General features: G+C 46.1%; 1 long non-coding RNA gene across 1 annotated transcript; it reads right to left on the bottom strand.

Moving 5' to 3' along the window:
- Positions 1-16400: 16400 nt before the first annotated feature.
- LOC139232927 (uncharacterized) lies at positions 16401-40818 on the bottom strand. Its single transcript, XR_011588105.1, has 3 exons — positions 40749-40818; positions 39546-39667; positions 16401-20261 (listed from the first exon to the last, which is right to left on the bottom strand). It is a non-coding gene; the product is annotated as an uncharacterized lncRNA (long non-coding RNA).
- Between the last annotated feature and the right edge of the window lie 31271 nt (positions 40819-72089).

Here is a 72089-nt window from a genome sequence, read left to right on the forward strand (position 1 = left end):
AACCTACAGAAAATGCGGCTCCTTGCCCACAATCCTAGAAATTAATAAAATTATGACTGTTTCCTGAGGCCTACCATAGCTACACAATTGGCCAGTGTACTTTCCAAAACAAGACCATACAGTTGAGTATTTGGGATCGTCTTCAATGGGCCTTTCCACCATCAGTTTTCCTGGGAAGCTGAAAGACGTGCCATGCATGCGAAAAGGTGTGAAATGAGCAAAAAAGCATCCTGCGTTAGTATTCAATTGGTAGAGACGATTTTTGTGTATGCGTGTATTTCAGGCTTGCCATTGCAGAACACTTAAGAGATAAGTGCAGGAATTGCTTATCTTGGCAAAATTTTATCAGGGTGTTGAGCTTCTTTCTTATTTGAGAGGATGATTTATTTACTGCCGCTACGCTATCGATCTGATCAGACTCTTCTTCCCAAGCAGCCCAGACTGCAGCTTGCTAAAGAGAATGACCCTCACATCCAAAATTGGCACATCTCCTTGTCATCACTTCCCTCAGCAGAGCCTGCAGGACTCTGTCAGTAAAAGGGGGATCCTCTCCTCATCAGTCCCGTCCCCATTGGCAGAATTGGAATCCTCCCCGCCCTGTGAATTTGCAGATTTATGACTCCTCGCAACCCAACGCAGGCAAGAAAAAGCCAGAATTCCACTGTTTGCAACCAACAAGAAGCGCAGGGAGAAACAGAGTTAACGTTTCAGTTCGATGATCCTTCGTCAGAACTGGAAAAAGTTGGAGATGTAACAGGTAGCAAGTGTAGGGGTACGGAAAGTGGGAAGTGGCAGTGAATTAGTGTTTAATTGTTTGTGTTTGTGTTAAGTGGTTGTATTAGTGCTTAATACACTGCCACTTCTCTTCCAGGAATGTCCACCTTGAAGTTCTGCTCATCCCTCAGATGGGATTTCAGCTGTCTCTTTTACCCGGTTTCCTCCCTTCCCCCATTTCCCTGCTCCTGGACTTGCTTAAAAACTTGTTACGTCTCTAACTTTTTCCACTTCTAATGAAGTGTCATCGACCTGCAATGTTAACTCTGTTTCTTTCTCCACAGATGCTGTGTGACCTGTTAAGTAGTTCCAGCATTTTCTGTTTTTATTTCAGATTCCAGCATCCGTAGTATTTTGCTTTTGTGTTTGAAGAAGTGCAGGGCTGCTTTAAGGAACTTCACCTGTACATGTATGCTCCTGCCTAAAAAATCCCACTATTTCCATCCCCACCCCCCGCGCCTCTGAATCTGCCAGCGCTTGATGCCAATCATGCCAGGAGCAAACTATTGCTACTGTGAAAAGAAAAAAGAAAGACTTACATTTATATAGTGCCTTTCACAACTACTGGAATTCTGAAAGCACTTTTGTACTGTAGTCACTGTCGTCATGTGGGAAACACGGCAGCCAATTTGCGCACAACAACTCCCACAAATGACAATGTGGTAATGAGCAGATAATCTGTTTTGGTTATGTTGATTGAGGGATAAATATTGGCCAGGACACCGGGGATAACTTACCTGCTCTTCTTTGAAATAGTGCCATGAGGTTTATGTCTACCTGAGAGGGCAGACATGGCCTCGGTTTAATGTCTCATCTGAAAGCTGGCACCTCCAACAGTGCAGCACTCCCTCAGCGCTGCACTGGAGTGTCAGCCTAGATTTATGTGCTCAAGTCCGATGACAGCAGAAAAAGGTCCTTTCTCTCGCTCTCTCTCTCTCTCTCTGTGCTGACAATGCAAACTAGACTAGACAAAATGTGTTAGTGTCGCAAGTGCGCTCAAAGTGAATTTACAGCCCTGATAAAACAAATTTGGTGCTCACTTTTTCCAACTGAGAACCACTGCACCTGCTTATCTGTATAGTAGTTGATGAATGGATAAGGCGATGCATGTCATGGTGAGCATCGATGAACTGAAAAAATAATCACTTTAGAGAGGGCAGAAACATTTCAAGGTCTTTCTGTGTTGCTCAATGTCTCAGGCACAATGCGTATAACTCCCTTAGACATACAAATATGATATAACAATGCTTGTCTGGCCATACAATATTACAGGCCTCCCAGTAGAACCCTTCACCAGGGGCACTGCATCATTCTAAGCAATAACAGTCTCAATGTATTGTGAGATTAGTATCATTCTCAAATTGAGATTTTGTTGGTTTTTATATTAGATTCTAAACACTAAAATTCAACAGTAAGCTTTGAATAAGGGAACGTATTTATTTTATTCATTTTAGTTTTTTTCCCCCCATTTTAGCACTTACACCAGCGCCAATTGGCATCTAACCCTAACCCTAATTCCCGAACACTAAGGCCCCAACCCTAACCCTAATTCTAAATCTAACCCTAACACATTAACCCAAATTAACTAACTGTAACTCTAAATCTAACCCTAAGCCTAACACTAATGCCCTAACCCTAACCTTACCCTAAAGCATTAACCCTAATCCATTAACCCTTATGCACTAACCGTAATGCCCTAACCTTAACCCGAACACACTATCCCTAATGCACTAACCCTAATGCCCTAACCTTAACCGTAACACACTATCCCTTATGCACTAACCCTAACGCCCTAACCTTAACCCTAATCCATTAACCCTTATGCACTAACCCTAATGCCCTAACCTTAACCCTAACACACTAACCCTAATGCACTAACCGTAATGTTCTAACTCCAACCCTAACGCTAACCCTAACACACTAACCCGAATGCACAAACCCCAACACACAAACCCTAACACGCTAACCCAAACGCACCAATCCTAACCCTATTCCCAATCGTAATGCACTATCCCCAATGCACTAACCTGAACGCAATAACCCCAACACACTAACCCTAACGCACTAATCATAACACACTAGTGCTTTCTGAATATGCTGGTCACAAACCCCATTAGAAGATTGGCCCAGAATTTTACGGAGATTTGTGCTATTGGAATGATGCATCTAAGTCGTAAGCCCTTTTTACAGCACTAAAGTCCCATTTATGGTGTAAATGAGGTACTCCATTATTTGCGCCACTCCACTGAAACCCTCAGCAAAACACTTGAAAATTAATTATCATAGCTCCGCCCCCATTAAAACTAATGACAATCGCATATTTGCTGGAGTAACGCTCGTTTGATCACCACCGCTAGTTAGACTGCTGCAGAATTGCGCTGGAGAGCTTGCTTTGTTTGGTGTGATCACAGGAGTAGAAAATGGCATGAATATTTTGGTTTTGAAATACAGAATATTGACAATGGCGCAAATGATAAGTCCAGACTTTGTGATCCATCAATTACCATCCAGAACAGCGGATCCAACAAAAAATCATCATCATAGGCAGTCCCTCGGAATCGATAAAGCCTTGCTTCCACTCCTAAAGTGAGTCCTTTGGTGACTGAACAGTCCAATACGAGAGCCACAGACCCTGTCACAGGTGGGACAGACATTCATCGGGGAAAGGGGGTGTGGGACTGATTTGCTACACGCTTCTTCCGCTGCCTGCGCCAGACCTCTTCACGCTCGCGGCATTGAGATGCGAATAGCTCAACGCCCTCCTGGATGCACTTTCTCCACCTAGGGCGGTCTTCGGCCTGGGACTCCCAGGTGTCAGTGGTGATGTCGCACTTTACCAGGGAGGCTTTGAAGGTATCCTTGTAATGTTTCCGCTGCCCACCTTTGGCTCGTTTGCCGTGAAGGAGCTCCGCATAGAGCAATTGCTTAGGGAGTTTCTTGTCTGGCATGCGAACTATGTGGCCTGCCCAGTGAAGCTGATCGAATGTGGTCAGTGCTTCAGTGCAGGGGATGTTAGCCTGGGCAAGGTCGCTGATGTTGGTACGCCTGTCCTCTTAGGGGATTTGCAGGATCTTGCAGAGACATCGTTGGTGATATATCTCCAGCGACTTGAGGTGTCTTCTGTACATCGTCCATGCCTCTGATCCATACAGGAGAGCAGGTATTACTACAGTCCTGTAGACCATGAGCTTGGTGGTAGATTTGAGGGCCTGGTCTTCAAACCTATTTTCCTCAGGCGGCCAAAGGCTGCACTGGTGCATTGGAGGCGATGTTGAATCTCCGCATCAATGTCTGCCTTTGTTGATAAAAGGCTCCCAAGGTATGGGAAATGGTCCACGTTATCGAGCACCGCGCCATGAATCTTGATGACAAGGGGGCAGTGCGGCAAGGACAGGCTGGTGGAGGACCTTTGTCTTATGGATGTTTAGCATATGGCCCAGGCTTTCATATGCCTCGGTGAATACATCGACTATATCCTGGAGTTCAGCCTCAGAATGTGCGCAGAAGCAGGCGTCGTCCGCGTACTGCAGCTCAACGACAGAGGTTTGGGTGATCTTGGTCCTGGCTTGGAGGCGGCATAGGTTAAACAGCTTCCCACTGCCGGCAGCTCTTTATAGTATGAGATGCCTCTTGGTGGATATAGCTCATTCGGGATTTCTGTTTGTATACACTCTCACAAGCAGGGGTAACATCGCTTTTGCATCTCTAATTACTATTAGTCGCCCAGTAAAATGCTCACAGATTCTATTGAAATTCATAACTATTTCATCATGTTGCATTTTATTTACACCACTCCCTCTCAATCTGACAGATACGTCAGCCTTAAGAACATGTTCCGCTTCAGTAACCTATCGATAGCAGTAAGGAAGTGGCTAATATGGTGAATCTGATTTAAACCCATGACAACGAGCAGTGAGTCTGTGCTCGCCCTTGTGTGACTGCAGTAGCTCAGCTCCATTCAATTCCTGCCATTGATCATCCTAGGTCAATTTCACGCTGAGGTCCCACCTACACAGCACTCTGAGTGGACAAAATATTTAATGAACGTTCCCATTGGATAGTTGCCAGAGTCTAAATTTTCATTGGCCAGTTTGATAGTCAATCGTGTGCACACAAATACGTCCCATACCCTGGAGAGTTTGCTGTTATTATTGCATTATCATGTTGTTTACTTTTCATACAATATTCAGTACCCTGCCTGCTGCGTTGATTTATATTGCTACATTCCACTCATTTTAAATGAAACCTGTATATACTGATGAAATGTTTAAACAACGCAAGATAATTTTGAGCAAATCTCAGGCCATTGAATTTAAATAGTAATGTAATGCATATTTTAGTAGGTGATGTGTTGTTTCATTAAATCCCAAGTAGAATACAGTAATGGTGCAATTATAAACTTTAGTGACAGTGTAAAACGGGTGATATTGGATCAGTAGCCTTTTCGGTTGCTTGATTATAATTTCCAATGAAGTCAAATGGAAATTAAAATCGGGAGTGTGGTATAACAGACGGCCAATCCGGTTTCAACAAAAGTTATAATATCCTCCAATATTTGTTAGTGCAACTGTTGCATTAAGCATTTCCATTTCTGACAGTACCTTTCAAGGTGAACTGTTTCTGGAAAGAATTGTCTTTGCCATTGGCTGCGCCACTTCTGAGTCTCGCCACGCTTGCTGCAGCATAGTCAAATGATTTTTCCAGCAAATTTTGGACTAAATTCACTGCTGGAGGATTGGGGAGGATTGCTTTAACCCGTGGCACCCTTCGCCAATGTCACCATTGCAACAAATTCCAGGCCATTATTGCTGTGGAAAGGATGCAGATACATTAGAGTGGAAGCAGGTCTTCCTCAATTCGAAGGACTGCCTATGATGATGACGACATGTAATGAAGTGGCATTAAGAACTTTATTCATTGTTCTGGGAGTTCTGAGGCAAAATGAAGATCAAAAATGAGATCTGAATCAACAACATAAAATTATGATGGCAATATATAAAATGAAAACTAATAAATGGCTTAGAATGAAGAAGAAACTATGGCATCCTCAGTGAAATAGGAAGTAAATCATTCTCGGTTAGGATTGTGACTCCATAGGCAAACAATCCTCAATACATAACCACAGAGACTGGAGATTATTTCAAGTGGAAGCTTGATTGATGAAGCTTCAGAATTCTGTAAATGAGCAGAAGATAACTCATTTTCTTCCATCAGAGTTGCCTCGTTTGACAAAGGTTACCTCTATTTTCCAATGTCAGATTTTGCTTACTCATCAGTTACAAAGAGACAACTGGAGATAGTCCGAAAGAGACATCTCACTCTCTCAGAAAGTGAATGTTTAAATAGCTCCAATCATGTAATCAAGAAGAATTAAACTCAAGAATTAAACAGTTCTCTGCATATTAATTTCTCAGATTTGCACCTCAATGCTCAACATGTCTAACCAATTCAGAACAGTAATTAACATTAATAGAATGCTGAACTATCTAGCCAAACAGTAGAATGCAAGTCAGAGGAAGTGGTGATGAAACTACATTGCTATGGTCCTGTTAAGTATCGAATAACTCCACGAGGCTAAGTACGGTGAGCTAGTTCAGGCATGACCTTACTCCAGTTTATTTATTCTCAAAGTGAGGATTCAACATGGTTGCCAACATTATATACATGGCTTGCACGTGTCTGCCAGTGCCAGCAGGACTCCGACAGTCGCGCCCTCCAGTGGCAGGTAAAACCCAGTTAACATACATAACAGGTCCGAGCCCCTCCTGAGTACTCTTCCCAGTTCTGAGACAGAGTGGGACATTCTGGCATTGGAGTCAATACAAAGAAGAGCCATGCGGTTGATCTCCAGTGTAAGGGGTCTGTGTCATGAGGAAAGAAGGGAGGGCTTATAAGTATTGAAAGGCAGCATTTGAGAAGTGGGGGCTGAAATTCAGTAGCGCAAGAAAGCTAGCGCTCCTTCCAACTTTTTGGGGCTATTACCATCAACATTTTTTCGGCGGGGCCCCGATCGATTTTCAGCTCAAAAAGTAGAAATACGGGTTCCAGCGCTATGGAGCTCCTCCAAAGTGCAGTTTCCAGCGGCATGGCTGTGTTAATTGAAGTGGAATCCCCACGGAGAAATTCAGCATGCTGTAAAATGTGTTTGTAATGAGCCGGCTGCTCCCTGGCCTTCTTAAGATCATGGTTTGCAGTTAGGCCCTGAGAGGGGAAGGAGTTGACTTTGAGGATGGCTGGTGCGAGAGGAGCAAAGAGGGCAAGCCGCTTCACCGATGCTGAGCTGGACAGCCTTATGGAAGGTATCGAAGGCAGGAGGAGACTGCTGTATCTGGACGTGGGGAGACCAAGTCACCAGGTCATCACGAATGCATGGAGGGAGATTACACAGGAGGTCTCAGGAACCTCCATTTATCAGAGGACTCCCGTGCAGTGCAGAAAAAGATTCCATGACATAATCCGTCTTATGAAAATAAGTACCTCTTCCACCAACTGCTGACCTTGCATCTGCGAGCCTCTCCTTCAACATTCTCTTATTTCCCACACTCACTGTTTAGTTACTCAAGCAGCATTTCATTGTTTATGTCTTAATAGATATGCGTGTGTGTTCTCGCAATGGAGGCTCCCTTTCATGTCACACTTACAGCTGCATATCAGGGACAAACACTTGTGCACTCATTTCTGATGCATCATCACAATGGTAGTCACCAACCATGCTTTCTTTTGCAGGCCAAACTGGCTCACAATAGAGCTGAGCAAAGGACCGGTGGTGGTGAGGCAGACACGCAGGTCCTTACACTTTTGGAGGAGGGGACTGAGGCAGCCTTTCTCCCATCTATGCTTGCAGATGACATGCCCCTGTTGGCTCCAGTACTGGGAACGCCCATGTGGGCACCATGGGTAAGTGAGGCCATGCTTGAATGCGCTCTCTACTTGAAGGCACCAGCATCTATTGTGCCTTTACTTCTAGAAGTCTGCAATTTTAGGATCCATGAGTCAATCCCTCACCTCCCCCTCACGGCAGACCTTCTCCCATTTATGCTTGCAGATGACAGGCCGAATGGCAGCACACCGAGCACAGTTGCCAGTAAGAAGACACCGCATAGACCAGATGAGGCCTGCAGCACACACTTCTCGCCTTAAGCCCTGAAATCTCAGGTCTGAGCAGTGAGCAGTTGAAGGTTCAAGCCCTGCTACGAGCATCCACAGCACTGTCTCCTTTGGGGATGACACTGAGGAGGAAGAGGAAGACAAGGACACTGCTGGCACCAACATGTCACTGCTTCCACCCACACGCGCCAGCTCAGATACTGGGAGTGCGCGGTGTGATATAGATGAGGTGATACAGTGGTCTGCACTAGGTGTTGCACCGGGGTCTAGCGGACTGCACCTTGGTGATGGGACTAGGCAACCTCAGGTGCCATCTCTCCCAGGGCGGGGGGGGGCGCGATTCTGTACCGGAGTTCTGCCAATGAGAGACGAGGACTCAGATGATGCTATCGATGTTGCGGCTTACGAACGAAGCGTGGAGGCCAGGCATTCCCAGATATTGGGAGCACTGACAAGGGTGCCAGAGAGGCTGTCGGAAGTGGTGAAGAGTGTGGAGGAATCCACCTCCTGCATGGTCGACGGCTCTGCGCACACCATGGAGCCCATCATTGCCAGTATGCAGACGATGGTGGACTCCCAGATTGTCTGTGAGGATCCAGCTGTGATGCTGCAACCTACACATGATGTGGCAGCTGCCATTGCAGCACAGGCACGAGCGAACGAGCGCATCGGTGCTGGATTGGAGAGGATGGCCACGGCCCTGGAAGTTCAGAATGCTGTTATGCACTCTGGACATCAGGCCGTGGAGCGTCTTACTGCTGCCACGGAACGTCAAACTGCTGCCATGTCTGTTGGATTTGTGACTCTGGCAGCTCTCATGCAGTCTCAGCTCGATGTCACCTGACATCTCAGTGTTGCGTTCACGGCTAGGTCCAACACTGGCAACGGGGAACCTTCTGGTGTCGTGCCACAGCACCGACCTGACCTCCCTCAGCTTGGTGGTGATGGTTGTGTGCCACCCCTGGGGAGTGACTCAGGCTCCTTGGACCAGGATCCTGACGATGCGCTCTCTCAGGATCACAACATTCCTGGCCCCAGACCTGCCACTCCGCCAGTGCATCCAACCATGGACTCGCCCGCGCAATGCCAGATTGCACCCTCCCAGGAGGGTGTTGACCAGTCTGCACCCGGCCCTTCGAGACCCAAAGGTGTTGAGGGCTTCTGACAAGGACATCTGTAGGTACCACACAACAACCACAGCAGCCTTCCCACACCCATGTTGCAGCCACAGGGGAGACACTTTGGAGTAGTGTAGGATAGGCACACGTAAGAGGTGTTATAAAGAGATGCACAGGGGTAAAACATGATTATTTGTGGTAGTTGATGGTAGTCCTTTTTGTTTCTGTTGTGTTTTTGCACTGACTTTAATCATTTGATAAATCTTTATTTTTGGCACATATATCTGGCCAGGTGTTTCATTTGGGAGTGGGCAATTCTGTGTGAAGGGACTCATTGTGATAGTCATGGAAAGTGGGAGCTGAAGGGTCATGTGTGGATGAGATTATGTGAATCGTGCAGCTATCAGATGTAGCTGCACCTCGCTTGCAAGGTTGCGACGGGGACGTCGCCTCTGGCTGGGTTTCGACGGGGTTCCTCCTCCTCCTCTTGCGCCTCCTTATCATCAGGTGGTACTGCTGGCTCGACCTCCAGCAGCTGTCCCCTCATGAGGGCCAGGTTGTGCAGCATCTAACAGACCACGACGAATACAGAGACCCATTCAGAACAGGATAGTACTGCGAGGCGCCACCAGACCGGTCCAGGCAATGGAACCTCTGCTTGATCTTGCTTATGCACTGCTCGATGATGCACCTGGAGCCGTAATGAGCGTCGTCGTAGGTATGCTCAACCGCTGTCCTGCAGTGGAGTGAATAGCCAAGTGGACAGGGGCTATCCCTTACCACCAAGCAGCCAACCACAATCCTGATTTGGGCTGGTGAAGAGGGCGGGCACACTGGTCTGGGGCAGAATGAACGAATCATGGCTGCTGCCTGGGTACCTCGCATCAACTGCCAGGATCTGACGCTGGTGGTCACACATGAGCTGCACATTGAGAGTGGGGAACCCCTTACGTTTGACAAAAATCTCGGGGTGGTGTTGTGGTATCCTCAGCCCAACGTGCGTGCAGTCGATCGCGTCCTGCACCCTCGGGAACCCTGCAATGCAGGAAAATCTGGCCTGCCTCTCCACCTGCTTGTCCCTTATCATCGAAAATGATCTGTAGTCCAGTCTTCTTCTGAACAGTGCATCGGCGGATGGAGCGATGAGCAGAGAATGGAGAAATGTTGCCAATGTCTGCACTGGCAGATTGGAACGACCCCCGTTGCATAGAAGTTCAAAGTGATGGTGAACTTGGTCTCAATGGTCAGGGCGGTCCTGAGCCTTGTGCGAGGCTCGAGATCCTCCCGCAACACATTGCAGAGCTCCCTCGGTACCTCCTTTCTGAATCTCAGCCATTGCAGGCATAGCTCATCACTGAGCTGGAGGAAGGAGAACTGAGGTCTGTAGACACTTTGAGGGTAAGGCCTCCTTCCCCCAGCTCTGTGTTGGCCACCTCCCATAGTAGCTGGCTGATGGCCTTCTCCCTGTTCCTCCTCATGGTCGGGAGCCTCTGCTTGCTGTTGCTGGCAAGGCTCCTGAACCCCCTCCTGACCCTCCTCCTGACGCCATCTCCCTCCTGGACACACTCTCGACGTGCAGGTCTGCGCACATCTGCACGCCCTTGTGAATGTTGGGCAGGCATGACTGCTGCCTCCCTTTGCCCGCTGCTTCTCTGCACGTTGATGATGGTGCCACCTTCTGCATGCCGCCCTGTGTTTTACAAGGTGTACTAGACGTTTCCCTGACAACACTGATCCCCCATTGTGCTTCAAGGCTGCACCCTGGCAACCAGGCCCCCGGAGTACAGAATGAGGCCTACAGTCCTCCACTAAAGAGTGAGAGCTGAAAGTCTTCAAAACTCTCACTAAAACTATCAACAGCACTAAGCAGGTTAAATGAAAGCATAGAGCAAAACTATTGAGGAAAAATACCCCCAGTTGCGGGAATCCTCTGTTGTCCTCCGCCAGCGGTGTTGCGTATCATGGCAAAGTGTACTGACCCAAAAAGCTGGCGTCGGCGCTGTCCAAACAAATCTTCCCTTTTTAAACCTGAATGTGGGTAGCATGGCCGCATAGCAACGGTGTGCACCCTGATGTCACTGCGGCCGAAATCCTTTAACCGCAGCTTCAGTTGGCCGATTCTGGCGGAAGTGCTCACTGCTGAAAAAACCCCACGCTGAATATGCGTCGGGGGTGCGGGGGGGCGGCGGCGGGGTGGGTGCCAATAGAGCAGAATGCATTGGCCAATCGATTTTGCCGATTGGCCGCCAAAGACCCGCGGTAACGGTTCCGCCCGGGACACTGAATTTTAGCCCTGTGGTCTCATAGAGATGTACAAGATTGTAACTGGTATAGGAAATGTAAATCTCGAAAATTACTTTAAAATTAGATTGTGAGTGTTGGGTGCAGGGCCACAGGTTCAAAGGAAAATTAGGACGGACATCAAGAAGATTTTCTTCACACAAAGATTCGTCAATCCATGGAATGGACTCCTGGAAAAGTAACAGAGGCAAAAATCCTGGAATCATTTAAGAACCAATTGGATGGTGCAATGGGGGCTTTATGGTCTTTCTTTATGGATGAATATCCTCCCTCATCTGTAATTATCTTGTGATCTTGCCCTATCAATTCTATCCCAATAGTCAGAAGGCTACCTGAATACTTGTCAGTCCTTGATCACTTCAGATACTGTCCAATTTAGAGTTCTTCAATACTGAAATCCCCAAATTATATTTCACAGAAGGTAACAAAATTGAGGAGGTGGCGGGGGGGGAGTGGGGGTGCGGAAGAGAAGGAAATTTAAGAAATGGTCAAAAATATACTAACCTTCAATATGCAGAATTCAGCTTTTACTATCATCATCATCACCATAGGCAGTCCCTCGGAATTGAGGAAGACTTGCTTCCACTCTTAAAATGAGTCCTTAGGTGGCTAAACATTCCAATACTCTAACCACAGTCCCTGTCACAGGTGGGACAGATAGCCGTTGAGGGTAAGGGAGGGTGGGACAGGTTTACCGCACGCTTCTTCCGCTGCCTGCACTTGATTTCTGCATGCTCTCGGCGATGAGATGCGAGCTGCTCAGCGCCCTCCCTTCTACTATATTATATCATCATCATAGGCGATCCCTCGAACGAGGATGACTTGCTTCCAAATGAGTTCACAGATATTTCAATGAAGGACCCGATGTTCCAGTCCTGAACTCCAATTGAAGGGGTGGAAGATGCCTGTGCATAGATTTTTTTAACGTGTGGTGACCGTTGCACATCAGCCACCACACGGGCTTGTCAGAGCTAGGCCTTTATCCAGTGGCAAGGGTTAACCTGGACAATTGGAGACCTGCTCTGTTGCACGGACCTAGTGTGCACACATATGCAGTGTGGGCTGGTCCGTGCTGCCCCTGGGCCCTCGGCTCTTCTGGGCCCTGTACCCTCATTTGCCACACCGTCTCCACGATCTCTCGCCACTCCTCCGCCATAAACATTCGCCGCACCTCCGCCACAATCTCCCACCGCATCTCCGCACCAAAAGTTCGCCAGACCTCTGCCATGACCACTCACCAAATCTCCACCTCGATCACTCGCCACTCCTCCGCTGTGCCTGGTCCCCGGTGATACTCCTGCTCACGCTCCAAGCGGTGACCTGGGTTCTGATGACGTCACCCAATCACCCACCTCGAAGCCGTCACGCTATTATATTATATAAACATATATACACACTCCCAAAATGTAGGTTCAGATTAGCACTGGTGCAAATGTGTACCTCCTCTTTCAGTTGAGCATTTTGCTGCACTATAAAGCAATGCCACAAATAAATCTGGACTTATCCTGCTCTATTACACCCATAAGGGGATGCTTTTAAAATTATTTTTTAAAAATCTCATGGCTAGCAGTATTGCAACAAGCCTCAGTGTCTGTGGTTGGCTAGGACAGGAATAATAATCAGACAGTCATTGGCTGACAGTCATTGGCCTGGTTGGTGCATGAGAAAGGACCACTTAGGTGAGCTGCCAATGAGCATTTGTGGAATGGTATCCAATCATGCGGTCAGATGACTGGATGAAAAAAAGAGAAAGGGGAGGGAGGGATGTAAGAGAATGCATTATGACTAAGTTATCATTCACAATTTCAGGGCTGGAGGAAGAAAGGAGGGAGTTATTCTATCCGAGTGGTAACTCGGCTAAATACAAGTTGCAGTCTCTATGAAAGGCAAAGACATTGGTAATTAACCTCTGGTTCTTGGGAGATGAAAAAGTGTTGGATACTGTCATCAATTACTGGCTGTGAAGCAATGAATGCAAAACAACCTTTTTCTTTGCACATAATATTGATTTGAAGCGAATAAACGACATTTTTGGAAGCAAGTCAAATTCATGCATGCAAGGTCATTTCACACTGTTGTGCCATTCTCTGTTGCCACACACTACTAAAGTAATAAAGCAAAGTGCAAAAAAGCATCCAGGAGGATTCAAAAAAAATCAGCTTCATTTACCAGTAAAATTCCAATGACAGCAGAGCTATCATTTTTTTCACAAAGCTAATTATAATCCATGTTGATTTCGCCTTAATTTTCACCCTTTCTCTTCCAGTGTCAATGGCCCATGCTGAGGTATGTTCTACAGCTGCTAGTCATCCTCCACGTGAGTTTTCTTCATAAGTGAACCTGGACACTAAGGGCTAGAAATTGGCTAGCCTTGCACCCATTTTTTCACAGTAAAAGTGTATTTTTTGGCACTGAAAAATTTACTATCATTCTTCAAAATTTACCACCGGCAGTAGAAAATACCATCCACCATTTTTGGGGCCGTTTTTGTGACATCACTGGGCATCAAACGCTCCAACACCGGTGTTTTTTGAAAATTGGCCAATACCACCATTTTTAAATACCGCAGAAAATAAAGTCCAAAAAGTGCACGTCTTACCAGGTCGGATTCACGATGAAACCGGCGCTAACGGCGCCATATTGAAAAACGGAGCTACAGTTCGGTGAATGAAAGCATTTGGAGGGAAGGCTGCGTTTTACACTTTAGCATTTTGTGACTTTATACTTTATTTTTAAGGACATTAAAAAGAATGGGGCCTATGCTATCTCTGCCATTATTGCTGGCTACTTTTTCTATGGAGCAGAAACCTGGAAGAAGGCTTATTCAACAGATTTATGGGGAGGAGGACTTACCCCCCCACAAGTTTTCAGGGAACAGCACTTATACCTGCACCTGTCTGAGGCACAGGATGTTAGAAGGCTGCGCTTTCAAAAAGAGGTGGTCAGAGAGATATGCCAGCTCATCAAGGCAGATATACAGTCTACAAGCATGAGGAGGACTGCACTGACCATTGAGGTCAAGGTGACTGTGGCACTTGCCTTGTATGCCTCCAGCTCCTTTCAGGCATCAGCAGGGGACAATGCTCCATCCCTCAGTTTGCTACACATCGCTGCATTCACCAGGCGACTGCTGCACTGTTTGCACACAGGAAGGACTTCACCAACTTCCCAATGACCAGGGAGGCACATAATGAGAGGGCTCTAGGCTTTGCATGAATTGCTGGCTTCCCCAAGGTATAGGCTGCCATTGACTGTATGCACATCGCCCTGCAAGCAACCTATGAGGATCCAGAGATTTACCGAAACCGAAAGGGATTCCACTCGCTGAACGTACAGATCATCTGCAACCCTACTCAGCGCATCATGGCAGTAAATGCACAATTTCCAGGGAGCATCCATGATGCTTTCATCTTGTGTGAGAGCACTGTCTCACAGCTGTTTGAGTGTCAACCAGAAGGGCAGAGCTGGATGCTGGCGGACAAAAGTTACGACCTCGCCATCTGGCTCATGACCCCCCCTCCGCAACCCCCAGACAGAAGCCGAGCATTGCTGCAACAACAGCCATATAGCCACACACAACATCGTTGAACAGACAATTGGAGTGCTCAAGCAACGCTTCCTATGCCTGGACCACTCTGGAGGTCCCCTGCAATACTCCCTTGAGCAGGTCTCTGAGTTCATTGTAGTGTGCTGCATGCTACACAACTTAGCCATCATGAGGGGACAGGATTTGTCACTGGGGACTGCAGGACCACTTCAGGAGAGAGGGGGTAGCAAAGGAGGAGGAGAACGAGGAACCCATGCCACCACCACCCCTATGACGACAAGGGAGGAGTCTTCGTGGAGCTTTCTCCATTGCATCATCATCATCAGAGGCAGCCCCTCGGAATTGAGGAAGACTTGCTTCCACTCTTAGCATGAGTTTTTAGGTGGCTGTACAGTCCAATACGAGAACCACAGTCTCTGCCACAGGTCAGACAGGTAGTCATTGAGGGAAAGGGTGGGCAGGGAGCATGGTTTGTCGCACACTCCTTCCGCTGCCTGCATTTGATTTCTGCATTCTCTCGGCGACGATACTCGATGAGTTCAGCGCCCTCCTGAATGCACTTCCTCCACTTAGGGCAGTCTATGGCCAAGGACTCCCAGGTATCAGTGGGGATGTCGCACTTTATTAGGGAGGTTTTGAGGGTGTCCGTGTAATGTTTCCTCTGCCCGCCTTTGGCTCGTCTGCCATGGACGAGTTCCAAGTAGAGCACTTGCTTTGGGAGTCTCGTGTCTGGCATGTGGACTATGTGGCCTGCCCAGCGGAGCTGATCAAGTGTGGTCAGTGCTTCAATGCTGGGGATGTTGGCCTGGACAAGGACACTAATGTTTGTGCGTCTGTCCTCCCAGGGGATTTGCAGGATCTTGCGGAGACATCGCTGGTGGTATTTCTCCAACGAGTTGAAGTGTCTGCTGTACATGGTCCACGTCTCTGAGCCATACAGGAGGGCGGGTATTACTACGGCCTTGTAGACCATGAGCTTGGTGACAGTTTTGAGGGACTGATCTTCAAACACTCTTTACCTCAGGTGGCCGAAGGCTGTACTGTCGCACTGGAGGCGGTGTTGGATCTCATCATCAATGCCTGCTCTTGGTGATAGGAGGCTCCCGAGATAGGGCAAGTGGTCCACGTTGTCCAGGGCCACACCCCACTGCAAAAGCCTTATGACAACAGCTGATAATTCAACACTTTGCATGAAGGCTGAACGGCACGTTTCATCATTGACTGCCCACTCTATGCCACCATATTGACTATTTCCCCCTGTTAATCTTCAAATGAGACACTGTACAATTTTGGTTTAGGTGAAAAAGTAAATTAACTTTTATTAAACATTTGTACAGTTGTACATTAATGAAACTTTGTAAACATTAATTTAGTAACTTCAATAACATTTTTGAATGTTAAAACTTTTGAAATGTAAACTTTACATAAATAACAGAACAACAACAACAAAAACAACCCTTGCACCTAACATCTTTCAGCTGCAGCCACCTTTACCCACCTAATTTTACCTCAGCCGCCCCCCCCCAGTCGATTGTTGCCCTTGCATCTGCCCCTGCCCCTGCCCCTATAGCCGGTGGTCGTAAGACGTTTATTAGCAGTGTGGACATGGTGCTGCTGTTGTTGGGGGACAGATGTAGGAGACGCCATTCGAAGCCCTGGAGAAGCTGAGGCTGTGGAAGGCCCGGATTTTGAGTGGTGAGCCTGTTGCTCAGCCTCACCTCTCACTGGTGCGGTCAGTCTGGGTGGCCTGACAGTGGGGCTGGAGTGCCATGCGTCGAGACCATCAATTGCCGCTGGACATTGACAGCCTCGGCGTTCTGCCGTGAAAAACCCTCCCTAATATCCGCAGAAAGTGATGCAATGTTTGTGGAGTTATGCCCATGACCTTGAGGAGCTTTCGGCTGAGGTGGATGCTCTCCCCAGACAGTCCCTTCAAATCCATTTGCTTGTCTGCCTGCCTTTCAGCAGAGCGGTTATGTATGTAACTATGCAATACTTGCCACCAGAGGGAGCGACTGTTGGAGTCCTAATGGTCACCTGCACACACGTGCAGGGCCAGTATAAAAGGTTGGCTGCCATGTTGTTTAGGCACTCTGGAGTTGTAATAAAGACTAAGGTCACACTAAGTTTAGCTCACAGTACTCAGCCTCGTGGAGTTCTTCTATACACAACAATTGGCGCCGAGTAACAGAATATGAACCTTCACGCAACCATGGCTGCCATTGGAATATTAGAGATTCGGAGAGTGTGATGATTGCGAAGCCCCCGTTCAACATCTCAACCAGTACTTCGTGGCCAATGAGCTGGAAGGAGACACTAATGCAGCCAAGTGCAGGGCGGTTCTCCTCACCGTCTGTGGGCCTCATCAAGAATCTGCTCGCACCAACAAAACAAAACGAGAAGGAATATACAGAGTTGTGCACGCTGGTTCGGGACCACCTCAAACCAAAGGAGAGTATCCTCATGGCCAGGTATCGTTTTTACACGCAACATCTCTCCGGGGACCAGGACGTGGCCGAGCTGAGACGCCTCGCGGGACCTTGTGATTTTGAAGCTGCATTGGGGCAAATGCTGCAGGACTTTTTCATGCTGCGCATCAGCCACGAGGTCATTCTTCGAAAGCTGCTGGCTGCCAAAACCCTAGACCTGAGCAGGGCCATCGCGATTGCCCAGGCATGCATGGCCACAGACGATAACACCAAACAGACATCTTCTCAACATCAAAGCTCACCACCAAGTAGTATGCATAAAATGACATCGCTAGAGGCCAAACTGCATATAGCAGGGCCTATACGTCTGCGGTTGCAAGACCGGTGATGAATCAGAGTCCGCCATCGGGGGTGAACGTGAATCCATTAGCACCGTGTTGGCGCTGTGGGGTCATCGGGCCTATCAATGTCGATTCAAGCACTACCTGTGCAAAGGCTGCACAATGATGGGGCACCTCCAGCAAATGTGCAAACATGCTGCGACACACCACGTGGCAGAGGATGATCGATCTGGCGCGGATCACGCAGCACAGGCAACTCAACCCGAGGAAGAAGTGTATGGGGTACATATCTTCACCACCAAGAGCCCTCCTATAATAGAAAGTCAAACTAAATGGATTTCCAGTATCCATGGAGTTGGACACGGGTGCGAGACAGTCAATAATGAGCCAGAAAGCTTTTGAGAAACTGAGGGAGAAAAAAGAACTAAGGCCCAAACTGAGCCCGATTAATGCAAAGCTGCATACCTACACCAAACAGCTCATACCTTTCATTGGAAGTGCAGCAGTGAACCTATTATATGATGGAGCTATCATTGTGGATTGTTCCAGGCAATGGCCCAACGCTATTCAGCAGAAGCTGGCTAGAAAAGATTAGATGGAATTGGAACGACATCAAAGCACTATCTTCAGTGGATGACGCCTCATGTGCTCAAGTGCTGAGCATTTTTCCCTCGCTAGTCGAACCAGGCATCGGCAACATCACAGGTGCCAAGGTACAGAACAGATCCATCTAGGCCCCAATGCACGGCCCGTCCATCACAAGGCTTGAGCGGTTCTGTACATGATGAGGGAGAAAGTCGTGATCGAACTGGACAGACTCCAATGCGAAGGAATCATATCACCAATCGAGTTCAACGAATGGGCCAGTCCAATTGTTCCAGTGTTGAAAAGCGATGGCACGGTCAGAATCTGTGAAGACTACAAGGTAACGATTAACCGAGTCTCACTACAGAACCAGTACCCGCTGCCCAAGGCGGATGACTTGTTCGCAACATTAGTGGGGGGGAAGTCGTTCACCAAGTTGGACCTAACCTCCGCTTACATAACACAAGAGCTGGCTGAATCTTCGAAAAGACTGACGTGCATCAACACACACAAAGGGCTGTTTATATAACACAGGTGCCCTTTCAGGATTCGCTCGGCTGCAAACATTTTCTAGAGAAACATGGAGAGTTTGCTGAAATCTGTTCTGCGCACCGTTGTGTTTCAAGACGACATCCTAATCACTGGTTGTGACACCATCGAACATCTACACAACCTGGAAGAGGCTCTAAGTCGCCTAGACAGAGTGGGACTCAGGCTGAAACGCTCCAAGTGTGTTTTCCTGGCACCAGAAGTCGAATTTTTGGGGAGAAAGGTTGCAGCAGATGGCATCAGGCCCACGGACTTAAAGACAAATGACATCAAGAATGCACCCAGACCACAGAATGTGACGGAGCTGCATTTGTTCCTGGGACTTCTCAACTATTTCGGTATCTTTCTACCCAGGTTGAGCACGTTGTTAGAGCCTTTACTCATGTTGTGACGTAAGGGTGATGACTGGGTTTGGGGCATTTTCAAGACACAGCCTTTGAGAAGGCCAGGAACCTACTATGTTCAAATAAGTTACTTGTATACTAGGCTCTTCCTAGTCCACCTGGATCTTAATGAATACTTGGAAACCCGGCGACACCGGCAGAACATGTACCATGACCACGCGGCTGTTTCACATGACATTGCTGTTAACGACCCTGTGTTTGTCCTAAATTACGGTCATGGTCCCAAATGGGTTGCTGGCACTGTTTTGTCCAAGGAAAGGAATAGGGTGTTTATAATCAAACTGTTAAATGGCCAAACATGCAGAAAGCATTTAGATCAGACCAAATTGCGATTTACTGACAACCAGGAATGACTTGGAGGACATCACCATTGACGATCCACCAACACACACCCAACCAGCAATGGACCTCACTGTCAATCACGAGGATGAACCCACCGTTCTCTACAGTCTGGTCAGACCAGCTGCAGTGCAGTGCAGCAATGGTCTGGCCAACTCACACATGACATGGTTTGAACTTAGACGATCAACCAGGGAGCGAAGGGCTCCGGATCGCCTCAACTTGTACCGAAGACTTTGGGGGGGGGAGTGATGTTATGCATGTAACTATGTAATACTTGCCACCAAAGGGCGCGACTGTTAGAGTCCTAATGGTCACCTGCACACACGTGCAGGGCCAGTATAAAAGGTTGGCTGCCATGTTTAGGGACTCTGGAGTTGTAATAAAGAAGACTAAGGTCACACTAAGTTTAGCTTACAGTACTCAGCCTCGTGGAGTTCTTCTAAATACAACAAGAATGGCTTTGGCGACTCAGCCTCTGCATAGATGGCAGAGGGGTTTCTGCCCTGGGTGTGCTTTGCTGCAACCCATTGGGACCCCGGACCACGGAATGTGGTGTCCTCATCCGATGAATTTGTGGCTGCAGCTAAAATGGTTAGTGCCTGCGTGGCCTCCCCTACATCCCCCCCGACCACCACAATCCCCCAAGTCACTTTGTTACTCCTCCTGTGGAAGTTCCTCAGCAAGGCTGAGGTTGGTGTCCTCGATCATGGCATCCATCGAGCTGGGGGCTTTTTCTGGTGCAGTGAATGGCTCAGAATCCACATCTGCAAAATAGGAAAAAACAGATGACTGATTAACAGCAGGGGAGGGGGTAGGGTGACATCAGTAGGCTCACATAGCACAGGCTCATTTGAAGGACCACCATTACATGTCGATGACGGACAGTGCATTGCATTAATTGAACCCTAGCCCAGATAGGAAATCGCATCAACTGAAGCCCAGCCCACAGACACTACAGCCAACCCAGACCGTGGATTTTGCAGCACATCCCCTCACTCTCCAATGTGAGGTCAGCACCCCCACAAGTAGTTGATCTCTGCGAGGCACCCATCAGACCTGCCACGCGACTTTGAAGGTAGGTGAGTGGAACCTGTCTTGTCGGACCGTTGCGTATTTTCCACTGTTCTCGGCGGTTGTGGGACAACTTTCACTGCAAAGATGATAACACAAATGTTTAACAGAGCGCCCTTCTGCTCTTGTGGCACACACATATAGTCGTCAAAGCACTTATACCATTAATACAGTGCTCATGGTTCATCAAGAAAACATAGAAGTGCAGAAACATCTTTTAAGATGTCAAAAAGCAGTCTTTATAATGTGTCATGATCATTCATGGCAAATAAGGAGCAACACTAAGCCTAGCAATACCAACAGGTGTTACATTTACAATGTAAATAATTGGAGTGCATAAATAAAAATCTTACTTACTCTGATAACCCTGCAATGCTCACTTCACCTCTTCCTGCACTGGTCACTGTCCACTGAGCAAACCTGCTCAGCCACACTTTTCCACAGATGCTTTATAACAGGTGGGTGTAGTTTTCCATGACCCTCCCTCAAGATCTCCCCCAACCTGCCTTCTTCCGCAGTGATCAGCACCTCATTTGCATCGAGTGAATTTCCTGACCCTCTTCCTTGCTGAATCACCCAGAATTTCTCATTTTTGATTAACTGTTTGAACTGTGCTGGGGTCTGCAGATCTTTAAATCCCCTCTCCAAAATGGGATTTTCAGCCCTGGGTGTTCTGAGAATGCGCGGGCATGCCCTGCACGTGACCTGGAAGGTGCCGGAGGGATTGGGAGCAAAAAATGGGGGAAATGTTTTACTTTTTTTGTGCATGCGCAGAACGGGCATTTTATTTACCGCCGAGTAATTGAGTTTCGCCGCGCAAAAAGCACCGCACTTTTACCGCTATCGTGATCGCCAAAAAGCGTTTGGCCAATTTTTTAAGTGAGGTTTCATGCTCCACAATGCTGCAGATTGACACTGATGTCACACAAAGACTGTCCTTTTATTTTGCTTATCCACATCAGTCTGCATTTCTAACTGCTCACTTTCTCACCATAGTGCTCTTGAAGGATAGAGGAAGAGGTCAGGTACACCATGACCTTAACCAGCAAAGTGCTCACGAGGCAAAGTTGATATATACTGACCCTTGGTAACAACTATTGAAGCTCACGCCACACAAAGATTATGACAATATTTGGAAACATCTTTACAGTTGTAGTATCGAAATTCTCTCAAGAAAAAATAGCATATTTACCCACTGAGTTGTATTTACATAGAAAAATATTTTTTCAACTGTCCAGTTTTAAACTTTTTTAAATCATTAAGCGCAAGAAAATGAATAATAGGCTGGAGTGCTATATTCCCTAAAGGTACACAGTTTACCACAAGTCATTGCCAAAAGTGTTAAGATCCAAGTGGATTTATCTTCAATGCAGCAGCTGCAGCTCTGTGGATGTCTCAATATAACATTTATACATCGAAAATTTCACTGACAGGTACCTGACAAATGGCATACAGTGAATAATTTAATAAAATAATCTTATTAACCTACTGAGAAAAATATATAAAATATTCCTTCTCAGTTGTCCAGCACATGCATTCCTCACTTTGAGGAACAGCTCAAAACAAATCACAATACTGAAGGAATATTCCATGGCAACTTTGTTTACTGATGATGTTGCTATGAAGAAAAATAAGTAATTGAATTGGATAATGCAGTTTTTGTTCCCGCTTGTGATCACTGTGTGTGGAGCTTTGCTGGCAGGGCACACTGAGCATTAGACGATGCCAGGATCAGGCTGGATTTTAAAGTCTTCAATGCTCCTTTCAAGCTCACTGACAAGACACTCAAATGAGGAATGGACACCTCTTGAGGGACTGCACTCCAACACTCTGAAAGCACTTTTCTAACTCCAGCAATCTCTCCTCAAAGTTTATGCAGGCTCCAGAGTCAAATACTCCAGAGTAAAATAAAACTATCAGGAAAGACTGTACAGGCTGGGGACCTTCTCTCTAGAAAAGAGAAGGCACAGAAGTGATAGAGGTATTTAAATTTATGACAGGGTTCGATAAGGTAGATGTAGAGAAGATGTCTCCACTTGTGGCTACAAAACTAAGTGTTAAAAAATTAAAGTTAATCACTAATAAATCCAATAAGGAATTCAGGAGAAACTTCTTCACTCAATGTGCTCATAATGTAGAATTCTCTACCACATGGAATGTTTGAGGCAAATAACATTGATGTATTTAAGGAGAAACTAGATAAGCCCCAGGGGCAGCATGGACCAGCCCACACTGCGATATGTGTGTGCGCTAGGTCAGTGCAGCAGAGCTAGTCTCCAGTTGTCTTGGGTAATCCTTGCCACTGGACCTGTTACGTTTAGAATAACTCCACAAGACTGTACATCTTAAGCTCAAACTGTTGTGACCTTGGTCTCTTTATTGAAACTCCAGAGTGAGGAGGGAGCCTGGTAGTCTGCCTTTTATACCTGTTTGCCCAGGGGGTGCAGGTGACCCTTGGGTCTCCCACAGGTGCGCCCCCTGGTGGTAAGTCTTACACTTTGGGAATGTATACATACATATCATTTCCGCCCAAGTTGAAGCGATCCGGGGCTCTGCGTTCCCGGGTTGATCGCCTGAGTTGAAGTCCTGGCATGGGTGAGTCGGTCGGATCATTGCTGCACTGCGGTGTGGCTGGTCTGTTCGGACTGTCGGGCATGGTGGGTTCATCCTCATGGTTGACCCAGAGGTCAATTGCTGGTTGGGTGTATGTTGGTGGATCAATGATTGTAATGTCCTCTTCAAACTTTCCTTGGTTGTCAGTGAACCGCAGTTTGGTCTGATCCAAATGCTTTCTGCACGTTTGTCCGTTCAAGAGTTTGACAACAAACACTATATTCCCTTCCTTGTCTAACACAGTGCCAGCAACCCATTTGGGACCATGACCATAATTAAGAATAAACACAAGGTCATTGACCACAATGTCACATGATACAGCTGCGCGATTGTGGTACACGTTATGCCGGGTTTCTACATGATCATTGAGATCCGGGCGGACTAAGGAGAGCCTGGTTTTGAGTGCTCTCTTCACTAGCAATTCTGCAGGGGGATCCCTGGTAAGAGAGTGGGGTCGCGTGCGGTAACTGAGCAGAATCCGAGATAACCGGGTCTGCAGGGAACCATCCGTCACGTGTTTCAAGCTCTGCTTGATGGTTTGGACTGCCATTGGATGCGGGCTTAAACGGCGCAGACCTGACATGCTTAATGGCATTGCGGGTCATGAACTCGTTGAATTCCGAGCTGGTGAGCATGGTCCAGTCACTAACAAGGATGTCGGGCAAACCATGGGTGGTGAACATGGCCTGGAGGCTTTCAATGGTGGCAGTGGACCTACATGACATTATTATTCATTCAATCCATTTAGAGTAAGCGTCCACTGCTACTAGGAACATCTTTCCTTGAAAGCGGCCAGCGAAATCTATGTGGACCCTTGACCACGGTTTGGAGGGCCATGACCACAAACTGAGTGGGGCCTCCCTGGGTGCGTTGCTCAACTGTGAGCAAGTGTTACATTGTTGTACGCATTACTCCAATTCCAAGTTAATGCCGGGCCACTAAACATGCGACCTGACGATAGCCTTCATCATGACTATGCCTGGGTGGGTACTGTGAAGGTCGCGTATAAATGTATCCCTGCCTTTTTTTCCCCCATAGGAGGCAGTCCGAATGGATGGCCATTTCGTCCTTGTGTCGGTGGAACGGCTTAATTTCGTCTTACATTTCCCCTGGGACCGCCAACCAGCTCCCATTGAGGACGCAGCTTTTTACTAGTGATAGCACCGGGTCCTGGCTTGTCCAGGTGAGCCATGACAGGTGACTCCTCACTCTCAAAAGCATCCATTACAAGGAACAAGTCTACAGGTTGTGCCATTCCCACCCCGGTGGTGGGCAATGGTAGCTGACTGAGGGCATCAGCACAGTTCTCAGTGCCTGGTTTGTGGCGGATTACATAGTCATACGCAGATAAAGTTAGTGTATATCGTTGGATGCGGGACGAAGCATTGGTGCTAATACCTTTGCCTTCTGAGAACAATGAAACGAACGGCTTGTGGTTGGTTGAGAGCTCGAACCGGAGCCCAAATAGGTATTGGTGCATTTCCTTAACCCTGTATACACATGCTTATGCTTCTTTCTCAACCATACTGTATGCTCTTTCAGCCTTAGTTAAGCTTCTGGACGCATATGCAACTGGTTGAAGTTTGCCTGACACATTGGCTTGCTGTAACACAAAACCGAAGATGCATCACAAGCTAGTACTAAACGTTTACACGGGTCATACAATACAAGTAACTTGTTAGAACATAACAGGTTTCTGACCTTATTAAAGACGGTCTCTTGAGATTTACCCCAAACCCAGTCGTCACCCTTGCGAAGCAATAAATGCAATGGTTCCAGCAAAGTGCTCAACCCCGATAGAAAGTTACCAAAATAGTTGAGGAGTCAGGAACGAACGCAGCTCCATCACATTCTGTGGTCTGGGTGCATTCTTGATGGCCTCCGTCTTAGAGTCTGTGGGTCTGATGCCGTCCGCCGCAATCTTTCTCCCCAGAAATTCAAACTCTGGCGACAGAAAAACACACTTGGAGCGTTTCAGCCTGAGTCCCACTCTGTCCAGTCGTTTGAGAACCTCTTCCAGGTTGTGCAAGTGTTCGGTGGTGTTGCGGTCAGTGATCAAGATGTCGTCTTGTAACATCACAGTGCGTGGAACCGAATTCAGCAGACTCTCCATGTTCCTCTGGAAAATGGCCACCGCCAAGCGAATCCCAAAGGGGCATCTGTGGTATATGAACAGTTCTCTGTGCGTGTTGATGCATATCAATTTTTTTGATGGTTCAGCCAGCTTCTGTGTCATGTAGGCAGAGGTTAGATCCAGCTTGATGAATGACTTCCCTCCTGCTAGTGTTGCAAACAGGTCATCTGCTTTGAGTAGTGGGTACTGGTCCTGTAACGAGACTCGGTTGATCGTTACCTTGTAGTCCCCGCAGATTCTGACTGTCCCGTCGTTCTTCAACACCGGCACAATTGGACTGGCCCACTCATTGAACTCGACTGGCGATATGATGCCCTCTCATTGAAGTCTGTCCAGCTCGATCTTGGCTTTCTCTCACATCATGTATGGAACCGCTCGGGCCTTGTGATGAACGGGTCGTGCATCAGGGACTCGATGTGTCTGCACTTTGGCGCCTGTGAAGTTGCCGATGCTTGGCTCAAATAACGACGGGAATGGTTTAGCACTTGGGCACACGAGGCGTCATCCTCCGAAGACAGCGCTTTGATGTCGTCCCAGTTCCATCGGATCTTTCCTAGCCAGCTTCTGCCGAAAAGCACTGGGCCATCGCCTGGTACAATCCATAGTGGTAAATCATGCACAGCTCTATCGTACGATACCTTCACTGCCACACTGCCAATGACTGGTATGTGCTCTTTAGTGTAAGTACACAGCTTGATGTGCATCAGGCTTAGTTTTGGCCTTTGTGCCTTGTTGCCCGACAGCTTCTCAAAAGCCTTCTGGCTCACAATTGACTGATTCGCCCCCGTGTCCAATTCCACGGAAACTGGAATGCCGTTTAATTTGACTTTTAACATTATCGGAGGGCCTTTGGTGGTGAAGGTGTGTACCCCATACCTCGGGTTGAGTTGCCTCTCTTACTCGTTCAGTGTGATCCGCACCGGATCGGTCATCTTCTGCCGACTCTGCCATGTGGTGAGTCGCAACACGTCTGCGCATTCGCTGGAGGTGCCCTATTGTTCCACAGTCCTTGCACACGTAGTGCTTGAATCGACATTGATGGGCTCGATGACTACCCCTGCAGCGCCAACATGGTGCTAATGGATTTGCATTCACGCCCCACGGCAAGCTCCGAGTCATCCTAGTTCTGTCCTCTGTGGGAGTGTAGACCCTGCCATGTAGCGTTCTGCCTCTGAAGGAGTTATTTTATGCACAGTACTTGCCGGTGAGTTCTGATGCTGCAATAATATCTGTTCGTTGTTATCGTTCATGGACATAAAAGCCTGGGCTATCCTGATGGCCTTGCTCAGATCTCGGGAATCGGCAGACAATAGTTTGCAAAGAATGACCTTGTGGCCAATTCCAAGCACGAAAAAGTCCTACAACACTTACCCCAAAAATCCAGCAAAATATGCACGGTACCACAAGGCGTCTTAGGTCGGCGACATAGCTCGCCACGTCCTGACCCTCGGAGCGGTGGTGCATATAAAAACGATACCTGGCCATCAAGATGCTCTCCTTCAGCTGGAGGTGCTCCCGAACTAGTGTGCACAGCTTTTCATATGTCTTCTCCGTTGGTTTCCTCTGTGCTAACAGAATTTTGATGAGGCCATACATCATGGACCTGCAAACGGTGAGGAGAATCGCCCTGCGCTTGATCGTGGTTTCTTCCTTTTCCAGCTCGTTGGCCACGAAGTACTGGTCAAGACGGTCAATGAAGGCTTCCCAATCATCACCCTCAACAAATCTCTCAAGAATACAAATGATAGCCATAACTGCGTTAAAGTTCATGATCTGTTACTCGTCACCAATTGTTACGTTTAGATCAACTGTACAAGACTGCACATCTTAAGCTCAAACTGTTGTGATCTAGGTCTCTTTATTGTAACTCTAGAGTGAGGAGACACCATAGTAGTCTGCCTTTTATACCTGCTTGCCCAGGGTGTGCAGGTGTCCCTTAAGTCTCCCACAGGTGCACCCCCTGATGGCAAGTCTTATACTTTGGTAGTGTTTACATACATAACAGGACCAAGACCTAGCTCTGTCAAGCCTGTGTGGTGGCTGGTGTGCAACGGCCACCCCATGTTAAAACAATTCATGCACAGGCATCTTCCACCCTTCAGGATATAGTTCGGGTCCTTTATTGAAACACCTGTGAACTCGTCCTTTTTTTGGCGTGGAAGCAAGTCACCCTCGTTTCAAGGGACCATCTATGATGATGATGATGATGATGATATAAGTACATGAGGGAGAAAGAAATAAAAGGGTGCGTTGATCGGATGAAATGAAATAAATAGAGTGGGAGGAGGTTGGTGTGGAGCATAAACACCAGCCTGTTTCTATGCTGTAAATTCTATGTCACTTACACTGGCAACAAGGACCCTCTTTCAACTCACAGTTCATCAATTGGGGCACACCTCATGGGTTTCAGGCAGCAGTCATAATCGCAACCTACATATTAACTAACTCTCAGCAGCATTGGCGAGCACACACATGGAACACCCCACACTGCAATGGAAGCAGCAGTGAAGCCATTGCTGAGCAGAACCAGGCACAAATGGATCCCACCCCATAAAGCATATTTGTCGAAATTGGTGCAAAGTGCATGTGGACTTGTGGCCAAAATCTCCATCTGGCTATGCACTCAAAATTTTTCATCTTAACAATTGCACAGCATGCTAATAAAAGATACTTGTAGCAGACTTACTGACAATTATCGTTATAATTTGGTACACCTTTGACTGAGTGCCACCATTTAGAACTACAACTAAAAAACAACTTGAACAAAATTAACAAGTAGAGCTAAGTCTGCAAATAAAATGATTTACTTTCTAAAATGTGCTGCTTTCTCCAAGTAAATTACCTTGCTGGGCATTAAAACAAACAATTTGGAAAAATGTTATGGTCGGTTGCAGAATGGTATCTAATGGGAATCACCATGAAATGACTGGGCACATTGGGGTGCAGTGATAGGATTGGATAAAACTTCATCCACAGCTCACTGAAAGGAAACAATCATTGCAAATAGTTGAATAAAATCTCATAATTTTCAAGAACACATATCAACAGAAGTTGCTAGGTCAGTTGACTGTCACCTTTTGCACTGCAATTTAAATCAAGAGCACCTCAAACCAAATGAAATGCTGAAGCTAATTCTCATTGAAAGCGGGTGGTAATCCACGAATGACTAGAAATGCTGATTGGTCCCCTTGGAGGATAAACCACACCCAGAAGTTTCTCTGGAATGTGTAATTGGAACCACCCAGCCCAAATTTTGAGTGACTTCGAAAAGTGTAATTTGAGCCATTCCGAGTTCAGAACCCAGAGATGATAGAGCTCCCCAATCCAGCCCAAGTTCCTAACCACCCCCCTCCCCGCCCACCTCACCCTGCCATAGATGCGGCATTGTGTGTGGGTCATGGATTGTAAACAGGTTTATTGGATATGAAGTGAATAGTGACAGTGTCATGACTTCTGGATTTCATCCACTCCAATGATGTGCCTTGTAACACATGCACCGAGCGTTCCGAGAAATTGGGTATGGGTGTAAAAGGGGTGGGGTTGGAAGAACGTGATCCGTCTTCCCCGAGTTCTCTCTCTCCCCTCCGATCTCCTCTTCCACTTTCCCTCTCTCTCCCCAACTCTTTGGCTGTCTCCCCCCAGGTCTCTCTCGCTCTTGCCCCCCCGCCTGTGTGTGTGTGTGTGTGTGTGTGTCTCCCTCTCTCTCTTCCCCACCCCCCCACATCTCTCTCTCTTCCCTCTTTCTCTCTCTCCCCCCACTGTGTGTGTCTCTCTCCCCACTGCATCTCTCTCCCCCGCCCCCATGTCTCTCTCTCTCTGCCCCCCGTTGTGTCTCTCTCCCCACCAACTCCACCGTGTCTCTCTTTCTCCCGCACCCCGTTTCTCTCTCTCTTCCTGCTGTCTCTCTCTCCCCCGCACCCCGTCTCTCTCTCTCTCTCTCACTACCTCCAATGACTTCTCTCCCACAGAAGCCAGTGAAAATGTTCCAAATAATGCAAAAGCTGGAAGCAAATCCAGCTCCAGGCTCCAGCAGCAGAAAACATGGTCAGAACAACGTGGTCATTGCAGGGCCCCAGTTCCGGTTCGGGTTTCGGGTCTGAGGAGTCTGCGCATGCGTGAGAGGCATCGGGGGCGGAGTCCAGAGGACGGAGGTGCAGAAAAAACACAGTGCATATCGTCACTCTGTTAATACACTGGGAAATAATGTTAGTGTCAAGTTGGACATGATAACGAACACAAGGGGGAATCAGGAGACAAAGGCGAAAAAAAAAGGGTGCAGACTGGCGCCTAACCCACTGAATCCACTCACAGAATGGGCACAGTAAATGACAACAGCAGTGTACGGTGATTTTAAAAGCTTTAACATCATGAAATAAAATATGAATATATAGTTAGGTTTAACATTGCATTCTTTATTTGGGATTTAGTATCTGTTGAAATCATATTGCGCTACACAAAGAAAACTTATGAAATGACAGTACCACGCATCAACAACAGGATTTCAATAAAATGTGTAGATGAAACAAACTAACAATTTCACTTTTATGTCAGCTAAATAAGCTAAATAAATGGAAAACAATAACATAAGAACATAATAGGAACAGGAGTAGGCCATACAGCCCCTCGAGCCTGCTCCGCCATTCAATAAGACCATGGTTGATCTGATCATGGACTCAGCTCCACTTCCCTGCCCGCTCCCCATAACCCCTTATCGTTCAAGAAACTGTCTACTTCTGTCTTAAATTTATTTAATGTCCCAGCTTCCACAGCTCTCTAAGGCAGCAAATTCCACAGATTGACAACCCTCTGAGAGAAGAAATTCCTCCTCATCTCTGTTTTAAATGGACGGCCCCTTATTCTAAGATCATGCCCTCGAGTTCTAGTCTCCGCCATCAGTGGAAACATTCTCTCTGCATCCACCTTGTTAGGCCCTCTCAATCTTATACGCTCGATAAGATCACCTCTCATTCTTCTGAATTCCAATGAGTAGAGGCCCAACCTACTCAACCTTTCCTCATAAGTCAATGCTTTGAATCTTTTGAGGTATCCTCTTACACTGATGCAAACAGGCCCTGTCAGCCACAACATTTTATGTAATTGGTGCGCAGTTCATGGGCAACTAGCCTAACTCTGCGGCAGCAATTGGAATTTCCAAGGCAGAGTGGGTGATCTGTCAAGTCGCAACTTTACAGATCGCGAATTCGGGGTTCAGCACATATGGAAATCCTAAACTCTCAGTCAATTTCAAAGGCGGTATGTTGGTGTACTCTGAGAGTGCGTCGTCCTCCCCACTATAAATTCTGGCCCATTGTAGGCTGACACTTAGTGTAGTGCAGTACTGAGGGAGTTCTGCACTGTCAGAGGTGACGTCTTTCGGAAGAAATGTTAAAGCTACCCTCTCAAATGGACGACGAAGATCCCATGGTACTTTTTGAAGAACAGCAGGGGAGTTCGCCCAGTATCCTGGCCAGCACTAAAACATATTGAGATAGAAATTCCGATGTCCCGGGCCCGTACGATGTTTCTACGGACCCTCAAAGTCGGAATTTTGCGCGAGAACTTCTAGTTCCCGGAAAAGCCGATTTTCAGCGCACAATGCGCATGCGCTGAAAACCGGCTTTTCCGACCGTCAAGCTGAAGCGTGACAGGTCTTCCCCATGCACTAGAGAACTAGAAGTTTTCGCGCAAAATTCCGACTTTTAGAGATCTTCTGCCCAGGATTAGGGCACGAAAGTTCTGTGCGAGATAAAGCAGGTGTACAGCCTGCATTGTGTGTGCAGAGGTGCTGGAGGAACCAGGTAATTAGTGTACATTACAGGAATTTTACTTAAAGCCTGACATCAGCACAGTAGATAGAAGGATTGTTTGAGATTGTCCTTTATAGCTGCTTTGAAGGCTGCATGTTGAATGGAAACATTTCAATAGTAAAAGTAGTTGGTGTTTTCTGTAATGGTTTATAGTATACTGGTCAGATGACTATACTTCAAAAGTAGTTAATTAGGTCTAACATATTTCAGGATTTACTGATGTTGTGAAAGGCACTATATTAATGCAAGTGTGTCTTCAATCAATTATATTGAAGTTTTGGGGAAAAATTCTCAAAAGCATTTGGCAGTATGTGCAACATTATGGAAGTTTACCACATTCAGTTCTGCTCTTTGATTTCCCAGAAGCTGCTGGCATATATCCTTTGAAGAATTACAAATTTCCTCAAGTCAAAAGAATGAAATGGCTTTTAAAGTGCACAATAAAAGCTAACACAGCCTTCAGAACGAACATTGGTGTGCACAATCAGATGGATCTTTGAGTTTGTTTTGACGGTTATTTAAGTAAAAGGACATGAAAGACAATATCAAAATAAAACATGGCATTTATGGTAATTTTATTTGACATTTACATTATTTTTTTTTAATCAATACCCCTGACAGGTTTGCAGCTGTATTTCACTGAATCAGGTCATTCTGAAATATCCATTAAGCAATGTGACAGCATCAAGAAATGTTAGTGTGCTGCTGATGGCAAGTCCTCTACAATATGTCACCAGGTTTGACAGAACAGCTCAGAACGCTAATAAAAAGTCCTTCCTGCAAGTAATTCCACTCACAGGGTTACAGTATCAGTCAAAAGATTTCCTCCTTAGAACCAGGACTTAACATCTTCAGAAAGGAAAAGCTTTATGTTTTTACTTATTTGACGGGTGTTCGAATATCAGTTTTCTTTTATCATCCTGAAATATACCTTTTCGAGAAGGCCTTTCAAGACTGAAGAGTCTTGGTGCAGTAATGGCTTCTGAGTTCCAGCACTGCTGTATAAAGGTATTCATTTGGCTGGCTGCCAGGTGTGCTGCACCAATAGAACACTTCATTCTGAGAACATCTTTTCTTTTTCTCACTCGCGTGCATGGCCATCAATACCACTGTCTCCTCCCACAACCCTGAAATCCTGGATATTCATAGACAATGAGGTAACACTGCAAAGCTTCAATCGACCAAATTCTCAATTTAATATCAGTTGACAGCCACAAATGCACTCTCTCATTTCAACCATTGTCATTGGCTGCTGCCCTGCTCCAATAGGAGAGTCCTGGTTCGTCCATTGCTCAAGGTGGCGAGAGAACCTGAACCATCAGTGGCAATAAGTAATGGCGCAATACTTTCACAAATGGGTGGAACAAATACTGCAAGGCAGTTCCTAACAATGCCATTCAACATGTCAGTAAAGGCAGCCGATAGCATAGGTGCCAGTGGCCCATCTTGCCTCAGTTCTCTTTCCATAGACGTTCAGTGACGTTCATCTACGTTTATACAGATCTTAATATCTGGACTGTACATCTGGATAAAATCCAAGATTTAGCTATACATTCCCATAGATTCTACCCTCAAGAGAGCAGCCTGAAGCATTAGGTCAAAATTCTTCTGAAAACATTTTCCCTGAGTCTTACAACTCCCTGCGATCTTGTCCCACACATTCCTCCGGAGACCAAAATCTCATCTGTTGCTTCCTGATTACTTCGACAGCCTCCAAAGTACCTGCTATGCAGGTTGTGACAACCTGAAGAATGACCATTATGATCATCGAGAGTCCCTGGTTGATTTCAGGCTTATTAGCATCCTCTTCCTTGTGGACAGAAACCACAACTGTTTCTGGAACACTGAGAATGAGGTTCTGTCAAATGGATTCCAATTTAAATTAACATTAATGAGCAGCTAAGTAGAGTCAGAGATTCTGGGGACTGTTCTACATGCCCGCATCTTAAGCAGCTTTGGAGAATTTGACACAAATACCATCCACATCTACTGCCCTACCATCAGCTGGGCAATGTATTAGGGAACTATCAAACTGGTTCATTCAGGACATTGTCTGCAGCACTCTCCAGTGGCCTTTTCAGCACTCTTGCAGATGGCTCCTTGCTACAGCCTGCTGGATCAGGTGCCAATTCACAATAGCGCTCTCTCCAGATCACATGGATGCCTTCATGAAGCTCAGTGCCTGAGATTGAAGAGATCGTAAAGTTTCTGTTTAAAGAATGGATTCAGTCGAATATTTCGTGGATTTTATTTTTCTGAGGGTATTTTTCCTGTGCTGGTTTTTGTTAAAACTCCAGAGACCGCGTGACAGTTAGCTGTGACAAAAGAACGGTCAGTCATCCATTGACAAAAGAACTGTCGGCCATTGACAAAGTCACTCTAATATGCAAAAGCACTTCTCACCTCCATCTCAGAAGGAAAGCAGAACAATGAACCCACTAGCCTGACCATCCAAAGAGGAGCCGGGTTTTCCCAACACAAAGACAAAGACAGAGAGATGCCCAGATTCAGGACCATCAGCCCAATACACATGGGTTGGATGGCCCATCACTGATTAAGTACCCATGCTTAGAAACAAATAGATTTTAAAGATTGGTGGGAAAGACAGGGGTAGCAAGACTCCCATAAAGACAGGGTCTTTCCACTTTATTTTTAGCTTGGAGCTTGCATCTAGAGAGAGCTCTCTCCCTCTCGCTCCACCAAGATCGATATCGATGTACCAGAGGAAGAAGCCGCAGTTCCGCAGACGAAGCCACCGAGACTGAAAGCCAGCAGGCAGTAACTTCCCACAGTTGAGCTGAGCAAGGAAACCAACTTTGTGTGTAGTGGTGAGCATGATCGTAAGTGTCCCAAGCTGGGTGAGACTAAGGGCTCAGGGTTTTCTCAGAAGTGAAGCTTTCCAGGACTATTCTGGGGAGGAAGCTTCGACTGGGTAATTCATTGGTAGGGGTGAAGTTTGAACCCACCAGGGAATTACTGCATGTTACTAGGTCTCATTTCTGTACTGTATGTATGTTGTTTGTAACCTGGATTTTATTCTCCACAGAGACAGTGATTTTGTTTTAGTGGTGCATGTTTCAGCCAGTGTATGTTCGACCAAATAAATAGAAGTACAATTTTTCACCGAAGCATTCCTGTCCGTGACTCATTTCATTTACACTCTGAATAATAATTCCTGGGTCTAGAACTTTCGTAAGGTGGGGGCGATTTGAACCGTCTGTCTGGCAATTGGGCTGGGATCAAAACTGCTTACAGCACACGGGTTAAAGGAGTGTAAATCAGTCATGGACAGCACTTCTGGTGTAAGATCCCAAATAGAGGAAGGGATTTCTTCATATGTATTTAAGAAGATTAACATCACTAAGAAGTGGGTGCTAGGTTTGTTGTGTGTTGGGTGTCCAGTAGACGCAGTGGCAGAATGGACGGAGGGCAAGGAGCATAGGCACAGCATTGAAAAGGCGATATGGCTCGTCTGTCTACAAAGACAAGTCCAACTGCTAGATGAGCAGTTTGGTAAGTTAGAAGCAGAGCTCAGGGAGTCCCAGGCACAGTCAAATGCAAGGGCAGTAGTCGGGAGCAGAGTGCACAAAGTTAAAGGAGAGGTTCGGCAAAAGAAAGAATTGAGACAAGAGAGAGGTAATGCGGGTCAATCCCAAGAGTGTTATATCTGTGGGAATTTGGGAAACTGGAGAAGGGATTGTAGGCTCCCAAAAGGAGGAGAGCCAGGTTACGAGGGTGCTGAGGCAAAACAGAGCCACAGGAAGGCAGCCGACAACCCAGTACAAATTTTAGTGGCCACATTACAGCAGGTTATAGGCACGGATGGAGGAATGTTGGACTAAAAACCTCTGATGTTTCAATGTGAATGGTAAAGTTAAAAGCATGTGGATGATTTGTAACTTGTCTTTAACCGTGTGTGTTACTGGTACTGGTTAGTTTGAAATTGATTTGAATTAATTTGGAACTGAGGTTAATTATCCTGGGAAAACCAAACTTTCATTATGGCCATAGTAGAATTTTGGTTGGTTTAAATTGTGTGAAAAACCTCTAGTTCCGGGCATGAGACAATCAGATATATTTTGTATTTTAAAATTTAAAAACATTTTCCGACCAATTCAAGAATGTGACCAGTGGAGAAAAGGCTGTGTGCTGCTATTATGCATGAAAGAGAGAACCATTGTAATGTGTAAGCTATTGGTACATGTGGTACCATGTATTAGTATGCGTGTTTGTCGAACTTTAAAAAAAAAGGTAACACTCTGTACAAGCGGAAAGCAACACCTTGTCAAGAGTGAAATAATTATTCCGAGCATTTGTAAAATTTTGAAGTTATATTTTAAGTTATATTTGAGTGGATGTTTTCCCTCAATAACAGTAAGGGAAAATCAGCTTGATGAATTAACCCATTGGGCTGACAGAAAGCCACAATGGATGTTCTTTTCTTTTTCTTGCAAGCAGGCAATTACTGGAGAGGTGTAATTGACTTATATGGAAATGACCTCAAGGTGGAGCTGAACGTGAACCTGTATGGGACAGTGCTGTGTGAACTCTAGTAATTTAGATCACAAAGGCTGGACATTTGACTTAGCTAAATTGATTTAAAAAGATGAAAAAATGTGAATAACTGGAGAAGGACCTGTGAGGGGGCAGCCCCAATAGAGCAAAAGATTTTTCTCATTTTTTTGTCTTAATAGGAGCGACTCGAGCCAAAGATACGAGATTGTGTTGGGAAAAGTGGTGGAAGGAGAAACAAGGGATCCATGTCATGTCTTGTCTGCATGAGGCCCAGTGTCTGTGTGGGTTTGAGGCCCAATGTCTTGTCTGCATGGGGTGAGGCCCAGTGTCTGTGTGGGTTTGAGGCCCAATGTCTTGTCTGCATTGGTTTGAGGCCCAGCATCTGTGTGGGTTTGAGGCCCAATGTCTGGTCTGTATGGGTTTGAGGCCCAGTGTTCATTGTTTGTCTGTGTGGGTTTGAGTCCCAATGTCTGTGAGATCCCAAATCCCCCGAACACCATCAACGTCACAAAGCTCATCTCATACACCAGGAAGCCCCCGCCCAGAGTCCCGATGATACTGGCGACTGTAGATAGGTGTCCCACCACCACCAGGGGTCTGGGGAATGAGTTGGTGTTAATCCCTACTGACAAAGCTTTGTTTCACAACGTGCACTACTCTGTGGAATCCATGATCCTAAACCTGACTGAAGTTCACTTCCCTGTGTGGTGCCCGAAGAAGACGGAGAAGCTTTATGAAGCTCTGTTAAAAGTGATGTTTCAGGAATTTTATGAACTGGACGATGGAAATGTAGATAAGAACGGCTTTATGATCTGAATGTTGGAAATAGTGTGGGTTCTGGGAGGCAGAGAAGAGGGACTTGGAACGATGTAGCCACAGCGTTCAGTACAGGAACGGGTATTATTAATAGTATGGATGATGTATAACTCCAGATGCAGATCACTGGGTTAAAGAACCAACTGCGTAAGATTCTAGGGGAAGAGAATACAGTGGTGGGTTCAGAGCTTCATGAGGATCAGATAATGACCATTCATTTAAAGGAGATAATTGCAGAGCTGGAGAGGCATGCTAAAATTGTTAATGATTTAATATGGGAGGACAGGAATGCCTCGGAGCAGGCTGCATGGAATGAGGTGTGTGTCTGTTGTATGGAGCATGGTTGTTGGGCGAGGGCCGCAGTAACCTGGAGGACCTGAGGCAAGGTCGCGTCCCTTCATGGTTAAGCAACAAGCATCTCGCCACACTGCACCCGTATAGCAATTCATTGACCCAGTGCCAGTTTCGATTAGCCTCTGAAGCCTACCCTGTAGATTGCGGGCGGTCCAACCATACAGTGATGGGAATTGTAGTAAGGATGCTGGTAATGGGCGGGTCATCCCAACCAGCACCGATATACAGGGTTGAAAATATCGGGGTCATTCGTGGAGGAGTGCATGTTCGTTTTAAAGCGGTCCCGCCATATGTCAAAGTAGAAGCATGCTATGACAGGCACTGACCTCTCCAGATGCCAGAGTTGGGGTGCACACGTAATACTGTGTCCCCAGCACGTGAATGCTTTTGCTCGATCAGAATGTGGGTTTGCTGCTGCAGGCGCAGAACCTATCAATTGCACTGTGGAAGTGATGTCACCAGATCACGTACTTCCACAGGTGGCATACTTGGGGAATGGGACATACTGTGTGTCACCACACGTGTGCTCCACTACCAGTACAGCTAGGACATGTGGTTTCCGGTGAGCGACAGCAGCTTTTGTTTCAAACCCAAAGCTGAGGTTCAAGTGGCACAAGAGCAAATTACTCCCATCCCCGAACCCTCGACCATTCACCTCACTGTAAACGACACCTTCACGCATCTCTAGGACTATGTGGAGCATTTCGGGTAACCGATCCCTTTTCTGCCGGAAGGCCTCACTGAGTTCATGAAGGCCATCGAGCTCTCCCAGAAACATTTTTACACTTTACAGCAAAAGACAGTAGAACTGGGGGAGCAGATCAAGGGGATTGTCTCGCCAGCGTGGTGGGACATCGGTCTGAGTGTAGAGATTCCTCCCTGGATCCGCATCTGTTCCCATGCATTAGTTATCGTACAATTATTGCTTGTAGGCTATTTGTTGTACACCAGCTGTAGGTAACGGAGTCAGATGCTCCGAGCGTAGTGGCAAGGGGTGTTAGATCGACTCGGAGAGGTGTAATTGATTTATGTTGATGATGGTTTCTCCCTGTTAAAATTTGTAATGTACCAAAGCTCAAAAAGCAAGTGTATTATATATTCTGGTTAGAGTTTCACACTCTGTATTGCGCAATGTGCACTGTTATTTTTGTAATGTGTTACCACCTGTCAATGCTTATGATGCGATGTACCCAGTGTTTTTTTTTGTAACGTCTCCTGGAGTGGAACCCAACCATGTGTTAAGAAGCCATTTTTACTGATGTCTTAACTCTGTAGAAGGGAATTGTGACACGCAGTAAGGGGTACAGTTCTGGGGTTTTAAAACATAAAATCAGGGGAATAGCTTTACTTGTGGAAGACTTTGGTCTTTGCTCTCTTGGTGAGTGATGCTTTATGGAAATAAAAAACAGCAAACGGGGGACTGAAGAGATCGCAAAGTTTCTGTTGAAAGAATGGACTCAGTGGAATATTTTGTGGATTTTATTTTTCTGATGGTATTTTCCCTGTGCTGGTTTTTGTGCATGGCAGTTAGCTGTGACAAGAGAACTGTCAGTCATCCATTGACAAAAGAGCAGTCAGCCAGGAAGGGGGGCCATTGACAAAGTCACTCTAATATGCAAAAGCACCCCTCACCTCCATCTCAGAAGGAAAGCAGAACAATGAACCCACTAGCCTGGCCAACCAAAGAGGAGCCTGGTTTTCCCAACACAAAGACAGAGAGAGATGCCCAGATTAAGGACCATCAGCCCAATACACATGGGTTGGATGGCCCATCACTGATTAAATACCCGTGCTTAGAAACAAAGGGATTTTAAAGACTGGTGGGAAAGACAGGGTTAGCAAGACTCCCATAAAGACAGGGTTTTTCCACTTTATTTATAGCTTGGAGCTTGGAGTAAAGCTTGGAGCTTGCATCTAGAGAGAGCTCTCTCCCTCTCGCTCTCACTCCACCAAGATCGATGTACCAGAGGAAGAAGCCGTAGTTCCACAGACGAAGCCACCGAGACTGAAAACCAGCAGGCAGTAACTTCCCACAGTTGAGCTGAGCAAGGAAACCAACTGTGTGTGTAGTGGCTAGTGTCCCAAGCTGGGTGAGACTGAGGGCTCAGAGTTTTCTCAGAAGTGAAGCTTTTCAGGACTATTCTGGGGAGGAAGCTTCGACTGCGTAATTCATTGGTAGGGGTGAAGATTGAACCCACCAGGGAATTACTGCATGTTACTAGGTCTCATTTCTGTACTGTATGTATGTTGTTTGTAACCTGGATTTTATTCTCCACTGAGACAGTGATTTCATGTAGTAGTGCATGTTTTAGCCAGTGTATGTTAGACCAAATAAATATAAGTACGATTTTTCACCAAAGCATTCCTGTCCGACTCATTTCATTTACACTCTGAATAATAATTCCCGGGTCCAGAACTTTCGTAAGGTGGAGGCGATTCGAACCGTCTGACTAGCAATTGGGCTGGGATCAAAACCGCTTACAGACTGGACCACCAGACTCTGAGTGGGGGCAAACAGCCAAGGTATGTCCCAGACCAGTTCACAGGGGGTAACTGTACAACTCAGGTGAGAGCTGTCTGTGTGCAAGCTGTGTTCCTCCATCAAACAATGACAATGCTAGCTGCGTATATAAGACAGAAGAATGAAAACTTGATACTTTCCCTGCTCCAGAGATTTCCTCACTATGATAAGGCTTCAATAATGTTTTTTTTTTTAAATTATAACACAACCTACTTGCCTTTTTCCACAGTCTCTTAATCCACATTCGTCCAGAGCTAGATTTGCCCTTAATCCTCTCATCCGTTCATCTGAAATGGATGTCTTCGAGCATGGTCAGAGCCATCAGGTAATCTTTCATTCCTAAACATCACAACGTGCTTCAAATCAGCATCAAACCTTTTTTTAAATTTGAAGTCCAAGATACTCTCTGGCTTTCTAAACATTTCCATAATATTGAAACCACTGAATATCACCTGTGCATATGGGTCTAACCTTTCTCCTTAAATGTTTGTTATTTATCTTAATTTTTGAAGGAGTTGAGAGTCACAGAGGGGGCACCTGTGCAGCAACAAGATCAAACTATTGTCATTCAAGACAGTCTCAGTGAGATACGATTATCCCCATCCCAGACAAATACAGAAGCATAATGTATAAAAAGATAATCTACTGACTCAGATGTAGAGTCAGAGAGATCATCAACAGTTACAATGGAACTTCATAACTGGAGTATTTTGGGATTATGAGAGTTAAAAAAAAAGGAAGGAAAATGTAATCAGAAAAGGCGCATGAACGTTGTACCTCATCAAACGACAAACAAGTGCCATTGTAACATTGGGCTGAATTTTAATTGGGAGCTGGGGGGGGGAGCTCCGAGATGGTCGGGAAACCCGACAGAGCGGGTTTCCTGCAGGACCTGCCGAATTTAACGGCAGGGCCTAATTTGAATGGGAAGCCTCCATTTTCCACCAGCAGCCAGCCAAATTGAGAGGCTGACTAGCTCCAGGCGGGTAAGCCTGCAGTACTAGGCCACACAGAGGGTGAAGGGATCGCATGGGAGCCGGGAGCGGCAAAAAGATCAGGGGCCAGACTGAGAAGGAGATAAAGGAGGGCTGGACCAGGAAGGTGTGCGGCGGGGGAGGAGGGGCCTGGCAGGAAAGAAGACTGGAGAGGGTGACCGGGTTGGACCGGGCCGGGCCGGGAAGAAAATCAGGTGGAGGGCCAGAGGTTGGTAGGCAGGGTGGGTGTCCGTAGAGTACTGGGGGCTGGAGGAGTGGAGTGGGTAGGGCGTGTGTGCAGGGAGCAGCCTGCAGGGTGATCGGAGGCTTGAGGTGTGTGGGGAAGGCCTGCGGGAGTGATCTGAAGCCTCATCGGTAGTTTCCGATTGTGGGGGGTGGGTTAGGTAGGAATCCTGGATGCAGGATGTAATTATAAAGGCACTTACCTCCTGAATCCAACAGTCTTTGCCTTGCATTTGCTGGTGTTTTCACGAGGTCTGCAAAACCCAACCAGCTGGAGTTAAAGGCAAAATGGAGGTTAAAGAAGAAACCTTAGCCTCATTATAATATTTAAGTAGATGACCTGCCTCCTGGCAGCAGATTGGCTGCCCATTCCACTACCCCTATATCATCAATCCATCAATTTTGTAGGTTAAAATTCCCCACATTATGTCTAAATTTTAAATGAGAGCAAATATAGAATGGGAAAAGTCATTCAGCTCCCTACCCTGACCAAAGCTGGTCCTTCCACATAACAGGTGCAAAGTGCTCTCTTCTGGGCTCTGCCTAATCCACTTAACTTGCCTCAGAAAGCTTCTGCAAAGTTTCCCTCTGCCCCTTAAAGGTAAGTCCTGCAAAGTTCCAGAATATCCACTGAACCTTGCATTTACGGCAATTAAAAATTCCAGCCCAGTTTCTTCCTCTGCAATTTAGGAGCCATCATTCACCACACATTCAATTATCTCTGTCTGTATTTATCCTTACAGCCCTCAATCCTGTTCAAACCACACATTAATTCATGGCCCTTTTGAATGATGTTAATCAGCACAGCATTAAGTGCTTAATCTTGGATCCGATCGATTAAGTGTACAAAAAAGGGGGAGGGAATGGAAGCCACCCAATCCCAACTCTTGCTTTATTCAGTGCCAAACTTACAGTACTATACAAATCATCAAGTTATATTGTGAAATTTTAAAGTATTCAATACCAACACGTATGCACATAGAAATATTAATATTTTGTATCTATTAAATTATTTTAGTTAGTGGCAACCTGAGGTAATGAGAGCTACATCGGATTAGAGCCGTCAGCAAGATCATTTTTACAAAGCACCCTGCGGGTGATGAGGAAAAAGCTTCACATCAATGTTCGGTGGACATCCAATTAATTGTCGGCAGACATAAATAAACGAACAGCAAGACAATGAAACAATAGTAAAACCGCCTGCTTTTTATGGCGCAAGGGATTGATAGTGGTAATTAAATCGGGCGTATTCCATTAAAGAGATGAAGATTAGACGAGGTGTGTATTAATGAGTTTTAGCACATTAACGCCAAGGCAAAGTTAAATGAAAAGAGAGGTTGATGTGCTAAAACCAAGAACAAATGTGCACTTTGGAGTTTATTACTGCTGCTCCATCTCTCGGGCAGGATCCATCCTTCCAGTTTACATGGACGCTGTGAAGGCACACACTGATAGTTGAGGCCTGACCAAAGTCAATGTTCTGGTACTTTTTACCCATTGAGCAATGTCGGTCGTACAGCAGCATAAACAATTCAAAGCTTCACCCGTAAGCTAACCATGCACTTTCAACCAGCATTAAGCCAAATAATGCATATCTTGGGCAGAATGATTTGGCATTCCTCATCAAAAAACAAGCACACATCACAAACATCACCAGCAGTTCACAGACCAAAAACTGAAACAATAGACTGCAATGTTGGCCTACCCATCACTATGCTGCTTAAGGTATAAAGAAAGCAAGAAAGACTTGCATTGATATAGCACTTTTCATGGCCTCAGGATGTCCCAAAGTGTTTTACAACCATTAAAGTACTTTTGAAGTGTAATCACTGTTGCAATGTAAGAAATTTGACAGCTAATTTGTGCACAGCAAACTCTCACAAACAGCAATGTGATAATGACCAGATAATCTGTTTTTTTAGGGATGTTAGTTGATGTCATGTATGTACTTTTAGAATCACTAGCCACTAGATGGCGTCACTGTTGGAGGCCATTGGGCTGCATGTACGTGTGTGCAGCCCAAGTATAAAAGGCTAGCCATTTTGTATATTAGTCACTTTGGGCCTTAATAAAGCAGAGCCAAGGTCATACCTCTTGAGTTGAACACTACTCAGTCTAACAGTTATTGCATGCACCACATTTGGCGACGAGGCAACAAGAACCTTTGCATGCAAAAATGAGCACAATTGGATTGTTGGAGTGGTTTGTGGAAGGAGAAGATTGGGCAGACTTTGTGAGCCATTTGAGCCACCACCAGTTCTTCGAGGTCAACAAAATGGAGGAGGTTGGCGATGCAGATTAGCACTGGGCGGTGTTCCTCACAGTTTGCGGTCCAAAAATTTATGGTCTGATAAAGAATCTACTCCTGCCTGTGAGTCCAAAAGAGAAGACATATGAAGAATTGTGTACACTGGTACAGGACGACCTTAAACCAGACAAAGGCATCATCACCTTGAGATACAGATTTACATGCACGTTTGTTCAGAGGGCCAGAATGCGGCGGAATTCGCTGCCGACCTGAGACATCTAGCGGGACCGTGTAATTTCGGGGCTGTGTTGGCAGACATGCTGCGGGACTTCTTTGTAATCAGCATCAACCACGAGGTGATCCTGCGTAAACTACTGGCGCTGCAGACGTTGGACTTGAACAGGGCCATCACGATCGCTCAGTCATGCATGATGATGGATAGAAGTCTAAAGCAGATATCAGTGAAAAATCGAAACTCGGCACATACTGTAAATATGATTGATCCAGCGTTTGGCAGAGCGACACATGGCAGGGCCTACCCGACTGCGTACGCAAAACCTGTGGCTGCCCAAAGTCCGCCAGCAGGAATGCATCCAATTTCTCCATGTTGGCGTTGTGGGGGAAATCACCGGCACCAGCAGTGCCGATTTAAACAATATAGTTGCAAAGGCTGTCTGAAATTGGGGCATCTCCAGCGCAAGTGTCCGCAGATGAGCAAGTGTGCTGTGACACACCACCTGGAGGATGATGGTCAGACTAGCGCAAATCCGGATACGCACTCCGAGATACCGGGGAGTAAGTGTATGGATTGTTCTCATTCCTAACTAAGAGCAAATCGATAATGATCAATGTGAAATTTAATGGGGTGCCGGTATCGATGGAACTGGACACGGGGGTGAGTCAATCGATAATGAACCAGAGGGCATTCGACAAGCTGTGGGATACTAAGGCTGTGAGGCCCAGGCTGAGTCCAGTCAATGCCAAGTTGTGCACGTACACCAAAGAACTCATAACGGTGATTGGCAGTGCCACAATTAAAGTGTCGTATGACGGTGCGTTTCACGAGTTACCACTACGGATTGTTCCAGGCAATGGCCAAATGCTGTTCAGCAGGAACTGGCTTGAAAAAATCAGATGCGATTGGAATGACATCGAGACATTGTCGTCGGAGAAAGATACATGTGCCCAAGTACTGAGCAAGTTCCCCTCGCGGTTCGAACCAGGCATCGGCAACTTCATGGGAGCCAAGGTGCAGATCCACGTGGACTCGGATGCAAGACCCGTCCATCATAAAGCTCAGGCAGTGCCGTATATGATGAGGAAGAAGGTCAAAATCGAACTGGACAGACTCCAGTTCATATCACCAGTTGAATTTAATGAATGCGCCAGCCCCATTGTTCCTGTGCTAAAAAGTGATGGCACAGTCAGAATCTGTGGAGGCTACAAGGCTACGAACAACAGGGTTTTGAAACAGGAACAGTTACCGAAGGCTGATGACTTGTTTGCAACACTAGCCGGGTGAAGTCGTTCACCAAACTGGACTTGATGTCGGCCTACATGTCACAGGAGCTGGTCGAGGTGTCGAAGAGACTTACATGCATTAACACGCATAAAGGACTGTTTATTTATCACAGGTGCCCTTTTGGAATTCACTCGGCTGAGCAATATTTCAGAGGAACATGGAGAGTCTACTGAAGTCTGTTGCCAGAACCATCGTGTTCCAAGATGACATCCTGATCATGACTCCAAGGAACATCTGAACAACCTGGAAGAGGTTCTCCATCATCTGGACAAAGTGGGACTCAGACTGAAACGCTCGAAGTGCATCTTCATGGCACCAGAGGTCGAATTCCTGGGGAGGAAAATTGTTGCTGACGGCATCAGACCCATGGACACGAAAACCAAGGCCATCAAAAAAGCCGCAGAATGTGACGGAGCTGCATTCCTTCCTGGGTCTAGTCAACTATTTCGGTAACTTCCTACCTAAATTGAGCACCTTATTCGAACCACAACACATGCTGCTAAGAAAAGGCGACAACTGGGTGTGGGGTGCGTCTCAAGATAAGCTTTTGAGAAAGCCACTAATTTGCTTTGCTCTACCAAGCTGCTGGTACATTATGACCCATGTAAACGTTTAGTATTGGCCTGTGATGCTTTGTCATATGGAATTGGTTGCGTACTCCAACAATCTAATGAGTCGGGTAAGCTTCAACCAGTCGCGTATGTTTCAAAAAGTTTGTCTAAAGCGGATAGAGCCTACAGCATGGTAGAGAAAGAAGCACTAGCCTGTGTGTATGGGGTTAAAAAGATGCATCAGTACCTGTTTGGTGTTCGGTTTGAACTGGAGACAGATCACAAGCTGCTCATTTCACTGTTCTCTGAAAACAAAGGTATTAATACCAATGCTTCATCCCGCATCCAGAGGTGGGCGCTGATATTATCCGCTTATGATTATATGTCATTCGCCATAGACCTGACACCGAGAATTGTGCCGATGCTTTGAGCCATCTGTTGTTGCCCACACCGGAGGTGGAAACACCACAACTGGTGGACCTATTGTTAGTTATGGATGCTTTTGAGAGTGAAGGAACCCCTGTCACGGCTCAACAAGTTAAGACTTGGACCAGCCAGGACCCGATTTTATCGGTGCTGAAGAGTTGCATCCTCAAAGGTGATTAGTCTCCCATACCCAAGCAAATGTGCGAGGAGATCAAACCTTACATTCGTCGCAAAGACGAACTGTCTATTCAGTCGGATTGTATACTGTGGGGCAATCGTGCTGTTATGCCCAAGAAAGGGAGAGAGAAATTTGTACGTGAGCTACATAGCACACATCCCAGTATTGTAATGATGAAAGCCATCGCCAGGTCTCATGTAAGGTGGCCGGAAATTGACTCTGAGCTGGAATTATGTGTGCATCAGTGCAACACTTGCATGCAGCTCAGCAAAGCACCAGCAGAATCGCCGCTGAGTCTGTGGTTGTGGCCGTCCAAACCATGGTCCAGGAACCACATAGACTTCGCAGGTCCCTTCCTGGGGAAGATGTATTTAATTGTGGTGGATGCATATTCGAAGTGGATAGAGTGTATAATCATGTCATCCAGCACATCCACAGCTACCATTGGGAATCTCAGTGTCATGTTCGCGACACATGGTCTGCCTGACATTGTTGTTAGCGACAACGGATTGTGCTTCACCAGTCAGGAGTTTCAAGAGTTCATGAAACTCAATGGTATCAAACATGTAAGGTCAGCACCATTCAAACCTGCATCTAATGGGCAAGCAGAACGTGCTGTCCAAATCATAAAGCAGAGTATGAAGCGAGTAACCCAACGGTCACTGCAGACCCTCCTGTCATGCATACTGCTTAGTTACAGGACAAGACCACACATGCTTACTGGGGTCTCACCTGCTGAACTAATGATGAAGAGAGGTCTTAAGACCAAGCTATCTTTTGTACACCCTGACTTGAATAATCATGTTGAATATAGAAGACAAAGTTCGCAAGGTTATCACAATCGCGTAGCTGTGTCATGTGATATTTCTGTAAATGATTCTGTATATGTTCTGAAATATGGTTCCAAGTGGATCACTGGTACTGTCATGGCCAAGGAGGGCAACAGAGTATTTATTATCAAGCTCAAAAATGGGCAAACATGCAGAAAACATATGGATCAGACAAAGCTGCAACACAGAGACGAACCGGAACAGTCAGAGGAAGAGACAATCGACGACCAACCAGTCATCAGAGGACTCAGTGGTCATCCATGAATTGGGACTTTCAATCACTGACATGTTCAATGAAAATGGACTTTCAATCCCTGACATGGCCATTGCCACTCCCACCAGGTCAGCCATGCAGCCACCAGTCACAACAGACTCTGAACACTCACCCAAGGCTGGAGTTGAACTGAGACGGTCAACCCGGGAATGTAAAACACCAGACCATCTCAATTTGTAGAAGACTGTTAATATCCCAGAGGGGGGTATTGTCATGTATGTACTTTTGGTTCACTAACCACTAGATGGCGTCACGGTTGGAGGCTATTGGGCTGCACACACACGTGTGTGCAGCCCAAGTATAAATGGCCAGCCATTTTGTATATTAGTCACTTTTGGCCTTAATAAAGCAGAGCCAAGGCCATACATCTTGTGGTTGAACCATACTAAGTCTAACAGTTATTGCATACACAACACTTTCAAACCTTCTTTGATTATCTGGTTAAATTGCTCTATACCTCCGTTGCTTTGAGGATTGTACCGAGCAGTAAGGCGATGCTCGATAGCATGACGAGTGAGGAAATCCGCGAACTGGTCGGACACAAACTGTGGTCCATTGTCAGTGATTATGATCTCTGGGTGGTACCACTTCGTGAGCATAGGCTGCGGAATAGTGATGATCATTGATGAGGTCATTGAACTTGTTGTAGTGATTTCTGACCATTTGGAATGCAGGTCATATACTACAATAAGGAAATGCTGGTGCTGTGGAGCTGTTTCAACTGGACGGAAGATATCCAACTGAAGTTGCTGCCATTGTCTTTGTGGCCATGGAATGGGCTTCATTGGTGCTGGTCGGATGTTTATGGCCTTTTTGCTCAGACTGCATGCTTCGTAGTGTGAGACAAACTCCTCAATGCGAGTGTCAATTCCTGACCATCTTACTGATTCGCGATATCTCTGTTTCATGCGGACAATGCCAGGGTGTCCATCATATGCTCATGAGAGAACGCGCTGTTGAAGCGACTTGGGAATTACTGCTCTATTGCCACGAGCTGGGCAGCCATCGTTCCAAACGGAAAATTCATCGCGAAGTCTGTGGAAAGTTTTCAGCTTTTCCAAAATTTGCTTAGGCCACTCAGTCTGGATGAAGTGCTGAAGTGTAGCATCACACTGTGATTCGGTTTTGAGTTTGTCGCAGTAGACAAGGTTTCTGATGGACTGAGTGATGATCGACGTGACATATGTGTCGTCATCTGTGAACAAGTCAGCACCAAAGACCGAAACAGGTGTCGAGCGGCTGAACATGTCAGCTAAGTGGTTGCGACTGCCAGCAATGTACTGCACATCAAAGTTATACTGATGAAGACGATCTGACCATCAGCTGATTCGTAATGTTCTGTGCCCAGAGCTAGTTGTAGTGAGTAGTGTAGTTAACGCTTGGGGATCCGTACAGAAGGTAAATTTCCTGCTATAGAGATAGATGTGCCAGCGTTCACATGCGTAGATGCAAGCGGGTGCGTTGCGTTCCCCTGCAGAATATTTACGTTCTGCAGACGAGAGCGTGTGAGAGGTGAGGCATACTGGGCATTCCTGCTGTCAATCCATTGCGAGAGCATAACACCCATGGCGGTGCCTGATGCATCCGTGGTAACGTACATAGTGGCATTCGGATCAAAGTGCGCGAGGATAGGAGGGGATGTGATTTTCTCCTCGAGCGTGGTGAATGCCTGAGCTTGGCAATCTGTCCATTCCCAAGGGACATCCTTGCGCAGCAACTAGTGAAGTGGTTCGGCAATGTGCATGTAGTGCGGGACAAACTTCAGATAGAAGTTGCAAGTGCCGAGGAATTATGAAAGTTCTTTGATATTGGTTGCCTCCTGCATTCGCTGGATTGCGTCAATGTTGTCAAGTGTCGGCTTGACAACTTGTGCTGTGACTCTGTAGCCCAGAAAGTTTATTTCTCCAGCAGCAAATGTACACTTATTGGCATGAAGTGTAATGTTATGTGTAGCAAGTCTAGCCATAACTGCATGAAGTTGCTGGTCATGTTCTTGGACGATGATATTGTCAAGCAGGTTGAGGGCTCCCTCGATGCCTGCTATCATAGTAGTGCCAATCTTCTGAATTGCACTTCATGCAGAAGATAGTCTGTAGGGCATGCGTCAATACTGATACAGACCATCATGTGTCATGAATGCCATGAGCGGTTTGCTGTCCTCCACTAGGGGAATTTGCAGGTAACTGCGGCGCATGTCATATTTCGTGAAAACTATGGAGCCGTGGAATTCTGAAGACAGTTCGTTGATAGTAGGATGAGTGTACTTGTCGGGGATGATGGCCTTGTTGACCTCTTTCAGGTCGATGCAACGGCGGATCTCAACATTTTATGCCAAGCAATGACTAAGTTCGAGATCAAGGGTGAGAAGTCGATGCACTCATTGATTCCCTGAGATTCGAGTCACAGTAGTTCAGTGGATACTTGGTCGCAAACCGCGAATGGGAGACGGCGAAGTCGCTGTCTAACCAGTTTGACAGAGGGATCTACACGGGGACGGTGGCAGAACTTTGTTGTCACTCCAAACCCTGTGAAGATTGAGGGATGCTGCTTGCCAAAGTCCACTGTGCACACAGGCATGCCGATTGGGTCATAAAGCTTGTCAAAAAGGTCAACACCCATGAGGCTTCTTCCCTTCGCGACAAGTTAGGAGAAGTTCTCCAATGTAATGTCCTTGTAGTATATCGGGACAAATATGATCCCAAGTACCTCAATTTTGGAGTTGGAGTACTCATGTAGAGTGTGTTATGCTCATAATAAAGAATGAAACTGAGTACTGTATGCAATGAGTAAGTGTGACCTTAGCTCCTTTAATTAAAACTCCAGAGTGTTGGTACAGCATGGGAGACCTGCTTATATACTGTGCTCCCAAGGGATGCCGGGATTCCTTGGAAAGCCAACAGGTAGGCCCTCTGGTGGTGGTGTGATACAAGTTGCCAAGGGTTACATATATAACATCATTACCTCCCAAAGTCAACAGTACACTTATTTACAGGGTGAGACGATCTGCGGCTTTTCGCTCCCTTGTCGATCGTCTCGGTACAAATGCAGGTGTGGGTGAGTTGGTTGGTTCTTCGCTGGGCTGCTGGGCAGCTGGCCTTGCCGAGCTGCTGGGGATGGTGAGCTCGGCTTCATGTTCAACCGTGATGTCGGTTGCCACTTATGTGTGTGTTGGAGGGTCGAAGTTGGTGGTGTCCTCTTCGGGTTGTTCATAGCTGTTTTGTGAACCGTAATTTGGTTTGGTCCAAATACTTTCTGCACATTAGTCCATTGGCCAATTTGACCTGAAACACCCCACTCTCTTCTTTGGTTATGACCGTGCCAGCTAGCCATTTGGGACCATGTCCATAATTGAGTACAAATACAGGGTCATTGACTTCAGTATCGCGTGATCATGGTACATGCTTTGTTGATGCTGCCTGCCCTCGATGTGATCATGGAGATCAGGGTGGGCAAGAGAGAGCTTTGTTTTGAGCGCCTTTTTCGTGAGCAGCTCGACTGGGGGAACCCCGGTGAGCAAGTGGGGTCTGGTGCGGCAGCTGAGCAGGACTCAGGACAGTCAGGTCTGCAGGGAGCCTTCCGACACACATTTCAAGCTTTACTTGATGGTTTGATCAGCCAGTTCTGCCTGGCCATTGGATGCGGGCTTGAACGGGGCAGACATGCTTGATCCCATTGCGGGTCATGAATTCCTTGAATTCAGCACTGGTGAAACACAGCCCATTGTCGCAGACAAGGATATCAGATAGGCCGTGTGTGGCAAACATGGCTCGTAGGCTTTCAATGGTAGGGGTGGACGTGCTTACAGACATTATTACACATTCAATCCATTTTGAATAAACATCCACAACAATCAAGAACATTTTACCTAGAAATGGGCCCGCAAAGTGAACGTGCATCCTAGACCACAGTTTGGAGGGCCACGACCACATACTTAGCGGAGCCTCTCTGGGTGCATTGCTCAGTTGAGAGCAATGTTGCACTGGCGCACGCATGACTCTAACTCTGAGTCGATACCGGGCCACCACACATGGGATCTGGTTTTGGCTTTCATCATTACTATACCTGGGTGGGTACTGTGTAGGTCGCTTATGAACATTTCCCTGCCTTTCTTGTGCAAGATCACACGATTACCCCACAAAAGACAGTCCGCCTGTAAGGACATTTCGTCTTTGCGCCTCTGGAACGGCTTGATCTCTTCCTGCATCTCTGCTGGGATGCTGGACCAGCTCCCATGGAGGACACAGTTTTTTACCAGGACAGTAAAGGATCCTGGCTGGTCCAGGTCCTGATCTGGCGGGCCGTAACGGGTGACTTTTCATTTTCAAATGCATCCATCACCAAGAGCAAGTCTAGGCTGTGCCATTTCCACCCCAGTCTTGGGCAATCATATCCGACTGAGAGCATCAGCGTAGTTCTCTGTGCCTGGTCTGTGGCGGATTACATAGCTGTATGCCGACAGTGTGAGCATCCATCTTTGTATGCGGGCAGAGGCATTGGTGTTAATCCCTTTGCTCTCTGAGAAAAGGGATATGAGCAGCTTATGGTCAGTTTCTAGCTCAAACTTGAGACCAAACAGATACTGGTGCATTTTTTTTAACCCCGTAAACACACGCCAGAGCTTCTTTCTCAATCATGTTGTAAGCTCTTTCGGCCTTGGACAGACTCCTGGACGCATAGGCGACGGGTTGCAATGTTCCCGATTCGTTAGCCTGTTGTAACACACACTCGACCATGTATGACGATGCATCACAAGCTAGCACTAATTGTTTACATGGGTTATATAGAACAAGCAGTTTGTTTGAACATAACAGATTTCTGGCTTTCTCAAAAGCAGCCTCTTGTGAATCCCCTCATACCCAGTTGTCTCCCTTGCGCAGTAGCACATGTAGGGGTTCTAGCAAGGTGCTTAACCCGTGTAGGAAATTACCAAAATATTTGAGGAGTCCCAGGAACGACCACAGCTCTGTCACGTTCTCTGGTCTCGGCGCGTTCTTGATGGCCGCCTTCTTGTCGTCGGTGGGTCTGATGCTGTCTGCCGCGATTCTTCTTCCGAAGAACTCGACCTCTGGCGCCAGGAAAACACACGTCGAACGTTTCAACCTGAGTCCCACACGATCTAGCCAACTTCGAACCTCTTCCAGATTCTTCAAGTGTTCGATGGTGTCCCGTCCTGTGACCAGTATGTCGTCCTGGAAAACCATGGTGCATGGAACCGACTTTAGCAGGCTCTCCATGTTCCATTGTAAATAGCCGTGGCCGAACGAATCTCAAACAGGCATCTGTTATAGATGAACAGAACTTTGTGCGTGTTGATGCAGATTCCTCCAGCTCCTGTGTCACGTAGGCCGAGATCAGGTCCAACTTGGTGAACGTCTTTCCTCTAGCCAGGGGCACAAATAGGTCGTCTGCCTTGGGTAGCAGGTACTGGTTCTGTAGTGAAAAAGGGGTAATCTTTACTTTCTAGTCCCCACAAATTCTGACCATGCCGTCGCCTTTGAGTACCAGGACAATTGGACTGGTCCACTCGTTGAACTCCACCGGCGCAATGATGCCTTCTCGCTGTAACCTGTCCAGCTCAATTTCCACTTTTTCTCACATCATAAATGGTACCGCCCATGCCTTGTGGTGGATGGGTCCTGTACTGGGAATCAAGTGGATCTGCACTTTCGCTCCCAAGAAACTTCCAATGCCTGGCTCGAACAATGATGGGAATCTACTCAGAACCTGGGCACATGAGGCGTCATCGACGAACGAAAGCGCTCGGATGTCGTCCCAGTTCCAGCGGATTTTTCCCAGCCAGCTTCTGCTGAACAGTGTGAAGCCATCCCCTGGAACAATCCATAGTGGAAGTTTGTGCACTGCTCCATCATAGGAGACTTTTACTTCTGCGCTATCAATAACAGGGATCAGCTCTTTGGTGTAAGTTCTTAGCTTGGTGTGAATGGGGCTAAGCTTGGGCCTGTGCGCCTTGTTGCTCCACAGCCTGTCAAGGCCTTTTTGCTGATGATGGACTGACTTGCAGCCGTGTCCAATTCCACGGATACTGGAATTCCGTTCAGTTCAACTTTTAACATGGTCGGTGGACATTTCGTGGTGAAGGTGTGTACCCTGTACACTTCTGTCTCCTCGGTTCAAGTCTCTAGTTCAGCCTGATCCACCATGGATCAATCCTCCTCTGCAACATGGTGGTTTGAAGGTTTTGCAGTTCGTCTGCACATTTTCTGGAGGTGTCCTATTGTTCTGAAGCCTTTGCATGCATAGTGTTTGAAGCGGCATTGATGGGCCCGATGATCACCTCCACAGTGCCAACAAAGTGTTAACTGCCTTGCATTAACGATTGATGGCGGTCTCTGTGTCATCTGAGGTCGTGCAGCAGCCGGCGTGTACGTTCTGCCCTATGCATTCCTGCTTGAAAACAATGTTACTTTGTGAACACTACCAACCGAAACCTCTTTATGCTGTAAAATTTGTTTGATGTTATCGCTGATGGACATAAATGCCTGGGCTATCGTTATGGCTTTGCTCAGATTCGGTATTTCAACAGTCAATAGTTTGCGAAGGATAACCTCATGGCCAATGCCAAGCACAAAGAAGTCTCTTAACATTTGTTCAAGGAATCTATCGAATTTGCAATGTCCTGCAAGGCGCCTTAGTTCGGCGACGTAGCTCGCCACTTCCTGGCCTTCCGACCGTTGACACGTGTAGAACCGATACCTCGCCATCAAGACGCTTTACTTTGGATTTAGGTGCTCACGGATCAGCATACACAATTTTTAATAGGATTTGTTTGTTGGTTTTACCGGAGCTAGAAGATTCTTTATGTGGCCATAGGTTGTTGCCTAAGGAGGATCGCCCTTCTATGGCAGCATTCTCGTCCCGTTCAAGCTCGTTGGCCACGAATTATTGGTTGAGTCACTTCACGAAGGCCTCCCAATTGTCCCCTTCTGAGAATTTCTCCAGGATACCAACAGTTCTTTGCATTTTCACGTGGTTGTTCGTTACCTCGTTGGCAATTGTTATGCTCGTAATAAAGGATGAAACTGAGTACTGTATGCAATGAGTAAGTATGACCTTAGCTCCTTTAATTAAACTTCAGAGTGTTGGTAGGCCTGCTTTTATACTCTGCTCCCAAGGGATGCTGGGATCCCTTGGGACACCAACAGGTAGGCCCTCGGTGGTGGTGTGATACAGGCTGCCAAGGGTTACATACGTAACAGAGTAGAAGTTGCAGTCTGCAGTTGACGGTGCATGAAGTGGATTTTGCACACAGCCTCGCTCAATATGGAGACTTTGGTTCCAAGTTCAATGAGGAGACAGATGGGCGCGCCATCAATATTTACATCACATTCCGTAAATTTGCCTGAATTGATGTGCGAAATGTCACTAATGGTGTCAATCATACTGGGTTCATCATTATTGGGGTTGTCCACGTGTCGAATATGCTGTGATGAGCGACAGACTCGAGCAAAATGATTCATTTTACCACATGCAGAGCATTTCTTCACATGTGCAGGGCAGTTAGGACTGTTTGCTGAATGTGATTTGTCCTCACTGTTAAAGCAGTGGAAGTTAGGCTCGTGATCCATTACTAACTCTGGGTCTCTGCTGTGATTTTCGCTTTGGACGAGCGCCTTGCACATGGGCTGTAACTGCACAGGGGGAGCAGGGGATCTAATCTCTTGTGAATCGGAATTTGCAGATTCAATTTGGATGGCCAAATTAGTTGTTTTATCTAATGTCAATTTGTCAACCTCCATTAGAAAGCATTTCCGAATACGGGGATTCGCTGTTTCCTCAATAATTTGATCCCTGATCATTTCCTCTGTGAGTGCTCCAAAGTTACACGTAGTGGGCAGTTCAGTTAATGAAATGATATAATATTTGATTGGTTCACCGTTCTCTTCCCCTCTTTGATGAAATTTGTATCTCTCCATCAAGATACTTTTCTTTGGCCCAAAATATTTCTCTTAGGTGCTTATCGCTTTGTCGTAGGACTCTGTCTCTTCGATTTGGTCAAAGATGCTTTGGCCTTCGGTATCGAGGCTGTGGATAAATATTTCACGGCGGCGAGCTGGTGTTACATTGTCGCTGTCTAACCCACTTTTTATCCACCTTGGCCACGGAATTGGAGGGTCCCCGGTTGTGGAGAGGAATGGTGGGGGGGCAGGAGGTTGGTGGGGGGCGGTGGGTGGTGGGGGGGGGGGGGGCGGTAGGGAGGTTAATTTGATTCGTCCTTGTCGGCAAATCATGTTGTGTATGTAAATATCACACTAACTGATACAGGAGTAATGTAACTAACTGTGTCCTTTATAGCAACTCCCAAAATAGTGTCCAAAATCCAACATGAACGAGAATGTTTACTGCAACAGTGAATAGCTCCCGCAGGGTCCTAATGCCTGTCTCGTGTCCTGTAACAAACAAATAGAGTATGAACACAACATTGATCAACAACCCTCAACAGTACTGGTTAACTAATTACCATGCTGGAAGTGTTCACAAGGATAAGCATGTGCATGTTGGACTGATTGACAACCCAACACTGGCCGAGAAGTTCAATTGAATAGCGAGATGGGCACTAACGGACCGCTAATTGTTTCCGGTCGAGCGCTGTGCTGTCAGCGCCTCCCGGGAACTTGAGTAGAGGTGTAGCGGTGGTGTTAACAGTTAGGGCTGCACCCTGTAGCGCCACCCACTTGGTGATGTTAATGAATGTGCAACGCCCCGTTAATGCCCCAGACGTGAACTTCAGTGGGTTCGCCTGCCTTACTACTTGCCGCTAATCACGGCAGAAAAAGCAGGTGTTCACAGCTGTCGGAGAAGCTCCCAGGGTGCTAATTAAAAGGATGAGCAGTTGGGTCTTTATCAGGTAAGTATCTGAGATGTGATTGCACTTTCATTCCATTGATTTCATTTTCTTTGCTGTCCAACACTCTGCCTGAGGTTCAAATTAGCTCTCTTGCATTTTTTTTCTAATTGTTCAGGTGCTCCAGCTAACCTCCCCTTTAAGCGCTAGGATGCTGGCATTACAGTGCCAGAACTTCATTAGTGCTCCCGCGATTCCAGTTTAGCGCCAAGGGCCTTAGTGCTCCATTCCACTCTTGGGGTGCTAAATATCAATATTGTAGTTGGAGGCGGTAAACATCGCCCGGTGCTAAAGTTAGCGACTAGGCGGTGTTACCACCTCAAACTTGGCTATACTGAATTTTTAGCCCACTGTCAGGTACACTGATGGAATTTACTCTGCAAATTTCCTGATCAATGTCACACACAGTAGAAGCACTTGGATCATCTTGTTTCAGAGCCCACTACAACTGTAGTTCATCGATTGACTACAGTTTTACCATGTCCTTCAGTCCAACTCTTTTGCTAATTAGAATTGGGTTTACAATTATTGTAAGATTTTGTTGCACTTGTGACTTTTAAAAGAATCAGCAAAGCAAGTCACATCCACAAATTTGCAAGTTATGCAAACTTGCATTCAAATGGAATTCTCTACCCCAGATGGCTGTGGATGCTCAGTTGTTGAGTATATTGAAGGCTGAGATCGATAGATTTTTGGACTCTTAGGGAATCAAGGGATGTGGGGATCAGTGGAAAAGTGGAGTTGAGGTCAAACATTAGCCATGATCTTATTAAATGGTGGAGTAGGCTCGAAGGGCCGTATGGTCTACTCCTGCTCTGATCTCTTATGCTCTGAATACAAATTATCCACTGGATTTGATGGTATTTTTCAACAACACTAAATAAATTATGAACCCAAACACTTTATGGAAATTATTTTACACAGAAAAGTGATGAATTTCTACATAACTATTTCCCATCTGCTTAGCAAGGTATTTAGTGCTTTAACTCAGACACAGGAATATTAATTTATCTGTTTCTGTGAAACAATATTTTAATAAAGGCGTGAACTAGTTTAAATAAAATGGGCCAAAACATTCAGTAAAATAACTGAAAGGGAATTCAGAAGACATTTGTTTCAAATAATGTACACTGCAGCCTACAAATTAGTTTAGACCAGTTTTCAAGGCCCAAATCAGCAAGGGGAACGATTCCTGCGTCTGAAGATGCAGGCCCGATGATTATGAGAAATTGATCCTCGTGACTCATACGAACAATGGCGGACAGGTAAAGACCATCTGGCCCATCAAGCCTGTCCCACACAATCGCGACACCTTGTGTATCACAACATACACACTCCACCCCACCTGAAACCATGAGATCTCCTGGGAGAGGCAAAAAAACAGATGAAAAATCCCAGGCCAATTTGGGGGGAAAAAATCTGGTAAATCCCTCTCCGACCCATCTAGGTGATCGAAACTAGTCCAGGAGATCACTCTGGCCATTAATTTTCCTGCAGTACCTACCTTCTGTAATTAAATAATCGTGGTGGACTACCAGCGCCTGTGACATCTCCACAGGCAGCTCGCTCGAATGAAAAGTCTGTTGTCAGGTCACTTGCCTTGCTGGTTCTCAGGTAAATTCTGAGAGAGGGGAAGGACAGTGGGAGAAGTGGCCATGGCCACCTGAAAATTTGCATGTCCCATTGGTCTTCGAAAGTGGATTTTGTTGCGCCTGTTTTACAGCTGTAAACTGGGTGCAACAAATTTCAACTAATATCCCCACGATTCACAACAAAAAAAATTGAAGAACTATTTTTTTCTTTCGTGACTAATGGCCAAGTAAATAAGTAGCAGGAATGTGTAAAGGTTATTCTGAGAATGCCATTGTTAGTGGGATTTTAGTTATGCCAAATATAAAAGGGAGCCATTCAGGAGATGGTTTGCGCCAGCTAGTTAAAATGTTGCATGATAAAGGCCAAGATTGGATGCTTATTTCCCCCTTATAATTAGAATATTTTACGAAGCCAGGTTTTTAGCAGTGATCAAACAATAGAAGCTTTCCTGCTGTTTAGCATCGATTCTGCACCTTTGATGAGAAAACCAAAGACTTTATTCCCACTTGAGGGATTTTCAAGGTGAAGAACAATTGTGTCTGACGGGAGGTGAGCAGCAGGTCAGACACAGTGGGGAAACTTAACAAGTAGAAGTAAGCCACTTCCCTGCTGCAGTGGAGGCAAATTCCTCTGGATGTAATTATCTAGGTAATAGAAAGAAAAAAAACAAACATTTATACAGTTCCTTTCACATCCTCAGGTCCCAAATGCTTCATAAGCTACAGAATTATTTTAAATATGCATCTTCCTATCTTCACATGTTGATATGAGATGAGGAGAAATTTCTTCACTCAGAGGGTGGTGAATCTTTGGAATTCTCTACCCCAGAGGGCTGTGGATGCTCAGTTGTTGAGTAGATTGATAGATTTTTGGATATTAAGAGGATCAAGGGATATGGGGATAGTGCAGGAAAGTAGAGTTGAGGTAGAAGATCAGCCATGGTCTTATTGAAGGGCGGAGCAGGCTCGAGGGGCTGAATGGCCTACTCCTGCCCATAATTCTTATGTTCTTATGTTTTTATATCACTTCAGCCATTTAAACATTTTACAGGACATTCTGCTTTCTCTCTCGCCTGTATGTGTGTTTTTTCCTCCCCTTCCCCTCTGTTTTGCTCCGTTTTTAAAATAAAGGCATGCATTTATATAGTGCCTATCATGACCTCAGGACATCCCAAATCGCTTCACAGCCTATAGAGTTCTTCTTGAAGTGTAGTCATTATTATAATGTAGGAAAATATAGTGCATCTGTAATTTTCTTCAGTTCTGATGAGGAATTGTGCCTGAAATATCAATTTGTCCTTTCTCTCCACAGATGCTATCTGAGTTATTAGCCTTTCCAGTATTTTTTGCAGAATGCTGACCTATATAGCAAAATCAGTGGACTACAACATGAAGATGCCAAGCAGTGCTTGGGTCAGATCACACCTTGACCACTGTGGCCAGTTTTTGCAACTAAAACAAAAGGGATAGATTTAAGCCCTGCAGACAGTTATGATGAAAGCTTGTAAAAACTAGGGCTCTGGTGCCCACAGGCTTAGTCAATAGATGCCTGAATTGATCTCATAGAGATATCAAAGATAGTGTAGAAAAGGCAAATCTGAAACATGACAAATTAAGCTAGTACACTAGGATGAGGGGACATCATCATCGTAAGTGGTCCCTCATATCGAGGATGACTTGCTTCTATGCCAAAAAGGGATGAGTTCACAGGTGTTTCAATGAAGGACCTAATATTCCAAGTCCCAAGCTACATCCTGATGGGTGGAAGATGCCTGTGGATTTTTTTAATGTGTGGTGGCCTTTGCACATCAGCCACCACATGGGCTTGACAAAGCTAGGTTTTGGTCCAGTGGCAAGGATTAACCAAGATGACTGGAGACCAGCTCTGCTGCACCGACCTTGTGTGCACACATATCACAGTGTGGGCTGGCCTGTGCTGACCCTGGGCCCTCGCCTCTACTGGGCCCCGAACTCATGCCTCTCCTCGGCCCCGATCTCGCCGCTCTGCAATGCTCCAATCACCGACCTGGACCTTGATGACATCCAATCCAGTTGCCCTCTTCACTGCCATCGCTCTCCTGCACCAGCTCACACTGTACCTTGCAGTGGTATGCTGCCATGCTGCTCCAGGTCGCCGTTTGCCGCTCCTTTTATGGCACCGCCCTGCCGCAGGGGACATAGATTCAAGTTGGCAAACAACATTTTAGGACATTTATCAGTAAATTCTTTTTGACGCAAAAAGTTGTATCAAGTTCCAGGTAGGACGGTTCTTGGAAACTTGGAATCATTTAAGAGGCAGTTGTAATGACATTTTGAATGCAGGAGTCGGGGTCTGAATGACCTTCCTCGTCTGTATCTATTTTGCTGAAAATGAACTAAAGTTCTCTCTCCTCACAATTTACAATGCATGTGATGCTGAAGTCCATAGAATCTGTCAAGCAGACTGCATTATCAGTACTTTGCTTCACGAAGAAGCTTTTATTGCTTTCAATGTTACAATGTTAACAGCTGTCCAAAGAAGTTCTACCTGTGCAGAATTCACCTTGCTGCTTTTCCTCCTCTACAGAGAAAGTTTAGATGATGGAAGCCACCCTCATAGATTCTTTCTTTTTTAAACACTAACAAAAGCACGCGATTAATCTCCGTCATCAATAAAAATACTTACATCCCCTATGCAGAATGGAATGAACTATTTCTGTTTTGGATTTTCCATTTGCATTCACACTAACTTCATTACTAAAATTATCAACTAGAGGAATTTCACTCCAAAGTGAAATTATAATTACATGTGGAGATTACATAATTAGTAACACCCTCAGCAACACTGGATCCCAGAATGCAAAGGTGCTCATTAGCATTAATGAGTGAGAATACATCAGATGATGCATTTCCTTCATTAACAATTTGAATAAATTCACCCAAATATGGGAAGGATCATTCACTGTTTCCCCCATCATTTTCAGAGAAAATCCCACGTGGTGGGAGTGGTAAAGTACCACCAAAATGGCTGCCCAGCCAATTTATTTCATCCAGCTACTATCCTTAATCAGGCAGTAAAGGAGAGGAAATGTTATCCTTTTTAAAATTGATACATTTGTTAAACCTTTTGACAAGAATGGAATGTCCAACAATTTAGTCTTTCTAATGTAAGTGAGGCATTGTGAGGCAACAGCCTCTTAACCAATCAGAGTGCACACAACAGAGCTGATAATCAAATGTCTGATTTTGATTGGGCAATGGAAAAAATTCACTTGTTTACATCACTACACCATGATCAATTCACATTTCCAGCAATTTGCAGGGCAAATATAGAGTGATTTGAAAGGGGAGGTTAAAAAGTTCAATTAGTGTCGCATGCCATGAGATGTGCCATTTCAGCAATTTCTGGGCCAACAGCAAGGAACAGGTGTCAGTCATTTAGCCCCTTGAGCTTCTTCTGCCATTCAATTATATCATGGCTGATCTGTACCTCAACTCCATTTACCGGTCAAATTTACCCACAAATAACAAAAGTCTATGGGCCCGAATTTGGTGGACTTACCACTGGCTACCGCCGAGTTTTCTCGGCAGTCTCCCTGTTTTCTGGGAGCTCTCCTCCAAGCGAGTTTGGTGTGGTCCTCATGCCGACGGGGAGAGAAGACCGCTGGGGACCGTCCGCTGGTGTCCGCTGGTGTGCGGCGGCGTACAACACCGACAGAAGTCCTCCCGCCTGCTCACTCCTGAGATTGGTCCGGGCGGACCTCCGCTCCAGTAGCAGAAGAGACCGCCGCGTAGAGGCAGGTCTTACCTGAACGGTAAGTATGAAGGCCTGCAAGAAAAGGTTAGTGCACTTGTTTTCTTCATTTCTTTTGCAGCGATTTTGGTGGATAGGGTCCTCTGAAGGATTTATAAAAGTTGTTTTATCCATTTGTTGATATATTTTTCCCGTTCCCCCCTCCCTGGGCCCGATTGCTGAGAATGCTGAGAATGTTGTGGATAACACATTTAGTGAGTTGGTCACTCCGCAGGTAAGGGTTAGGACAGATAGTGAATGGGTGACCAAGAGACAAGGCAAGAGCAGGAAGGTAGTGCAGGAGTCTGCTGCGGTCATCTCCCTCCAAAACAGGTATACCATTTTGGATACTGTTGAGGGAGATGACTTACCAGGGGAAGGCACCAGCAGCCAGGTTCATGGCACCATGGGTGGATCTGCTGCATAGAAAGGCGGGAAAAAGAGTGGGAGAGCTATAGTGATAGGGGACTCTATTGTAAGGGGAATAGATAGGAGTTTCTGCGGCCGCAACTGAGACTCCAGGATGGTATGTTGCCTCCCTGGGTCAAGGATGTCTCGGAGAGGCTGCAGAGCATTCTGGAGAGGGAGGGTGAACAGCCAGTTGTCGTGGTACATGTAGGTACCAACGATATAGGTAAGAAGTGGGAAGAGGTCCTACAAGCTGAATTTAGGGAGCTAGGAGTTAAATTAAAAAGTAGGACCTCAAATGTAGTAATCGCTGGATTGCTACCAGTGCCACGTGCTAATCAGAGTAGAGGGAGCAGGATAGTTACAATAAATATGTGGCTTGAGCAGTGGTGCAAGAGGGAGGGATTTAAATTCCTGGGACATTGGAACCAGTTCTAGAGGAAGTGGGACCTGTACAAAAGGGACGGTCTGCACTTGGGCAGGACTGGAACTGATGTCCTAGGGGTAACATTTGCTAATGCAGTTCGGGAGTGTTTAAACTAATATGGCAGGGGGATGGGAACCTATGCAGCGAGACAGGCAAAGTAATATGGAGTCAGAAACAGATGGTAGAAAGGTAAAAAGAAATAGTGGAAGGCCGAGTAAACAAAGACAAGAAACAAAAAGGGCCACACTACATCATAATTCTAAATGGACAAAGGGTGTTAAACAAACAAGCCGAAAGGCTTTGTGTCTTAATGCAAGGAGTATCCGTAATAAGGTAGATGAATTAACTGTGCAAATCGATGTTAACAGATATGATGTGATTGGGATTACAGAGACATGGCTCCAGGATGATCAGGGCTGGGAACTCAACATCCAAGGGTATTCAACATTCAGGAAGGATAGAATAAAAGGAAAAGGAGGTGGGGTAGCATTGCTGGTTAAAGAGGAGATTAATGCAATAGTTAGGAAGGACATTAGCTTGGATGATGTGGAATCTATATGGGTAGAGCTGCAGAACACCAAAGGGCAAAACACGTTAGTGGGAGTTGTGTACAGACGTCCAAACTGTAGTACTGATGTTGGGGAGGGCATCAAACAGGAAATTAGGGGTGCATGCAATAAAGGTGCAGCAGTTATCATGGGTGACTTTAATATGCATATAGATTGGGCTAACCAAACTGGAAGCAATACAGTGCAGGAGGATTTCCTGGAGTGCATAGGGGATGATTTTCTAGACCAATATGTCGAAGAGCCAACTTACACTGGGTGTTATGTAATGAGAGAGGATTAATTAGCAATCTCATTGTGCGAGGCCCCTTGTGGAAGAGTGACCATAAACTGTTAATTCAGAGACCATGTCCAGAACTTAAAGAAGGGTAACTTTGAAGGTATGAGGCGTGAATTGGCTAGGATAGATTGGCGAATGATACTTAAGGGGTTGACAGTGGATAGTGGATGGGCAATGGCAGGCATTTAGAGACCGCATGGATGAACTTTAACAATTGTACATCCCTGTCTGGCCTAAAAATAAAAAAGGGAAGGTGGCTCAACCGTGGCTATCAAGGGAAATCAGGGAAAATATTAAAGCCAAGGAAGTGGCATACAAATTGGCCAGAAATAGCAGCGAACCCAGGGACTGGGAGAAATTTAGAACTCAGCAGAGGAGGACAAAGGGTTTGATTAGGGCAGGGAAAATGAATACAAGAGGAAGCTTGCAGGGAACATTAAGATGGACTGCAAAAGCTTCTATACATATGTAAAGAGAAAAAGGTTAGTAAAGACAAACGTAGGTCCCCTGCAGTCAGAATCAGGGGAAGTCATAATGGGGAACAAAGAAATGGCAGACTAATTGAACAAGTACTTTGGTTCGGTATTCACTAAGGAGGACACAAACAACCTTCCAGATATAAAAGGGGTCAGAGGGTCTCGTAAGAAGGAGGAACTGAGGGAAAACTTTATTAGTCGGGAAATTGTGTTGGGGAAGTTGATGGGATTGAAGGCCGATAAATCCCCAAGGCCTGATGGACTGCATCCCAGAGTACTTAAGGAGGTGGCCTTGGAAATAGCGGATGCATTGACAGTCATTTTCCAACATTCCATAGACTCTGGATCAGTTCCTATGGAGTGGAGGGTAGCCAATGTAACCCCACTTTTTAAAAAAAGGAGGGAAAGAGAAAACAGGGAATTATAGACCGGTCGGCCTGACATCGGTAGTGGATAAAATGATGGAATCAATTATTAAAGATGTCTTAGCAGCGCATTTGGAAAGAGGTGACATGATCGGTCCAAGTCAGCATGGATTTATGAAAGGGAAATCATGCTTGACAAATCTTCTGGAATTTTTTGAGGATGTTTCCAGTAGAGTGGACAAGGGAGAACCAGTTGATATGGTGTATTTGGACTTTCAGAAGGCTTTCGACAAGGTCCCACACAAGAGATTAATGTGCAAAGTTAAAGCACATGGGATTGGGGGTAGTGTGCTGACGTGGATTGAGAACTGGTTGGCAGACAGGAAGCAAAGAGTAAGAGTAAATGGGTACTTTTCAGAATGGCAGGCAGTGACTGGTGGGGTGCCACAAGGTTCTGTGCTGGGGCCCCAGCTGTTAACATTGTACATTAATGATTTAGACGAGGGGATTAAATGTAGTATCTCCAAATTTGCAGATGACACTAAGTTGGGTGGCAGTGTGAGCTGCGAGGAAGATGCTATGAGGCTGCAGAGTGACTTGGATAGGTTAGGTGAGTGGGCAAATGTATGGCAGATGAAGTATAATGTGGATAAATGTGAGGTTATCTACTTTGGTGGTAAAAACAGAGAGACAGACTATTATCTGAATGGTGACAGATTAGGAAAAGGGGAGATGCAACGAGACCTGGGTGTCATGGTACATCAGTCATTGAAGGTTGGCATGCAGGTAAAGCAGGCGGTTAAGAAAGCAAATGGTATGTTGGCCTTCATAGCGAGGGGCTTTGAGTACAGGGGCAGGGAAGTGTTACTACAGTTGTACAGGGCCTTGGTGAGGCCACACTTGGTATATTGTGTACAGTCTTGGTCTCCTAACTTGAGGAAGGACATTCTTGCTATTGAGGGAGTGCAGCGAAGGTTCACCAGACTGATTCCCGGGATGGCGGGACTGACATATCAAGAAAGACTAGATCAACTGGGCTTGTATTCACTGGAGTTCAGAAGAATGAGAGGGGATCTCATAGAAACGTTTAAAATTCTGATAGATTTAGACTGCTTAGATGCAGGAAGAATATTCCCAATGTTGGGGAAGTCCAGAATCAGGGGTCACAGTCTAAGGATAAGGGGTAAGCCATTTAGGACCGAGATGAAGAGAAACTTCTTCACCCAGAGAGTGGTGAACCTGTGGAATTCTCTACCACAGAAAGCTGTTGAGGCCAATTCACTAAATATATTCAAAAAGGAGTTAGATGTAGTCCTTACTACTCGGGGGATCAAGAGGTATGGCGAGAAAGCAGGAAGGGGGTACTGAAGTTGCCTGTTCAGCCATGAACTCATTGAATGGCGGTGCAGGCTTGAAGGGCCGAATGGCCTACTCCGGCACCTATTTTCTATGTTTCTATGTTTCTATGATTCAATCCTTGGTGTTGCTTTGCTGAGGATTGCATTTGCCGCCCAGAATCTAACCTACCCCCGCTGCTTTTTTATGCTGGGCATTTCTTTTCCTATTTTTCCACCAAATCTTTGCCCAAAGTCTTAGCGGTCCTTTCGACAGTACATGGGCAGAACTTAAGTTTGACGAAATTCGGGCCCTATGAATATCAATCTTGAAAATTTCAATTGTCCCAGCATCCACAGCCTTTTGGTGCTGTTAGTTCCAGATTTCCACTGCCCTATCTGTGGAAAAAGTGCTTCCTGATTTCACTCCTGAATGGTCTCGCTCTAATTTTAAGAGGATACTCTCCTGCTCTGGATTCCTCCAGCAGAGGAAATAGTTTCTTTGTATCTTCCCTATCAAATCCTTATCCATTGTAATTAACTCAATTAGATCATCCCTCAACCAAGCTCAAGCGAATGCAAACCAAGTTTATGCAACTTGTCCTCATAATTTAGCCCTTTAAGCCAAATATCATCCTGCTGAATCTACACTGTACCACTTCCAAGGCCAATACATTTTTCCAGTGTCAGTTGTGACTCAGTAGGTCGCACACTCGCCACTGAGTCAGGAGGTTGTGGGTTCAAGTCCCATCCTTTATTACTGAGGGAGTGCTGCACTGTTAGATGTGCCGTCTTTCAGATGAGACGTTAAACCGAGGCCCCGTCTGCTCTCTCAGGTGGACGTAAAAGATCCCATGGCACTATTTCAAAGAAGAACAAGGGAGTTATTCCCGCTGTCCTGGGCCAATATTTATCCCTCAATCAACATAACCAAAACAGATTATCTGGTCATTATCACATTGCTGTTTGTGGAAGCTTGCTGTGTTAACTACATTACAACAGTGACTGCACTTCAAAAAGTACTTGATTGGCTGTAAAGTGCTTTGAGATGTCCGGTGGTCATGAAAGGCGCTACATAAATGCAAGTCCAAAACTGAACGCAGTGTCCAGATAGGATTTTGATCAAAGTTCTGCACAACTGAAGCATCATTTCCTCAGCTTTCAATTCCAGTCCCCTTGAAATGAAGCCAACTTTTCATTGGCCTTTTTGATTACTTTTTGTACCTGTGTGCAAGCTGTTAGTATGTTGTCCAGGCAACATATCACAATTGAAGTGAAATAAAAAGAAAAAGTCACAAAAATAGACAGCAAGTCAAGTCTGTAAAACGCTAAGTGGCCAAATGTTCCTGGAGAAGTCCCTTTGAACAGTCCCACCTGGAACATTAACCTGCCATTGCACTTTTCAAAATGGATGCACTTTCAGCATCTTCTGCTTGTTCTTATTTAAACTTCTAGTAATTTGAGGTTGTTCTTTTTATCTGTAACATTGAGGTGATCTGATGATAAAGAGGAATAAAGTCTTCAACGAACTCTGACAGTTGATACAGCCTGACTGACGGCTTGCTTGTTTCCAAGATCATTTTCAACTTTGGGTCAGAGCTTCTGAGGCGAAAGTCACTAATTAGACAGAGGCTGCCGATCTACATATTGTTGTTCTTCTTCCCTTCTTAGGCGGTCCCTCGAATCGATATGACTTACTTCCACACCAAAACGGGGTTTGTTCACAGGTGTTTCAATGAAGGACCTAACATTCCAGGTCCCAAACTGCATATTGAAGGGTGTGATTGGAGCGTGGGCAGGTACATATTGCTATGCCTGCTGTGACACATGATGACAACATTCAATAAAGATGGCATAATTTTGAACAAAACTATTTGCTCAAGTTATTTCTTTGCTGTGCCTTTGCAGGTTGTCGGACGTTTTTCTTTACACCCACTCCTCTCCTGAAGGCATCAATTCATCCTGGGTTCAGCAATGAACAGCCAAGACAGTGTCAATGGGTTTTCCAACCAGTGGAGACGTTTTAGTCAAGGCAGATCGAGGCCTCATCTGATGTCCAGTAAAGCATAGACCGAGTATTGAACCAGGGAGCTTCGTGATCTTTGTAGTCTCATTACGTTTGATTTTACCGCTGAGCCACTGGGTGAAAGGAGAAATGAAAAGAGTAATAACTGGTGATCAACAGCATTGCTGTTTAATGAGTAAAAGGGTCGAGGCACTTTATACTTTATCATCATAGACAGTCCCTCGGAATCAGGGAAGATTTGCTTCCACTCCCAAAGTGAGTTCTTTGATGGCTGAACAGTCCGATATGAGAATCACAGACCCTGTTACAGGTGGGACAGACATTCGTCGAGGGAAGGGATCGGTGGGGCTGGTTTGCCACGCGCTCCTTCCGCTGCCTGCACTTGACCTATTCACGCTCTTTGCGTTGAGACTCGAAGAACTCAATGCCCTCCCGGATGCACTTTCTCCACTTTGCACGGTCTTCGGCCAGGGTCTCCCAGGTGTCAGTGGTGATGTTGCACTTTACCAAGGAGGCTTTGAGGGTGTCCTTGTAATGTTTCCGCTGCCCACCTTTGGCTTGTTTACCATGAAGGACCTCTGCATAAAGCATTTGCTTAGGGAGTCTCGTATCTGGCATGCGAACAATGTGACCTGCCAGCGAAGCTGATCGAGTGTGGTCAGTGCTTCAATAGTGGGGATGTTAGCCTGGACGAGGACACTGATGTTGGTGCGCCTATCCTCCCAGGGGATTTGTAGGATCTTGTGGAGACATTGTTGGTGATATATCTCCAGCGACTTGAGGTGCCTTCTATACATCGTCCATGCCTCAGATCCATACAGGAGGGCGGGTATTACTACAGCCCTATAGACCATGAGCTTGGTGGTCGATTTGAGGGCCTGGTCTTCAAACACTTTTTTCCTCAGACGGCCGAAGGCTGCACTGGCGCACTGTAAGCGATGCTGAATCTCCGCATCAATGTCTGCCTTTGTTGCTAAGAGGCTCCCGAGATATGGGAAATAGTACACGTTGTCGAGGGCTATGCCGTGAATCTTGATGATTGGAGGGCAGTGCTGTGCGGCGGGGACAGGCTGGTGGAGGACCTTTGTCTTACGGATGTTAAGCGTAAGGCCCATGCTTTCATATTATACATTAGTTCTATTCTTAAACAACATAGGACTGCTGAGCACATACAAGTGTCATCTATCAGCTTATATTACTTGTTTTAACTTTTTACTGTGGTTGCCATCTTAGACTCAGGCAAATAATTCTTTCCACCATTGTAGAGCCTGAATGTATTCATACTGTGGCTGTGTCTCCTTGAAGGAAAAAAATCTCCTTCTTTTCTTTCCTTTAATGGTTTTGAGTTCTTCTGAGCTGAAAGCCATATTAATTACAAGTTAATTAGTATCAGCATTTCCAGAACCAGAAAGGGACAGCTACAGGCAGGTGATAGACAGTCTCACTGCAACATCCTGCTCCCTACAAATAGCTGAAAATGAAAAGGCCAGCTAATCCCCGAGTATGATCAATTAAATGACGAGCACACACGATAATTGCTTGTGATAAACCTGGTGCCTATTAGGCTCTGTGACTGGCTACTCCACAGCATATCAATTGAAGTGAACGTAATCCTTACTGCAGTCTCAGGAATAATATCAAGCTGAATATTTCTAGGGGTGGAAAATGTCCACCAAGGCAGCATAAAGGTAATCTAAACTTTTGGCAATTGGGCGCAGACTCTAAATGGACCTGTTTTGTACAATAACTGGATGAATATTGGCAAAGGTGAAATATGACTTGATCATAATGGAAAATTGAGCACCATTGAAATGAAAGGGTTCTGTAGCTCTTTACTATATGCCTACTGTTGCTGCTTGTTTTGTTAAACCAAAGGCTTCTCAGAGAGATTTTAACAATATAATTGAGCTGAAGAGATAATGTGCTCCGTAAACTTGAGGTCATCCAAAACTCGGCTGCCCGTGTCCTAACTCGCCTATTAACCAATCACCCCTCTGTTCACTGACCTGCACTGGCTCATAGTTAAGCACCACCTCAATTTTAAAATTTTCATCCTTGTTTTCAAATCCCTCCATGGTCTCACACCTCCTCATCGCTGTAATCTCCTCCAGCCCCCAACCCCCCCGAGATATCTGTATTCTTCCAATTCTGGCCTCTTGATCATCCCCAATTTTAATTGCTCCACTATTGGCAGCCGTGCCTTCAGCTGCCAAGACCCTAAGCTTTGGAAATCCTTCCCTAAAACTTTCTGACTCTCGACCTCTCTTTCCTCCTGTAAGACGCTTCTTAAAACCTACCTCTTTGTCTGTCCGAATATCTCCGTATATTGATTGGTGTAAAATTTTATTTGATAATGCTCCTGTGAAGAGCCTTGGGGTGTTTTACTATATTAACGTCGCTGGGGCCGAAATTCACCCCCGCCCAAAACGGGTTGCACCAACCGATCCTGAAGTGTTTTTTTCGCGAAATTCAGTTCTTTGTAATTTTTTTGAAGTGGCCCAGAAGTTGGTCATAATGTGGGCGGAAGTGCTCTAGAGGGGTGGAAGTGGCGACAGGACGGAGTCACCACCGCGCTCAATCATCAACGGAGTGGTGATGACATCATGACGCATCACCACGTTTCACCCCTTTACTTAAAAGGGAGAGACGCTGCGATTTCTTTAGGTTAGGTCCACTGGGCCACCAGGGAGGGTTTCGGCTGGGCCAGTGGCCTGGCATCCAAGAGGGGGTGCCAGGCTGCCTGTTGGAGGCCCGGCCAAACCTGGGGGCATAAGTGGCCGGCCGATCTGGAAGTCGGCCGGCCAAGAAAAAAAAAATGGCGGGCGTTAATGGCCGCCATGAAGCCAAGTCCCACACACAGAAAACAAGGTGCACCAACAGAAAAAGCCGTCGGGGGCACCGCTCGGCAGATGGAAGACTCTTAAAGCTGAATTTGGCTGGAGGTGCGGGAAACCAGCGGTGAGCGCTTTGATTACGCAGTCAGGACCAGTCTACAGTGGGGACCGCCAGAAAAATCCCCGAGCTGAATTTCACCGGCCATTGGACCGGAAGTCGGCGGCCTTTTTGGGGAGCTGAATTTCAGCCCCGCTATATGAATACAAGATTTTATTGTTGTTGTGCTCCCTCTAGGAACTTTTAGGGAAATAAGTTAGAGGAGACATCACGTGGAATGTGAAAAGGAGAAAAATTAAGGCCTTAGGTCATGCTGACATTATTGTATGTCACTGTGCAAATATAACCAATAAGGAGGACCACAGAGCAATGCTGAAATTAATGCGAGGAAGGGGTTTGTTTGTGCAGTAAGCAAGCTCAGATTAAAGGGTTAGTTCCTACCATATATACAAATGTCTTGGTGCAACCAATCCCTCCCCTTATTACATTTGTACTAGAATACGCTTGGGCCGATCAATGTCAAAAATGTAAAAAATAGACAGAAGTTCAAGGGGCTGAAATTCAGGGTCTGGATAAGGCCCGTTACCATTGTTTTGCGGTGGAATTGAGTGGCCGCTGCACTGCAGTCGATCAGTTGCCATAATCCAAATACAGCTTGGGAATTTTTTGGGCGGTCCCCACTTCTGTCCCGCTGCTGCCAACTGCCGCAAATGCATCATCAAAACACGCATCATCGCTCTCCCGCACTTCCATCCCACTCCGCGCAAAATTTACCCGAGAAAATCCACGATCCACCGCACGGTACTCCCAACAGCTTTTTCTGTCGGCGCACCTTGTTTTGTGTGTGTGAGCCACGGCATCGTGGCGGCCCTTCAAGGGGAGGGCACACTGCCTTGACCACAGTGATTTTGTTTGTCAGCCGACTTCCTGGTCGGCTGGACAACTATGGCTCTGAGTTCGGCTGGGCTGCCAACAGGAAGCCTGGCACCCCTTCTTGGATGCCAGGCCGCTGGCCCGGCCAAAACTCTCCCCAGTGACCCAGTGGCCGAACCTAAAAGAATCGCTGCTTCTCTCCCCTTTAAATGAGGGGGGAGACGTGGTGACGCAGACGCGCACTGACATCACCACCACTCCGCCGCTGAGTGACTCCAATTTCCGCCCCTCACCAGCACTTCCCGCCGCACTTCCGCCCCCATTGTGACCAACTTCTGGTCCGCTCCAAAAAAAGTTAGCCAAAGTGGTGAAAGTGGATCAAGAGTCCGCCTCGTCGGACCCGATGGTTAAAAACATTGAGAAAATGGTAGGTGCCTGAATTTCAGCCCCCCAAATTTTTGGGCCTACAAATTCAGTGCAGTTGCACCTCCCGTTACCGCCCCTGGGGGTGCTAATGGGTCACAAATGCATTAGCGGGGTTGACAACGACTCCTGTCAGATTGGCGGGAGTTTAGTGGCGGCGCTATGGTGTTGCGCCCGGAGATCATGACGTCATCGCAGTGCGCATTACGCCATTAGCGCCCTGGCCCCGAAGTTGACTTTCTCCCTCCACAGCAGCGCTGGGCAAAAACAATGGAAGCTGCAGGAGGCGTGGATCAGGCAACCGGCCGCTACTGGGATGATAATTAAAGGGGAGGTGGCCGAAGTAAGTAAAAAAAAACTTACCTTTGTTTTCGCTGTGTTTCTCCATTTCCTTTGTAGGGTCCTGCACGCGATCGCTCAGTTCATCAATCTGCTTAAGTGCTCGGCTGATTGCAAGACTCCCCCGCTCCCTTGGTGGTCCAGTTAGGTATTTTTTTTAATTGCAGAGTCTGCAGCGGTGGCCCTTTCCTTTAAGGGAGGGAAGGGCTCTTTGTATGTGGCAGAGCTGCAAGGCCCCTAGTGCTCCACTTCCTTCTGGGAGCACTAAACCAAATATTTTGGGAGGCAAGAAACTTTAGTGCCTGCCGCTAACTTTCCTGCCTCTCTAAAAAGTTACCTCCCCCATACGGACCGATAATCAATTTTCCCCCCTTGGTCTCATAACATGGTAACAAGAGGCCGTGTAAGGGCCTGATCAACCTTTCATTCTTTCCTGGTGATTTACACAGAAGGAGCAAAGAGAGATGAATATAAGAATTAGAACTGAGGTCTTATAAAACCAACTCAAATCCGGCAGTTCCAGTTTCTAAAATTCTTCTGTTAAGTTGAGTAACATATTTGAAAGCAGCTGAATATGATTGATCAGATCACCTGACGTGGGATTCTCTGTCGTAGTTTAAGGCATAGATGATCAGACATTATTCATCTAAATCAGAAGGTTTTCAAAGCAGTTTACGCGGCTCAGTAAGATTTGCAACAATCGAGAGAAAGTTTACGAATGTGAAATTGGAAGATTGAATTGTTTTCGATCAAAAGTAAAGAAAATGAAGTGTATTTCAACAGCATAAGCTTCGAAGTGCAGAGAGAAAGTACAACTTAATAATCAAAAGAAGAAGTACAGTGTCATGTATCTTACATTATTATATATATAACTGTATC

This window comes from Pristiophorus japonicus, chromosome 20, assembly GCF_044704955.1.
Source record: "Pristiophorus japonicus isolate sPriJap1 chromosome 20, sPriJap1.hap1, whole genome shotgun sequence".
Taxonomy (NCBI): domain Eukaryota; kingdom Metazoa; phylum Chordata; class Chondrichthyes; family Pristiophoridae; genus Pristiophorus; species Pristiophorus japonicus.